Raw genomic sequence first — 72089 nt, 5'->3', positions numbered from 1 at the left:
AGTGTTAGGAGGTTTAGGAGATAAGGGAGAAAGATAGGAGTAGGGTTGTGAAGATAGGGGAGGGGGGTTGTAGAGGTGGGTGAGGGTGAGAGGTAGAGTGAGAGGATAGGAAGATAGGTAATAGAGGGGGTGGCGGGAGGGGGGGAGAGATAGAGAAATAGATAGAGAAAATAGATAGATAGGGAAATCGATAGATAGGGAAATAGATAGAGAGATAGGAAGATAGGAGGAGGTGGAGAGTGAGGGAGTTAGATAGTGGGATAGAGAGATAGAGAGATAGGTAGATAGGAGGAGTGAGGGAGGTAGATAGTGAACGGGTTAGATAGGGGAGATAGAGAGGGGGATGCGAGTGAGGGAGGGGGATGAGGCAGGAGCAGGAGGGCAGGCGCGGGGAGAAGAGGACGGAGGAGGCAGAAGAGCCGAAGGCAGAAGACAGAAGACCAGAAAAACAGAAGAACAGAAGAACAGAAGAACAGAAGACCGGAAGGAGAGAAGAAAGGAAGACCAGAAGACCGGAAGGAGAGAAGAAAGGAAGACCGGAAGAACACAGAAGAACACAGAAGAACACAGAAGAAGATACAGAAAACGAAGAACAGAGGGCAGAAGACCACAGAAGAAGATGAGGAAGAAGAGAAGAAGAGTGAAGACGGGGGAAAGAAGAGTACAGAAGAAGATTACAGACGAGGAGCGAGGAGGAAGAACAGAAGAACAGAGAAGAAGAAAAGAAGAAAAGAAGCAGGAGCAGGAGAGAGGGTGAGTAGCGCGGGGCGGAGCGAGGGGCTGGGAGGGGGGTACTTACTGTGAGGTGGGTCTCAGGAACTCAGGAACCTGGAGGACCTGCAGCGGCAGGGGGAGCGACCTACCCTTGGGTCAAGGGTCGCTACCACTGTCGCGCAGCGGCCGCCATATGAGGTAGGGGGGGAGGGGTCAGCTGGGGGCGAATGGGAGCTGGGGGGCGGGGGCGTGCAGGAGGTCGCGGTGGGAAAGCGCGAGGGAGGGGGGGACAGGTAGAGTGAGAAGAGCTGGGGGAGGGGGGTTTAAGGGTGGCGGGAGGGGGGGAGAGATAGAGAAATAGATAGAGAAAATAGATAGATAGGGAAATCGATAGATAGGGAAATAGATAGAGAGATAGGAAGATAAGAGGAGGTGGAGAGTGAGGGAGTTAGATAGTGGGATAGAGAGATAGAGAGATAGGTAGATAGGAGGAGTGAGGGAGGTAGATAGTGAACGGGTTAGATAGGGGAGATAGAGAGGGGGATGCGAGTGAGGGAGGGGGATAAGGCAGGAGCAGGAGGGCAGGCGCGGGGAGAAGAGGACGGAGGAGGCAGAAGAGCCAAAGGCAGAAGACAGAAGACCAGAAGAACAGAAGAACAGAAGAGCAGAAGAACAGAAGAACAGAAGACCGGAAGGAGAGAAGAAAGGAAGACCAGAAGACCGGAAGGAGAGAAGAAAGGAAGACCGGAAGAACAGAAGAACACAGAAGAACACAGAAGAACACAGAAGAAGATACAGAAAACGAAGAACAGAGGGCAGAAGACCACAGAAGAAGATGAGGAAGAAGAGAAGAAGAGTGAAGACGGGGGAAAGAAGAGTACAGAAGAAGATTACAAACGAGGAGCGAGGAGGAAGAACAGAAGAACAGAGAAGAAGAAAAGAAGAAAAGAAGCAGGAGCAGGAGAGAGGGTGAGTAGCCCGGGGCAGAGCGAGGGGCTGGGAGGGGGGATACTTACTGTGAGGTGGGTCTCAGGAACTCAGGAACTCAGGAACCTGGAGGAGCTGCAGCGGCAGGGGGAGCGACCTACCCTTGGGTCGACTATACCCTTGGCACTATATGCCACTGCACTCTACACCACTTTACTCTATGCCAGCACACTCTATGCCACTCATCGCTACTCCACTCTACCCTACATCCCTCCACTCTACGCCACTTCACTCTACTGTGAAACACAATCTACTTTACGCCACTGCTCTCTGCACCACTGCATTCTATGCAACTGCATTCTACTCTGAAACAATCTATTCCATGCCACTGCACTCTACGCCACTCTACGCCACTCTGCCCCACTGCACTCTAAACCACTGCACTCTACTTCAATGCACGTCATGTCAATGCACTCTAAATAACTGCACTGTATGCCACTGCCCTCTACTCTGCACCACTGTACTCTACTCCACTGCTCTCTATGCCACTCTACTCCACTCTGCACCATTGCACTGACACTCTACTCTGAAACATTGCACTCTCCGCCACTGTACTCTACACCACTCTAGTCTGTACTACTGCATTCTACGCCAATACACTCCATGCCACTGCACTCTATGCCACTCCACTCTGCATCACTCCATTCTATGCCACTGCAACCTACAGCACTATACTCTACTCCGCACTGCACCACTCTACACTACTCCACACTGCACCACTGCATTCTATGCCACTCATTTCTACTCTGCACTCTATGCCACTGCACCTCTCTACACTACTGCACTTTGCCACTCTGTTGTATGCCACTCTACTCCATTGCATTCTATGCCACTCTACTCTGCCCTACGCCACTCCGTGCCACTGCACTCTAAACAACTGCACCGTACCCCACTGCACTCTACTTGGCACCACTGTACTCTACGCCACTGCTCCTATGTCCCTCTACTCCACGCTACACCACTATGCCACTAACTTTTAGCCATGAAGAACATCAGCCATTCAGGTGTGTAACATGGCTAAAACCCATTGGCAAAGCAATAACTCTCCCGTAGACAAGACCTGTTGGCTTTGCCAATGTTTGTTAGTACTATGAGGTACCGAGTTCCCTGAAACAACTGCGAATGTGTAAGTCCTTATTTTAAACCTGCATTACACACGTCATAATATAGGCTGCTACAAAATGAGTAAACACATTCCGGTTAAATAAAAAAAAGTCCTTCTAAAATACAGATTTGAATAATATACAGTTTATACCTAATTCTAACATTTTATACAACAGTCCATTAAAACCATACACTCCACAGCTCACTTTGGAACACCCTTACAGTACTAAAAGAAAATATCTTTGTCATCAGAAAGCTTCAGTTGACTCCTTTGATTGAAGTCAATGCAGGTTTCCAAGCCCCTTTGCATTTGCAGATTTACCAGTTGTGCACACTTGCATTTCTTTAGGAAAAGAGACACCCTGGCAAGAAGGCCTGTTTCTTATCTGTCTGCCCCTCCCTCCCTCAGAGCACACAAGCCTCCCTGCCTTTTAATCCAGCTGGGGAAACTGATCTGTCCTAATTACATTTTGTACTGTAGCTGAAAGGCTCAAATCGGGGACAGATGCCATCCATTAAGCCTTTCATCACAGACAACGGACAGTAGGGCTAAATTGAGGGCAGTCCGTGAAAATTACTCATGGGTGGTCACTCTAGTTACAGTGCCAGCGTGCCAGTTATCTCATGTTACTGGGCTGGTACCAGCAGGACAGTGTATATACCTCTCCCTATCTGCCAATACGAGACAGTGGAGCAGGCTGGGTTGCGAAGTCTGGTTCAGCAGAGCATGATGCAGGTGGAAACAGACCTTCAGTACTGTGCTCAGCTCCCTTTCCAGAGCTGGCAGTATGAAACAGCTGTTCAGGCTCAAGTACACCACTCAAATTCCTCACCCTTTCAGGGTCAGCCAGCAACAAATGCATGTAAGGAATGTGGTTGGAGTAGGGCATATGAGCACGATGGCACAGACCATTCCATTCCCACTCCTCAACTGTACATGGTCGAAATGTGAGACAGGTGTGCTGCTCAAACAAAGTTGCTCTGATAGAAAAAAAATATATACTAAATAAATATGGAGAGATGCAAAAGCTTCATGCGATGTGTGGGGCAGTTAACCCCTTCGCTGCCAGACCTTTCCCCCACAGGTGCCAATCCTTTTTTTGGCTATTTGGGGTAGTTCACGGTTAGGCCCTCATAACTTTTTGTCCACATAAGCTACACACGCCAAATTTGCGTCCTTTTTTTCCAACATCCTAGGGATTCTAGAGGTACCCAGGCTTTGTGAGTTACCCTGAAGGAGACCAAGAAATTAGCCAAAATACGGCGAAAATCTCGTTTAAAAAAAAAAGAAATGGGGTAAAAGGGCTGCAGAAGAAGCCTTGTGTTTTTTTCCCTGAAAATGGCACCAATAAAGGGGTTGTGGTGCTAAAATCACCAGCTTCCAAGCTTTCAGCAACAGGCAGACTTGAATCAGAAAACCCAATTTTTCAATACCGGCATTCTACTGGGACATACCCCATTTTTGTTTTTTTCTTTGCTTTCAGCCTCCTTACAGTTAGTGACAGAAATGGATGTGAAACCAGTTCTGGATCCCAGAAAGCTAAACATTTCTGAAATGTAGACAACATTCTGAATTCAGCAAGGGGTAAATTGTGTACATCCTACAAGGTTTTCCTACAGAAAACAACAGCTGAAATAAAAAAATATTGAAATTGAGTTGAAAAACAGCCATTTTTCTCAACGTTTACGTGTAACTTTTTCCTGCCATGACAAATCTTTTAAAGCAATATACCGTTACATCTGCTGGACTCTTCTGGTTACGGGGATATATAGGGCTTGTAGGTTCATCAATAATCCTAGGTTCCCAGAGCCAATAAACGTGCTGCACCTTGCAGTGGGTTTTCATTCTATACCGGGTATACAGCAATTCATTTGCTGAAATATAAAGAGTGAAAAATAGGTATCAAGAAAACCTTTGTATTTCCAAAATGGGCACAAGATAAGGTGTTGAGAAGCAGTGGTTATTTGCACAACTCTGAATTCTGGGGTGCCCATACTAGCATGTGAATTACAGGGCATTTCTCAAATAGACGTCTTTTTTACTCACTGTCTTACATTTGGAAGGAAAAAATGTAGAGAAAAACAAGTGGCAATAAGACTTGTTTTATTATTCTGTGTCCCCCCAAGTCACCCGATAAAATTGGTACCTCACTTGCGTGGGTAGGCCTAATGCTCGTGACAGAAACGCAACTTGGACACATCACATTTTTACATTGAAATCTGATGTGTTTTTAGCAAAGTGCCTAGCTGTAGATTTTGGCCTCCAGCTCAGCCAGCACCTAAGGAAACCTACCAAACCTGTGCACCTAGGGGAATTCAGGATGGGGTGACTTGTGGGGCTCTCACCAGGTTCTTTTACCCAGAATCCTTTGCAAATCTCACAATCTGGCAAAAAGAAAAAACACTTTTCCCTCACATTTCAGTGACAGAAAGTTCTGGAATCGGAGAGGAGCCACAAATTTCCTTCCACCCAGGGTTCCCCCAAGTGGGTAGGCCTAGTGCCAGTGAAAGGAAATGCCCCAAAACACTATGTGGACATTAAAATTATCAAATACTAAACTACCTGTTTTTGCAGGAGGGGACCTGCGTTTTTGGTCCTGAGCTCAGCAGCCATATAGGGAAACCTAACAAACCCAAACATTGTTGAAAACTAAACACCCGAGGGAACCTAGGGAGGTGTGACTTGCGTGGATCTCCCAATATTTCCTTACCCAGAATCCTCAGCAAACCTCAAATTTAGCTAAAAAAAACAAATTTTCCCTTATTTCTCTGTGGGATCACTGCACCAGGACCCATTTCCTACCACCCAACGTTCCCCCCAGTCTCCCAGTAAAAATGACACCTCACTTGTGTAGATGGGCCAAGTGCCTGTGACAGGGAAGAGCCAAAAACATGTTAAAATTGAGGGGGAACCAAAGCGGGTCCAGAAGGGCAGTTTGAAAAAAAACATTTTTAGGCTGACAAGTGGGGCAGATTTTTAACAGTATAGATGAGACAATGCTGGGTGGTAGGAATTTTGTGGATTCCTGCAGATTCCGGAAGGTTCCATCACAAAAATGTGGAAAAAATTTGTGATTCCCAGCAAAGTTGGAGGTTTGCAGGGCATTGTGGGTAAGAAAATGTTGTGGGGTGCATGTGAAGCACACCACCCTGGATTCACCCAGATGTTTAGTTTTTAGATGTGTCTAGGTCTTGTAGATTTTTCTACATGGCAGCGTCCCAAAGTCCAAAAAGTGCAGCCCTCACCATTCGAAGTGGGACGATTTTGAGAGTCAGCCGAGCTCTGATGGGCCAAATGTAAAACCTAAACCCAAATAATCAAATGCCCTCATGCTTGCCATGGGATAAGATGTTTTAGTGTGTGGGGGAGAGCGCTGAAAGACTGTTACCCCTTCAGTTGGGATGGGGGCATACCTATTCCCATACTGGTTGGTAGCCACCACCACACTATTTTTTTTAAATTCCCTGGAATTTAGTAGACTTTCTGCCCCCCCAGGGTGTGGATCGGGGGTAATTGCCCCATCTGCCCACTGGTGGGCAAAACAACTTTGGCCCCATTTATTTGGGGTGGGGGTATGGCCATATCCCCACCCTCTTATTTTGAAAAAAAAATCTTCCTTGGTCTCTGGAGAGCTTTCCAAAAATAGGCCGATCTGCCCCTAAGGGGGGCAGATATGCCAACGGTAATGTGCCCCCATGGGGAGCGACTCTTGCCCAAAGGGCTGCCCCCCAAACAAAACACATACATACACACACACCAATCCATGGTGCCTAAGTGGTTTCTGCCCCCCGGGGACAGATCGGGTTAATAGAAGTAGGCCGATCTGCCCCCAAGGGTGGCAGAAATGGCCTAAAAACAATTTCTTCCCCCCACCCCCGGGGGAGCGACCGTTGCCTAAGGGGTCGTTCCCCTTATCAATATACATTTTTTAAAAGTCCTTGGTGTCTACAGGCTTCTGCCCCACTGGGGCAGATCGGCCTAATTAATATAGGCCACCTGCCCCCAGGGGGGCAGAAAAGGCCTAATAAAAAAAACTTGCCCCGCCGGGGAGCGACCCTTGCCTAAGGGGTCGCTCACCTTATCAATATAAATAAAGAAATCCCTGGTGTCTAGTGGCTTCTACCTCCCTTGGGGGCAGATCAGCCTAATTATTATAGGCCGATCTGCCCCCAGGAGGGGCAGAAAAGGCCTAATAAAAAATTAGCCCTCTGTGATCGACCCTTGCCCAAGGGGCTGCTCCCCTTATGACAATTTCAAAACAAACAAAAAAATTCCCTGGTGTCTAGTGGCTTCCTGCAGCACAATTGATATGCGATCATGCTGCAGGAATGCACAGAGAGACATGAAAAGGGAAGGAAAGGCATGTCCTTCCCTTTTCATGCCTTTCTGCCTCCCCTGCCCCCCTTACAGAGGAGAAACTAATCAGTTTCTCCTCGGTCGCGTTGGAAGCACTACTTCCAGCGTGACAGGAGTTGACCCCTGATGAGGACAGTGCGCGTTGGCGCGCTGACGCCATCAGGCATCACTTTAGGAATAGGGGAAGCGATTCCTCTTCCAGCCCTGCCCTGGGGGGGTGGGAGGGAGGCCCAGCGCTTCCCCCGAGGGCCTCTACCAGGAAGCAATGGTTACGTCCGTGGTGCTTCAGCGCCACGCCACCGGGCGTAACCATTACGTCCATGGCTCGGAAGGGGTTAATAAGTTCAATCTTTTTCTTCAACCATGTTCAATTTGGGACTTGTTTGCATTGTAAACAATACATTATCACATCACACAGTGCAATAAACAGTTCTTTTAAATAGTCCAGTCAGCTCGTCACACTTTGTCAACAAAAAATGCAATATAGGAAATACAGTACATTCCAAAATGTACATTCAAATGTCTTTGCAGTTCTGTGAACCTTGACCTTATAAAGATTCTCAGCTTGTGGTCTTGATTTTTTTGGAGGCAAATTATACCTTTGTGACTCATAAAATTCATGAACATATGCCATGGGTACTTATCCTCTGTATATTTAATCGGTCAGTAGTTTTTTATTGCAGCATGTCTTGACTTTCCAGAATCCAGTGAGCAGAACGAAGTCTGCATTTATGGTTTTGGAGGATCTCCACGGGAGGTAGTGAGTATCTATGGGTGATGTAGCTGGTACAGTGAGTGTACAACCGTGACTTAATTGAATCTGAATGGCAGTTCTAATCTAACTGCCATCTAACTACCTGCCTTAGCTATGATAGTCTCATGTTATTCTATTCTATTGTATTATTTAGGATTTATAGAGGGAAAGGCTACCAGAAGGCATCCCAGTGCTAGCATCATCGCATTATTGGCACCTAAGCTTTACTGCAACCCGTCTAAAGGTATAAACTAAGTCAAATAAAGCCGTGATTTTAAATGCTTCCAAAACATAAGTTCATTCTCCATCATGCGTAGGCTCAGGGGTACGGAGTTCCACAGCTTGGGAATGAGATAAGAGAAGAAGCACCCTCCCCATCATGACCTGTGTATTAGGAGCAATTTCATAGGTCGTGCATTAGTTGATCTCAGGGCCCTGTTAGTATGTAAGGCACCATAAGGGCCCAAAGCAAAGAAGGGCCTTTTCCATTAAGTCCTCTACTTACTAGGCATTGAGCCTTGAATTTCACTCACTGTTGGATGGGAAGCCAGTGAAGGGGCACTAAGGCATTCTTAACAGAAATATGTCTAGGAACGTTAAGCAAAAGCTGAGCTGCCATGTTTTGAATGACTTGTATTCTTTCGGTCACATGTTATGGGGCCCCCACGTATAGAGGGTTCCCATAGTCCAGGTGTGAGAGTACTAATGCCTGAACAACAATACTTCTAGAAAGAGTGCCTTGAGGAGACCATAACAATTGAAAGCAAGGTTCCGAGCTTGTGCTTCCATTGAAAATGATTTGTCAAGCCACATCTCCAAGCCTTTTATGAGGGTATCAGCTGTTGGTGCTGTACCTAGACAATCACGCCACCATAACAGCAGCTAGAAATTTGGGTTATTGCCGAGCACCATAATCTCTTTTTCATACCCATTGAGCTTGAGGTAGCAGCTCGCTATCCAGCTAGTTAACTTTCTAAACAAGGGACAAGTTGTTGAGACTGTGATCTCCGCCCAGGTACAAGTGAGATGACCAAATGTATGTTGTCTGCGTATTCAAGGACAATACCTTCCAGGGTGTGCATGTAAAGGTTTAAAAGCATTGAACTAAGTGCGGATCCCTGTAGAACTCCACACTTCAAGGGGAAGGTGTCTGAGTAACATGATTTTTCAGAAACATGAATCGTCCTGTCCTCTAGGAAGGAAATGAGCCAACTCAAACCATTATCTTTTACTTCAGCTTTGCTAATTCTTTGAATTACGATGCCATGAGCTGATGTATGAATGCCACACTCAAATCAAGGAGAATTATAGCAGCCAGACCCTCCCTTCTTCAGCAGCAACTTAAGCTCCCCATTTACCACGAGGGGTGTGGTTTAAATACTTTCTTGTGGACTGAACCCAGTCTGAGTGGGGTGAAGGAAGGCATTCACAAAGATAAATTCTGATTTACATGTTTTTCTAGAATCTTGCCCACTGCAGGGAGCAGTGAGATAGGCATATAATTCCCAGGGCAAAAGGGGTCAAGATTATCCTTCATAATAGAGGTTTTACCTCTGCATGTTTCGAGGCAGAGGGGATTAATGAATAGTGAGAGGTTAGGAAGATCCAGCAAAGCTGGAAAATACATTCTGCTCCTTGAAGCAGAATATGGGGGGGAGGGGGCGGAGTCAAGGGGGGGGGACCCAGACTTCACCGTACAAAAAAAGCTTTCAGAGTAATTTGAGGGTGATAGCAGGGAAAGTTGTAGAGCATATTGTGAAAGTGTCCACAGTCTTTTCCCCTTGGATGGGGTCAGGCGTAGTCTGTTTACTTTGTAGAGCAGAATAAATATTGGAGATTTTTTTTTAACATTGCCTGATTATTGCAGCGGGCTACAGTAGGCTCTGGAAGAATGCTGTCTGATTTTGAAATAGTTAAGGATTTAACAATTTTGAATAATTCCTGAGGCGAGTTAGCTGCCCTGTCAATCTTAGATTCAAAGTAGGATGCTTGGGCAGATTTAATTTCTGAATGGAAGTTTCAAATGGCCAAAAGGTAGATCTTTTGTTCCTGCTCTTCATATGACTTCCTCTATTTTCTTTCTTCCAAGAGGAGGATTTGTCCTTATGGTTTAATTTGATAATTTTTAATAAGATCACCTGGTCTAAGGACTGTTTGACCCAATCCACATATTTATCATTTGCCAAGGAGGGATGATTTCCCACTTTGGGTCTGGAGAACTCAAGAATGGAATTCCATGCTTCCCTGTTGTTGTTTGGACCACCTACGGTCATTCTGAGCTACCGGCCAGGAGCCCGGTGAGGGTGTGGAGCCATAGAAGATAATTGGAATCAGGTAATGGTCTGACCACAACACGGGGACGGGATCATCGGCCTTTAGATTAGGGTCATTGCTACATATCGGGTCAATAAGATGCCATTTGTCGTGGATTGGCAGTCAACTCTTTGAGTTAGCTGTAATGAGCCCAAATCCGGTAATATACCTGTTGATAGAGAGTTATCAGAGGACATCAAAGTCCCTTAGCAGGGTAAGATTAGGCTTGCCAATTGCTGGATTAGCGATGAGATCACAAAGAGCCTCTGCAAACTGAAAGCAGGGCACTGGGGGTCTATATATTAGAACTCTGGAAAAGCTGAATGTTGGGATTTGTAGATATAGTGAATGAAAGGCTCTCACAATCGGGATGGGTAAGGGGGTCATATGAACACGTTAGAGGCTCTTTGAGAATAATGGCTATTCCCCCCCCACTTTGTTTATGCGATCTCTCCGACAAATGTAGTACCCCGCTATGAAGAGTTTGGATTATATCAGGTATTGAGTTATCATGCAACCATGTTTCTGTAAGGAAGGGAACGCATGGTCCTTTGTCCTCCAGGAGGGAAAACAGACGCCACCCTTTCACAAAATATTGTTCAATCATGCATTTTACAAATGCCTGTAAAGAGAAAGAATTCTAACATTGCAACTCTGCATTATATAAATCAACACAGTGAAGGCAATCATTACTAGGCATTGTCCATAGGGCAAGTATTTGTTGAGAGGAATAACATATCTTACTTGGTGGTGGGACCCAAGAAAACTAGAACATGAAAATGTGTGGCAAAATCGTAAGCAGGATTGTTAGAACCCAAGATGAAAATTCACGCACCGGAGCAGAGCGTCAAAAAAAGTGACGCAGCACCTGCACCATGGCTCAAAAATCAACACATCGTTGGTAAAATCAACGCATCACCAGCTCAGTGAAGATTCATCGCTGCCACGTGTCTGGATTTTCCAAGCATTGTCCCTGGGTGTCAAAACCTGTAACACCACCGTGCAGACCCAAGACTGCTTGTCCGGAAATCGATGCATCTCTTCCCTGCGAGGAAAGAATCAAAGCATTGCTTGCCTGGCGGAGAAAGCATTTACGCATGGCCTCATTTGCAAGTAAGGAATCAACACATTGCTTCGTTTTCCGATGCGCGCTCACCCATGTGGCTTTATTTATGACGCATACCAGGTACTTTGTGCTAAAATAAAGCATCCATTGATTTATATGGATTAAGACTCATTTTACTTTAAAAATCCATATTTGTGCTTGTGTATGTTGGATTTTTGTAGTTTTGGTCTTCTTTGATTCAGATAAATATTGGCTATTTTTCTAAACAGGTGTGGAGTCCTTTTGTGGTGTTTTCACTGTGTTACTGTGTGTGTTAGTACAGATACTTTACACATTGCCTCTGAGATAGGCCTGACTGCTTGTGCCAATCTACCAAGGGGGTGAGCAGGGGTTATCCGAGTTGTGTATCTCCCTACCCTGACTAGAGTGAGGGTCCCTGCTTAGACAGAGTGCAAACTGACTGCTAACCAGAGACCCCATTTCTAACAAGGGTGTTAAATGTTTCTTACCTTGGTATTGTACTTGACTAGATTCCTAGCTGGTATCCCCTGATAAAGAACAACACAGTGAGCTTTAAGAGGACCATATTCAGCATAAAAGCTTTTTTTCAACAATTTGGACATAAGCCAATCAAGATATTAATAGCTGTCTTTCAAGCCAAATGCATTCCCTTTAGCCAGCTTTGGATGTGAAATTTGGGGCTATGCTTTCACTGCACTGATTCAGGTAGGGTAAAACATGTTTATGAGGGGTCTTTTAAGTGTATCACAAGGCATCCCTTCTGAGATTATACATAAAGAGTTGGGGACTGGATACATACCTGATTTGTTATGCCTTTGTCCCTTCTTACTTTGGCTTTCAGTCTGGCTGAAAGAGGAGCTAAAGCTAAATAAGCTAATTATCCCTGACTGTATGGGCCTGGACAATATGCTACATATACCATGGCTATATTATATCATATCCAACTTGAGAGAGCTGGGGAGACCAGAGCTCTTCTTTGATCCTGGTTGCACTGTCAAAGAAGATTTTGCTTGGTTGAAGTAGGCCTTTTCTCTCAGGGTGGCAGCAGAGCATGAGGCTTCTGCCTTAACCAAGCATTCTATGAGCCAGTACATATTGGTGAAGTTGGTAAGTGGGATGGAACCTTACCTAAATAGAAATGCCTAATTATCATTGTCTGCTGTTGACCTACTTCAGAGTAGGCATGTTTCATACACTGATGTTTCCAAATGGAAGTTGGTTTAAAACATCTAATATACCTATATGCTCCTAACAATATTTCAATTTGTCGTACTTTGCACATTTTTTATCTGCCCCAGGTTTAATACTCTCCACTACAAATTCATAAGCCATTCTTGTCTATGAATTTCAGACGGGTGAGAGAAGCACTCCTATTCTTGCAGCTTTTATCAACACCCAAAATATGTTTTATGTGACCTGTTTTTTTACAGGAGTTTTGAGTTTCAGATAATAAGACTCCTGTTAGTATGTGGGCCTGTTTCACGGAAAGTCTGTATGATGTCCTCTTTTGACACATTGCACGTAATCACACTTGCCGTGCCCTATTTCCTCATGGACCTTCTATATTATCACATGCTTTTAGATCAGGGGTCTCCAACCTTTTCTGTAGTGAAAGCTACTTCTGATCAGTGAAAATCATTGTGAGCTACTGAAGGCCAAGGTACTCAGGCAGTGTTACTAGACACTCCCTGCTCAGCTCACTAACTAAGTCTAATGTCCATAAAGCCAGAAACTATGGTTTGAACAAAATACTTTTTGACTAGGAGCGCTATGACAGGGCTGACGTGTGCCAATGAGAGCGTGGTCTTGTGTGTGTATGAATGGGATATATGTGAATAGGTGAAAGAGAGACTGTGGGCCTGATTCTAACTTTGGAGGACGGTGTTAAACCGTCCCAAAAGTGGCGGATATTCCACCTACCGTATTACGAGTTCCATAGGATATAATGGACTCGTAATACGGTAGGTGGTATATCCGCCACTTTTGGGACGGTTTAACACCGTCCTCCAAAGTTAGAATCAGGCCCTGTATCATTTGTACTTGTGGCACAGGACATACCTTTCCCCATATGTGGAACCTTTATATGTATAACACAAACACACAACCATTTTTTTAATGGGAGAATTTTAAAGTGTATAATAATGTTCTGCAAAAATATTTATAATATGGAATATTTTTCCACACTTGAAAAATGTTAAAGTTTTGCATTCACAGACATCAAACATCTTGCAACTAGTGGCCTGTAGACAGAGCGCCACATTTATAACATAAAAATACAGCCACTCATTTAAATGGGAGAAATTTAGAGTGAAGAAACATGCTTCACAAAATATTAAAACATAATTGACTCAATATTTCATATACATGTTTTGCTTCATTTTAAATTTCTCAGATTTTAAAAAAATGACTGTACTTTTCAGCTATGAATATAGCACAGTATCTATTGGCCACTGGGCGCATGAGGCCTGCTGCTCACAAATGTGACACTTTGAAATGGGACAAAATTAAAATGAAAAGTTAAGTTTAAAAGCATTCAGAAACATCATTTTGTTCTTACACTATTGGACAAGGACTTTTAGTTAAGATTTAGATGTCTCAGTGCTTGTTGTTCACCTCTGTGCCCTCAGGTCATAAATCTGACTCCAGCACTGCTCATTATCAGGCCCTGCTATCTGCAGCCTGAAGATAATATTGTGAAATAAACACAGCCTTCCCTTAATTTTAAAAGGGAAATGTGACCCTGTACCTATTTAAACTGAACTGAAGGGTGTGAGCAACTCTAAAGGTGTCTTCGAGCTACCTGTAGCTGGAGCTGGATTGGTTGGAGACACCTGTTTTAGATGTTGTATTAGAGGATGCCTTTTTGCGCATGTATCCAGTGCATTTTGTCCATGAAGGATATTTTCTTCTTACAAAATGCTCCCCATGCATATGTTCTGGTTATGCTGCTACTCGCCTCTAGTATACTTATTTATTAATTTATTTATTGTCTTCTCCTCCTGAATTTCTCATGTTGTATATTTTATTAAGTATTTTAGTCTTTGTACTTTGAACTGTGTATTGTATGCATAATGTTATGATTTTTATTCAAAAATCAAATAAAGTTTATATGATGATGCCAGTGCTGCTTTGTATGAGAGACTGATTTTAGGCCTTTCCAAATTATCTAAGTCTAACCCCAGTGAGTGCCAAAGGTGTTATGTAGGAGTACTGTAGAATGTAGGATGCACTAAAGGTTGCTGTGTAGCAGGGCATTACTACCAGCCAGATGCGAGAGTATGAGGGCTTGAACAGCAGTTCTGAAAGTCACTTGCCATTTGAGAGAAAAGTAACACATTGATTGGTAATTATATGGTTGCTAAACAAATGAGATCAACTGAAGATAACAGATGTAATATTACAAGTCAAAATAAGGGTGTGTTAAGGTGATCCGCATAAGATTTAAACAAAAAAGTCTAGGTATATGACTCATAGTGCATCAAACAGAGTCATCATTCTTGAGGCACTATATGATCTTCTCTAAATCTAAAGAGGCTTGAGTAGGTGAGTCATTAGCATGCTCAACAAGATGTAGTTGCTGTGGTGATTTCTAATTCTTTAGGATAAATTTTCTGCAACAGCTATTCCCCAAAGCTCACATAATTTATTCAGAAAAGTATTTAAAGAGATCAAAACAACAGCAATAGGATCTAGGGTGAAATCTGGAGCACTAAGTTTGTAAACATTTAATTTATGTTCAGGAATAATTAGCACCAGGCCTGAAATGTGTGGCATTCAACATATATGTGAAGGTATTCAGCGTGTTCTTTATTGCTTTTCCACTTCAGTGGGGGGGCTGATATAGACAAAGCTTATAATGTTTCACAGGTAACCAGTAAACTGAGAAATATTTGTTTTTGTACTATTAAAAGCTGTAGGTCAGTAGTGTGTTGTTTGTAAGAGTTTCTATTCATGATGCTACTACTTTCGTTTCACACACTGTTCCAATATTCCAAAAGGTGCCCAAGACATCCAATATCCTCTTGATACATTACATGATAAAAATATGATACTTACATTGTTCACATTTTTCACTCTGAAGCAAATTTACAAGTTCTAGTAATTCATGTTAGCGCCATATTGCTCTTGTGTATTCCGATGTAAATATGTTCTTTACAGGAAGGTCGTTCCACACCTCATGTTTGGCAAGATTGTATTTCGTACATAGATTACTGAAAGCCATTGCATTGCCATCTTGATATACTTGGCAGGTGTGATAAATACCACAAGTGCGCTAGTCTTCCCATTAAAGCGTTGTATTCCTCAAATTCATGATGGGTTGAGCCATAGTAAAGCCTTTATTAGAGGTAGAGGTTATAATAGTGATCTTAGATATGAGTAGAATTGCCACCTGGCTCTTTTTCTACCAACATTACCAGTATTTTGATGTCTCCGCTGGAACAAAAATTAAAATAATCACCTAAAGCTGGTATTTGTACCCTTTTCAGTACATACTTTATAAAGTAAATGTAAGTAGAAAACACTTTAAAGCTGTCCCAGTCACCCGTGACTGCTAATTAAAGTGAACAAAGACAGAAAAGCTACGGTCACATTAACGAATACAGACGATCTATAGGCAAGTCAACTTAACAATCATGTTCAGGCTGTATTTTTCTTTGGGAAAGATGGCAACCCTGCCTATGAAAGACTTGTGTTTGCGATTTCACATTAAATAAAGACACAAGCTTGATTTCTGAATTGTTCAGAAGATAAGATTCATGTATTAGCAGGCCGCTAGTTTTTGCTGAAGTGAGCACTGTGGTCTTTTGTGCTTAGACTCTATCGTGTGACCCTGGGTCCCAGGCAAGCTAGAGCCGGTTCTCTGTCTGGTGAGCCAATAGAGGTTTGAGTTGGATGTCAATGGAGGAGGGTAACAGGAACAGCTGTCCTATTATAGGTCTAATATCATGGTGAAGAAGTGTCGCCCGCCTGGCTGAGCCGGCAGCAGAAAAATAAAATGGCAGACGTTTTAGTTTTCTGCTGCTGGCTCAGCCTGCAGTGCAGGGAGGGGAGGGTCTGCACCACTGGAGGTGGGAGGGGGAGGAGTAGTGTGCACAAAGTGCACATGTGTGTTTGGCACACAAGTGCGCTTAGGTTTCTCCTGCCCAGCTGTGTTTAGCAGCCGGGCTGGAGAAACTGCACAGACCCCAGGGTTGTGTGAGTGGCAGTCCAAGCCACTCAGACCAATCCTGATGCTGCTTTCATGCCAGCTTTAGCATGAAAGCAGCACCAGGTTTGCTAGGGAGCCTATGCTAGTGTCCCAATGAGTGCTGGGACACCACAAGAGGAGCGAGGTGGCAGGAACGGAGGCATTGAGGTAAGTGCATTTTATTCATTTATTTTTATTTTCACCTCGTCTCTGAACCTCCTGCCCCTCCTCTTGAGTTATGCGGCGGCCACCGCTTTCTAATAGAGGACTCTTCTTCCGTAAAAGTACCGAAATTAGCGCTTGTTTAAAGCTCTACTCATCACCCTTCTCATACGTAGGGTTGGAGGGGTCCTTATTTCACGGATCCTTCCAAGAACCTATTGAGCCACCCCGACCACTGAAGGTCACTGTTGGGTAAAGGTGAACACAGAAACATTAGGGTTTTGGGTAAATGGCGTGGACCTCAGAGGCTATATGGTCTGAAGAGACTCCCTTTGATGGACTGCTGACTAGAAGCGGGTAGGGCAGATAAATGAAGGGTGAATGTGGAGTAAATACTCCTGTAGATTCTCAGCATGTCCCAGGGTTAAAGTTACCAGTAATGTCTGTATAACCTGCCTTTACTAACATGATTCTGCTCTCAGTGAGATGCATCTCCGCCTAAATGACACCCCTAGGACAGACCCAGTGCCCCTTTGCTGCAATGAACTCTATGCACAGGGTAGCATAGCGAAAACCAATTGAGGGCATCCCAGGAATCCATAGAGCCACTGATCTTCAAAGCTGTTTGAGGAGTTAAACACACCACAGCATCTAGGCAGGGGAGGAAAGTCTGTTCTCACTGGGACATAGTGAGAGACATCTGGATAGTTCCAAAAAGGACAAGCTCCCCATTGAGAATTTGGCTGGTGGAAGATTCTATACCATCCTAAGTCAAGGAAAAGGGAAATATTTGGAGGAAGACATATCAAATAGTGACAATGCACCATTGGCATTATGACCCAACTTGCGTGGAAGAGATCATACGGACAGATAACCCTGTAGAATCCAAAGTGTAAAACGAGTGAAAGTGATCTGTCTATGCAGATCCCCTGGCTGAATGAAAACACCAGGGACCAAGTCTGTGGGCAAACCAGCCAACGATGAAGAGCCTTAGTAGTAGTAATAATAGAAAGGGTATAGTTGCAATGCCAAGAGGTTGCTGACATTTTGTGAATATGTTGAATGTATTTAATAAACAAAGCAATAGTGTGCACCATAAGAAATTGTGACCATTTTTTAAAATGAGAGGTTATGATCAAATTCAATAGGAAAATGACTTCACCCATTCTCAGATATAAATTAAATGAAGTGAAGAAAAGAGTAGTTTAGGATGATCACCAAATGGCAGTCAAGCACACTTTATCTAGTTTCCCTGGCACACAGGAACTGCTATGCACCACAGATGTCATATTCCTGATCGCATTTTGTTGGGAAAGTGAGACCCCCTCTCCTATTTGCCCATTGCAGTACTTCTGTGCATAGGACATAGATGCCAGGGGCATGGGCGGGGTGGAGGCTGGGTAATGTGGAATGGAAACATAAACAGATAAACAGACAAAAAGTTATGCACCTGGCCAGAGATAAACCAGTGGAGAAATACAACGTTCTGATGTTTTTAACATGTGAGAGTAGCTCTGCCAAAATAGTCACAGCACTGCTTCCTTTTAGGATCGAGGGATGAGCCAGCTGATCAAGGGATGGCTTTTCTGTCTGTGCTATATTTAAGGTTCAAGAAGAAACTACAACCCCTTTGGAGAATAATCTGCTAACTCTGGATGCTGAACATGCCTCCTTTCTGTTCTATTTTCAGTTCAATATGCCTTGGCACCCTGTCATTCTCCTTCTTCCCTCAGTCCCATACTTTCTTTTAATCACCCCACTGAGGAAACACCAATCTTTTTGTTTATTGAGCATTTTAAAGTGGATTCCCACTAGCATTAGTGCTTCACAAGTATATATAGTAAATAAATACATTGTGCTTGCATTTATGTATTATATATATTTGTGAAGCACTGTCATTAGTGCTTCAAAAATATATATATAGTAAATAAATAAATTGTGATTTTCTTCAACACCTGCAGAGCCTGTAAGGGGGAATGAGGAAGTGAAGTCAGTACTTGTCCCCAAAACCATATGAAGGGTCTGAACATCTCCTAGGCAGGATTCAGTAATATGCATCCTGGCACTTCTGTGGGGTGGGGGCTTCTCTCCTCTGCCCAGATGCTGTGGTGGGTTTAACTCCATTGTAGCAAAAGGGTACATGGTCTGTCCTAGGGGTGTAATTTAGAAGGGAACACATCTCACTGAGAGCAGAAACCTTTTCACTAAGGCAGTAATACAGACATTGCTGGTCCCTACCCTAACCCAGCACGCTGAGAATCACCAGGAGCATTCACTCCACAGCACTAAAAAAAACATGTATGCAGATGGAAACCAACCATGGACCTGGGTGTTGAGAATGCATAGATAGTACAACTATCAGTTTAACTGACAGAAATCTCTGCAAGAGTTTAATAATGCAACAATAACACTAGGGCTAGATTGGGAACAATAAGCAGTGAAACAACATGTTTTAATACAAGCACAATGAAAACGCAAACATGCTCATCCTCTTTGGGCTATTTCTAAGAGGATTGGATGCTCCCTCACTCACATTCTTCTAAATGTGGGTTAAGGGAATCATTTTCTACTAGTTTTTATAACAATTTCTTCACCTATTTTGTCCAAAAAGCAATAGACTTTATTTTAAGAGTAACTAATGACATCTTTCAGAACTTCAGAGTCTAGCACAATAAATAGGAACCTTATTTCTATGGGCAGAATGTCACTTATATCCCAATAAAACAATTGTTTGCTGCTCCCAAAAAATTGCTTTTGGAGTGGAGCAGACAAGCATCTGTTAAAAATGGGGTCTCTCGTTGGCAGTGGTTTGCACCCTGTCCAAGAAGAGACCTTCATTCTAGTCAGGGTAATAGAGTCACACAGCTAAGATAACCCCATACTCACCTCCTTGGTAGCTTGCACGAGCAGTCAGGCTTATCTCAGAGGCAATGTGTTCATTATTTGTAAAAACACCCAGTAACACAGTGAAAACACCACAAAAGTAAGCCACACCAGTTTAGAAAAATAGCTCATATTTATCTTAGTAAAACTAGACCAAAACAATAAACATCCAACATTCACAAGCAAAGAAATAACTTTAAAAAGATTAAATGAAATTGTAGTTTCTTGAAATCAATGAAGCACTTGACTGAGGCAAAGTACCTGAGATGTGTCTAAAAACAAAGATGATGCGGACCGCAGAGGAGGTGATGCGTTGAAAGAGCAAGAGATACGTCAGTTCTTTACTGTTGCAGGGGAGATGATGTGTTGGTTCCTTCCTGCTAAGCAGGGGAAGTGATGAGTCGGTTCCTTACTGTCACTGGGGAGGTGATGCATCATCTGCGGCACAAGGCGTTGGTTCCTTACTGCAGTGTCATTGAAGAAAATAGTGACCAGTGAAGATGAATTGGTGATGCAACAGAAGTCATGCTGCAATGCGTCGATCTCACATCAATGAAGTAGGTGCTGTTTAAGAGCCAGGGCATTGCCTCATGGACTTCAGTGGTGCGGTGCCCAAAACTCATGCAGTGATGGTTCTTCTGATGTGCTGCAATGGAAAGCTGGGGCCTGCATGGAAAACGGTGGTCTTTGCATCCAGCAGGGACCATGCTCCAATGAGGCAGCGGCGATGCAGTGAATCCTTACATCGATGTGTCCATTCGGAATGACTCCTGCAAGAGCCCAAACTGGATTTGGCACCACTTGACAGGGCAGGACTCTCAGCAGAGGAGCCCAGGTGCTGGCAGATAAAGCCTTTGGTGTCCCTGAGACTCCCTAACAGGAGGCAAGCTCAACTCAAGCCCTTTGAGAACCTTGGAAAGCAGGATGTAGAAAGCAAAGTCTAGTTTTTTCACTCCCAGGACAGAAGCAGCAAGCAGTAGGCCAGCACAACAAAGCAATAGGCAGAGAGGCAGTCCCTCCTACAGCATCCAGCTTTTCTTCCTGGCTGAAGGTCCTCGGTCCAGATGTGTTCTAACTATGTGGTGTCAGAGGTCCAGTACTTATACCCATTTCTGTGTTTGAACTAGGCAAATTTCAAAGAGAAGTCTTTGTAGAGCACAAGACCCTGCCTTTCCCTGTCGTTGCCTCAGACACACTCCAGAGGGTTGGAGAATTCTTTGTGTGAGGACAGGCACAGCCCTTTTTATGTCCAAGTGTCAGCTCTTCCCACCACACTGGCTCAGGAAGACCCATCAGCCTGGTGATGGGCCATCGGGATATGCAAGGCACACCTCAGCTCCCTTTGTGTGACTGTCTAAAGTGAATACACAGCCAGCCCAACTGTTTTCCTGACCCAGACATGTATTCAGCAGACAGACAGAGGCACAGAATGATTAAGCAAGAAAATGTCCACTTTCTAAAAGTGGTATTTTCAAACGTACAATTCAAAAACCAACTTCAACAAAATATGTATTTTTAAACTGTGAGTTCAGAGACCACAAACTCCGTATCTCTATCTGCTCCCAGTAGTAAATTACACTTAAAAGATATTCCAATGCACTCCCCATGATACCCTATGGGATGGATAGGCCTTGCAATAATGAAAACTAGCAGTATTTCACTATCAACGCATTTAAAATACACCAGTAGATGTCCTACCTTTTAAATACACTGCACCCTGCCCTTGCGGCTGCCTTGGGCCTACTGTAGGGGTGACGTACATGTGGTAAAAGAGACGATTTGGGCCTGGCAAGTGGGTGCACTTGCCAGGTCAAGATGGCAGTGCAATACTGTGGTAGTTCTGAGACATGTTTACAGGGCTACTTATGTGGGTGGCACAGTCAGTGCTGCAGGCCCACTAGTAGCATTTGATTTTCATGACCTGATCACACACAGTGCACTTTACTGAGGACTTCCTAGTAAATCAAATATGTCTATCATAGAGAAACCAAACACCAATACATTTTAGACAGAGAGCATATGCACTTTAGAACGTGTTAGCAGTGGTAAAGTGCCCAGAGTTCTAAAGCCAACAAAAACAGGACATAAAATTAGGAGGAAGAAGACAAAAAGTTTGGGGATAGCCCTGGAAAATGGGCTAGATCCAACAGCATCTTTAAGCCCGTGCAGCCTGAAAGTATCTGTGACTGGAAAGGGTCTTTCACAGACTTGTTACAAGGTAGACAGGTGACAGAGAGAGTTAGTAATACAGATGTACAAGAGCACACACACAGTCAGAGAAAAAGAGGAATCCATTGAGGAAGCCTGGAACAAAGTACATGCATTTTAGATCCCTACCTCAGAACAGCTAACATCTAGGATCTGCAAGATATACCAATAGCAAAATTAATGCTAGGAGGCTATGGGATAAAGCACTCAGGAGCTGCTTACAGTAAAGTTGAAACTCAGTTATAATCCAAGCTCACAGTTGTTCTTATAGATAAATTCTGTGGACCTGATTCCTTTCTGATGCTATAGAAGGTAATGTAAAGGAATGATCACTGGACGAGAGACACCACCTATGTTATTATTAGTGACAAAGATCAAATAGGAACATGTAAGATGGAGACTGCAAGGGTGGGGAATTTAGTGCATAGCCATCACAGGCAATTAGCTAGAGAGGATTGATGCTTCACAAGAAAGAATGGAAAATATAGGTAACACATGGCACAGAGCAAGCAAACATATCACACCAAGAAACTGGGAACCATGGCAGTAGTTAAAGGAAGGCAGTACACTGAGAACTGCGAACTAAGGAAGCAAGTAAATTATGTAAAGAGCTGAGAAAGGGTAAGTGTAGGGGTAGTGGATGCTCAAGAAATCATGTAGCACTTTTAGAGTGCTAGATGAGGAAACCGGGAAACACCGCAGACCAGTGATAGTTCTAGAAATAAGGAAAATTGTGCAGGTTCACAAGACGAGGATGAATGGAAGACTGTGATGGTTCTGAAAACAAGGGTACACTGCTAAACAGTGCAAGTTCAGGAAACAAGAATCAGGAATATCTGTAAACAGAGGGTCTGCCAAAATGCATCAATGACCAACGCTGGACTGAAGCCAACAGAGGCTTTTAAAGAATTCACTAATAATCACATGCCTCAGTCAGGGTATCACCTGCCAACCAGAGGTGTGATGATTCCTCCACTCATCCTTAGCCTGAGCAGTTGTGAGAACAAATTTTTGAGAATAGCAGCCCTTGGCAGAAATATTAATAAGCTTCCACAAAAAGAGGCAAGGATCTGGACTGCATTCGTCAATCAATCAACTCAGATTTCTAGAGAGTGGCTAATCATCTGAGAGAGTATCCAGACGCTGGGTTCTTTCTGGGCTCAGTTGAAAAGCCATGTCTTGATTCCCTTCCTGAGCTCCTACAGGGAGGATGCTGTTCGGAGTTTGAGTGGGAGGTTCCTGGCCTTGGCGGTGAGGTAGGAGAAGGACCGTCCTCCACTGTAGCTATGGCAGTTGTCTGTTTTGAGCTTCAGGCAGTTGGTCTTCATCCAGTTAGCGAGGCTCATCATGCAGTGGTGGAAGTTGGTCCTGGTGGTGAAGGGGTCTTCTGAGAATGCATGCCAAGCCCTGAACATTTTCAAAGAAGCTGAAAGTCAGTATTGGGTTATGCCACTAGGGAAATGTAGTCTACTGGATAAAAAGTATTCTGAGTGTTACAAAGCCAAATATGGATCTGAAATGAAAGGCAACTTCAGAATTTTGTGTAAGAGGCTGCAGTCCTGTACATAGGGCAGGGAGTGAATCATGACAGAAAGCAGCTCTCTGACACCTATACTCATCAGAGATTTCTGTGTACCTCGTGGTCATTTAATCACCAAAGTGTACCAGAACCGAATATGATATCTAAATAAAGTAATATCTACTTCAGATTTAGCTGTTTGCCAAATCCTTTGCATGATCTTTGATCACATAATCTTAAAAAGCTTAAGTGTCAATCCGTTGCTATCTTGTTCAGTTCAAGCCGATGTTACAGCACTTATTTATATTGTGTCTGTCCGGAACTAAAAATCTCTGGCAAAGTTTGATTTCAGTCCCAAAATTCAGACTGCGGACATGTTGTCCATTCACAGCTAGAACAGCAGTTTGTTCTTTCTCGGTTTAGGATGATGCGAGCAGAGGATCTTGTTAAGAGCTCCTGATGACATACACTGGAGGCTCAGCTCTGACAGAGACCAGTTGTCTCCTTTGGATCGCCCAATCTATCTGACTAGTAACAAACATTGTATGATGTTAGTATTATTGCTGAGAATCACATCAAATCAAATTCAATTTATTTCGGTTTCAAAAAGTGCTATAAAAGCACATAAAAACAATACAATTACACATTCTTATTAAAAAAACGACAAACAAAGCCACGTGTTACCATAGTCATTGCTTACATGACTAGTTTACACCAAAGTAAGTCTTCCAGTCAACCACATAGGATTGGAACGAAAGTGCTAATTTCTGTCCTTCTTACATAAACATTGGTTACAATGAAAATTCAAGAATAAGATAATGCAGAGAATCCGTTTCTCGTTTTAGGCGTCAGTGCTCATGCATCACTATTGCAGCTCTACTTTGATATGTTGCATTAAAATCATGATTTCTGATTAAATTGCTTCCCTTACCAGTTAAAATGTGTTCAGCGTTTAAAGAGTTCCCCAATGGAGTGAGATAGAGGAAGTGAGGCTATCTACTGGCTAATTTCAAATGCTTACAATACAACTCAAGTCTGAGCTAAGCCTCTGAAATATATTCTGGAATATATGATCCTGAAATTCTGTGCAAAAAATGTGAGGGACGGCGAAATGATGTTTACAGATGAATATCAATAAATCCATTGTCTGACACCGAGCATGAACTACTTTATCCGAATAGCACACTTCATTTGTTTTTCTTGTCTGCATCGCTCCATTTTATTTGTGGAGACATGCCTCCCACCAGAAATACTGTATATTATCAGGAATTACCAAGGTGTGAAGTGATTCTCACCTGGAGGCAATGATAATTTTGAGGCAATTCTCCAATGTCAGTGGGCCGGCCGGGAGCTACTTTAGAGAGGTCTTCCCTCTCCTAATGGTTTTATGACTCCCATTCCTTATCGCGTGCATGATACAATGTAGTTAGACGCCACTATGTGGTTATTAGATTAATGCAATTCCGTGCTCTCACATTTGACACAACAGTGTGAAGGTGACACAGAACTGGACTGTGAGTATGAGCATAGCTCATGAATGCAGGGTTAGTGCACATGCTGACTGGTCTCAGCAGGGTACCTGAGATTAGAAAATTGTGGTTCCATCAGGGCATATATGGAATCATGTCAAACTCTGTCAGGAATCTAATCCATGAATTTCAATTTATACATAGGTCTCCAAGGAGGGTGCAGAGACCTTGACCTTTCTTGAGGACAAGGAAAATGAAGATGACTGTATCAGCTATAAGACTCTGCAGACAAAAAGATGCATGCGTTTAATTACAAACTGTACCATAAGAAAAAACAGGAAGAAGAAGCAGATTAGCGCTATCTGCTGAGGATGCAAGGCTCTCTGTTTACAATGGGCGAGGGTCAGTGAAGTATGGAGAGTAGAGCTGTGCACGGCTAAACAATTTTGAACTTTGGTCAACTCATTCTGTATTGTTCTTGTTTGTAGGCGAATCAGCAATGTGAACTGAATTAAGTAAGCACGTTGTATTTGTTCTATTGTTCCACATGACCATGGTCCCATAGACTTGATTTGGTTTAAAAGTCGATAAGGGCATTCAGCATTTAGTGTTACTGAAAACTTGATTCGCTTCACTCACGGTTCTCCCCGAAAGCTGTGTCTTTTCAGATTAGTTTATGTCTAGTGTGAGTAGATCGCTTCTTGCCATTGCGACACCACTTTTCCTGCCTTGAGCTTTCTTTTTACCAAACATTGTTATAAATCCAATTTACTAATCCATCGATTTAATAGGGTATCAGATCTGCGACCATGCAAATAACAACACACCTGCACATCTTAGTCGCTCTATGGTAGTCTATTCTATGTGTTTGTCTACTGTAGTGCTTCTGGATTTTTGGCCTACTTCTTGTTCCTTACTTTCTCAGTCTGTCCCTTGCAGTTTCTGGATATAATGTCAATTTTTCACAAGCACAGGCCAACTCTGATCATTCTCATGATTCTTCCTGACTGAACCTTATTACCTACCTCATACTTGGACTCCCAGTCTTTGCAGTGTGGGTGATGGATGACGCAGGATATGACTATCACTGCAGGCATATCGATGGCCAAAAAGCTGATTCAGCCTTTCATTCTTCTCAGATTGTTAAACTGAGCTTGGTTGTAACACTGGTTATGTAAAGCATTTCGCTGGCCACTGGGTAAATAGTGAATTTTCTGTGCCATTTACTTGGCTGCTGGCTAAATTGTACAAGATATTCACTATTTGACTGCTGCCCTTGAAAAGAGGAGATAAACGTTTGCTAGTTACACAGCCTCCGGTTAATAATAGAGATTCTGCATTGTATGGCTAGCGGCCCTGTTAATAGCAGAAATCCTTCACTATTGACCCAGCCGTTGGTTACAAAGTAGAAAGCCTGCAATGTCGGTCAACAGCCGTGCAAATAACAAGGAAACTTCACTAGTTACCTGGACCATCGGCTAATTAGCAGAGTTTATGTACTATTCGTACAGCAGTCAAGCAAACAACAAAGAAACTACACTCATTACCTCCTTATTTACGGTTTGACCAGCAACTATTCAAATATCAAATACACTTAAATATTTTTGTGGCTACTGGGTAAATAGCAGATGTTATATGTTATGTGACCACTTGCCTGGCAAATAGCAAAAAAGAAATCAAAATCTATCCAGTTGCTGGCTAAATAGCAGAAAAGATGTATTGTTTAGGTGGTGGCCTTTCAAAAAAAAAAAAGAAACATCATTATTCACCTGGTAGCTTGCTAAATAGCAGACAGTATGCACAACGAGGCCAGTAGCAAAACAAATAGCAGAGGAACTTCACTGTTTAGCAGGCCGTTGTTTAAACAGGTTACATTTTGTGTTATTATGCCTTATGCAGATTTCAACAGGTACTTACCACCCCGAAGAACGTCAAAGAAGGAGTGAATAAAATTAACATCCATCTCCATATGAAAGTTAGGGTCCTGATGTATTATTATTTCATTCGCGCAATGTGGTCATAAAGTGCACACATACTTTATATGAATGGAATAGTGTTTTACAAATTGACCTATGAGATATTCGTACGGGTCACAAAATACTTAATCGCAGGGTGTCCAGAATTACCTGCCTAATTAACATTCACTAGATAGGAGCCAATTTACAACTTTAAGTGATTGACTATAATCAGAAGGATGGTGGCCTGCAACGGAATGCACAACACCATCCCTATGACTTAATTCCAAAATGGAAAATGAGTTATTTTAAGACAGCCCATACAGCCCATGTTCCTTAAAGGGAGCAATGCTGCTATAAAAAAATCCAGTTTGGAAAACTTTGTCTCCTCAGGTTGCCAGCATGATTCCCAAAGGGAAAAGGCTCCTAAGGGGATCTCTTACCCCCTGCAAATTAGTTGCCTCTTCAGCTCGGGCTTATTATCTCACTAATGGTTTATGACAGCAATTGCATTCATACAATGTTGGGCTTGACCTTTTCTGCAAAGTCATCCCCAGACTTTTTGCCTTCACTCCTCCTATTCTTTGCTGAATTGGTTTTTGTTGGCCTTCGGATTCTGTGCACTTTACCATTGCTAACCTGTGCGAAGGTGCTTATGCTTTCTACTTTAAACCTGGTAGAATTGACCCATACTCACTTGCCATTTTTAATTTACTTGTAAGATCATAGTAAAGTGGCACTATCTATGCCAAGGCCTGTAAACTAAATGCTCCTAGTGAGCCTGCAGCATTGATTGTGCCAGCCACTTGAGTAGTACTTTAAAAATGTCTCAGATGTGCCATTGCAGCCTGTGTGGGCAGTTTTAAGTTGCCATTTCGACCCAAACTTTCCATTTTGAATACATAATAGTCACCCCTAAGGTAGGCCCTGGACAGCCTAGGGACAGGGTACATTGTACTTAAAAAGGGGACATGTCCTTCATAGTTTTAATGTCATGGTAGTGAAAAACTCTTACATTCGTTTTTCAATACTGCATGGCCTACCCCTCCTGTAGGATAACTTTGGAGTTGCCTTATTACATTTAATAAGCTGTAATTTCCAAATGGGAGCAGGTAACCAGTTTGTGTGTGGTGTTACTGGAATTGTAATGAAAATCCCTAACTTATGGTGAAGTTGGATTTTAAATTACAACTTTGAAAATGCCGCTTTTAGAATGTTGGCATTTTCCTGCCTTAGCTATTTAGTGTCTGTAGCCTGTGTCTGGGTCACATGACTGGGTGAAGTTAGCGGTTGGAGTTTGTGTATTCTTCCTAGACAGTCACACACAGTAGAGAGCTTAGGTGTGCCTGGGTGGGCCATCACTGGCAGGATGGAAGGGAGGAGTTGGGTACAAACATACTTACACCTGAATAGGCTATATCTGGCTTCCACAGAAAGGGCTGCATATCCCCCTGTAGTTGGTCTAGACCCAGGACAGAAAAAGCAGGGTGCCTGGGGAGGTTTCAAAGGGAAATCTCTGGAAGCTTCTCCCACCTTCCAGAGGAAGGGCACCAGGGATAAATAGTTGACCTCCAACACCACCTCCTCAGTACACTTCTGGATCTGTGGATACTCTGCCAGGAAGAAGGACTGCTGTGCTGCTGAAAGGACCGTCACTCTACTGGACTGTTGCTCTGATGGATTGCTATACTGCGTTGCTGACCTTCTGTCTGCTGCTCTCTTGCTTGGGTGAGAAGGACTGGACCTGCAAGTCTGAACCCAGAACCCCAGGGTGACTCCAAAGGCTAGTTGGCTGGTCTCCTGATCGTGATGTGAAGCCCCCAAAGCCTCGCTGCACAGCTCCAGCCTCATAAGAATCAGTGATGAGAGACTTAAAGCTTTGCTGCACAGCTGCCAGCTCTTCGGATCCAATGCAAAGCAACACAAAGCCCAGCCAAGCTACAACACACAGCTCCCTTGAACAGACACAAAGCACCGCCAAGCCTCATCGCACAACTTCATTGGAACTCACCCTGGGTCACGCAAAAACTCACAAGGCGACACCGCACAGACCTTGCACCGGGATTTAAAGTACTGAGTTCAGCGGACCTAAGTTAGTCCCTGTAGCTGGCCCATGCTCCATTATGGGAAGCCTGAACCTTGACTTTGTCTAGGTCTGGCGTGACCAGTATCCACAGTTGGCACTTTTTTCTTTTTGGCCCTATTTTCTGTAACATCTTTCAACTGGCGAATCTCCAGTTCTACTGATGGGACTTTTGCCATTTTGATCTTGTTTTATTTATCAAAAATAACTTTGATTGACTGATTGATTGATGAATCTTTATTTCAAGTAGAAAAACATCATCATAAAAGAATAAAACCAACATAAAATGACATAAACATAGTTCATATAAACACATAAAAGATCCCAACAATAATTAAAGAATTCATAACGTAATTCAAAGATAATGCATTTTTTAAAAAGAACAGACTGCAAGTGCCACTGCCTGGTGGCCCAACAATTGCAGATAAAGAAAGGTTGGTCTGTACTGATAAAAACCCTTTGCCTTAAGAATAAGCAACAGATAGCTATTTCGGGGGAGATAATACAACACGCAAAAAGGACCAAGGTCTAGGGAACGATAATCACAAGTACATACTTTAATGGAAGATGGTGCATACTGCCCAGGCGGAAAACAGAGACTTATATGGATAGAGCCCAATCGAAAACTTGTAAGGAGCTATCTTTCCAAGGACTGTCTAACCCAGGTGAGATAAGGTTTGGTGTCACACACAGTTTTCAAAAGCAGGAGTGGTGGCAGGTTGGCCTACCTAAAATCAGTTTTTCTCTCCTCTCCCTAGCGTAAGAAAAATAAAGATCCTTAATTCTTTTACCTTTCCTTTTGCTGAGCGAACGTGGGGTGCAAAACAACTCAGGCAGGCCCAAAGTCTCAGCCACGCTCCTCACAAGCCTAAGCCATGGAATTTTAAAGCCATTGTCGCAACCCAGGCAGTCTTCAATCACATCCCAGTTGAATTAGGTAAACTCACCACACCACACACAGCAACCCACAAAAGCAGCCCATGGCATAATCTTCGACATAATCCAAGCCCAATCCTCCATGCACAAAATGGGCAGGGGCTGTAGGACCCAAACCTAGCAGCCTCCTGCAAAAATGATTTTCCTCCTGCTGAATTCCCACACAATCCCTATTCCCCCATATTGCGGCCCCATAGAACAGTACAGGTCGACACTTCATTTTAAAAACTCATAGTAGTGGCTCGATGGATTTTCTGCCCACCATAGAAACAAATCTAACAAGAGAGCCACAGCCTTGGTTGAACCTTGAACATCAATTCTCAAGGCAATGAGCCCTAGTATTAAGATAGTCAATAGTTACTCCTAAATAAGGGAAGGCAGCCACCCTCGCTATGAACTTTCCCTTGATGGTAATAGGCCTTGGCTTGACAGAGCTCTTCCCACATACCTTATAGTGGGTTTTCATTGTAAAAGTTCACAACAAAAAAGTGAAATTTCTCTGAGACTACAACTCACATAATCTGGATCCCATGGTGCCTTACCAGAACAGAAGTTACTCTAAATAGCTTGTTGAAATGAAACAAGGTAGCAAGACCTCTTCGAGCCCGTGAGCCATAAGAAGCAAGAGCTGGCACCCCAAAGTCTTCATAACCATCAAGGATAAAGTGCTACTGAGCCCCGGTCTCCTGCAGCAAAACTACATCAAACTGAGTAAGAAAACATACACAACCTGTGTCTTATTACTTGACCTTAATACCCGCTACATTCCAACTAATAAATCTTGTAGCATTCACCTCTAAGCAGGCCACATCCCGAGATGTACCAACAGGCAGGAAGTTGCAGGAAGCTGCAGCTGCTCGTAGTCAGTCGTTATCGTCCAGGACCGACATGGGAGCAAACCTATTAAATGTGGAAAGTGTTTGTTGGGCCCTTCCCCATGGCTCCTGCACTGGCAATGTTCCGTGGCTGGCCTGTAAATACCTAAAGAAGAATCCTGAATGCCTTAAGACTATGCTAGAACCCAGAGAATGACACAAGGTCGAGCTAGCCACCAGGCGGTTAGCCAGACTGGGTGTTTACAATTAATGACTACACAGTCCCCATAAAAGGACTTAACGCCTGAGCCCACCCACTCCACCCTTCTCACATACACAATATCATTATATCCGTTGGCATTAAAATCAGAGTTGGTAAACAGCAAATGGGAAACTTTATTTTTTAGGGTTCCGATAGACTCCTTGGGACAGGAGGAAATTTGTGGGACCCTCCGTCATGAGAGTGACAAAAGGACTGCATTCTGGCAGTAAATTGAGTTGCAGCAGCCTGTTATCCCTGCTAAAGGCACCCCTGAGCTATTTGCCCCCACTGGGCCGCCAAAATGCCATTGGTGAGCAAGATGAGACCCCTGCTGCAAGTTCCCATTTCTTGTACGAAGGCCCGCATATCCATCCGAGCCCACTAACTGGGAGGGCTGTTCCAAGGGACTTTGAGTGGTGTTGATCAAGAAGTATCTGAATGACCTACAGAAGCAACGGTCTGGTTGATCCAAGAGGACCTCCCTGCTCCACTGCTCCCGCAGAGATGGCAGTAGCACTGAGGGATGATTTTCCTCCAAAGGGGCTAAACTCTGAGCGAACACAGCTTTATATTTGCCCATTATAAGGTCCCAGTCAAAGTCCGGCATCTCCTGCACTGGCACAAAAACATGTTGAGTAATGGGGGGCTAGTGCACTTGACAAGCACAAGAACAATTAGCAGGCCTTACATCAGGGACACTCAGGTTGGTGCTTTCTCTTGGTAGTTGGAGCACGAAGGGGGCTAATAGGTGTTTCCTGTGCCGTGCTCGCACACCCCCAGAAGGCTCCAGGTGGCCTGATGTGGTACTGCAGTTGTGGGCTCAGTTACTGCCTGCAGGTGCACATACGCATTTTGCCTGGCTAAGGAGGAATGAGGAGACCTTATGTCAATGTCCTACTTCCAGGGATAAGCGCCGCTCATCCAGATCAATTTCTTTAGTAATCACCCCTACGGCCCAGGCAAGGAATGAATCAAGGCTAGTGCCCTGGCTCAATTTACTAGCCATGTTCTTTTCCCCTTGTAGTTTGTGCCTGCTCATAGTAAGCGATCAGGTGATCTTTAAAACATCAAGGGCTATTCAACTGTCAGGATAGCACAAATAGACTCACCCTGGATATGCCATGGGGCTGGGTGCCCATAGAGGGGAATAACCCCAAGAGTATGAAGTGAGGGGCCCGGCCTGGCCTCCTATGGCCAATGAGGAGTTAAGATGGGCCCAGTCTTGGCCTGGTCATGGCCCGGGCACGGCCCAGGCATGTCCCGCACACTTAGAGCCCACGGTGTGCTTTTGTAGCGCTGGTGCTGGTTGTGTCAGGCTCCTCCCCGGGGTCCGAAGGTGGTGCCTCCTGGTGCCTGACTGCTCTGTGCCAAGAAACCAAAGTGTTGAGAATAGGTTAATTTAGGTTTGGCTTGTGACTCACCCTAACAAGGATTACGGTTGATGCCTGACCATGGTTCACACCCCATTCAACCAACAACCGAATCTCTCACATAAACTACCAATAAAATCCTTTCCAAATTGGAACTCCTTACATGACCCCTCCTATTTACAATTCAGAGGCAATCACTAAAGTCCTTTTATGAGTTGAACGAACTTTCTAACTCGGAAAAGGGGGTTGTAAATAATGATAAGCACTTTTGTGGGTACAAACACTGATTTTGCAACATGAGGCCTTTAGTGTTAAAACTGGCTTAGATACAAACATTAACTTATAGGAAGGCTTGGGAAAAATTTGAATTACACCACAGCAATCAAAGTAATTTCAATAAATCTGCATTACTGAAAATGTCACGATTACGCCCGCTTACGTAATTAAGAATAATTTGGGGCACAAATTCTACCACATGAGTACTGGAACAATGAACTAAACCAGAGCAAGTTGATGCTGGCTGCTGCAGTTCCTGTTCTGTTGCATTTAGTGCTATTTTACTAGGGCAGAGTGTATCCTCGGTCCATTTTAAATGAGAGGGTGCATTTTGTGCTAAGAAAATACCTCTAAATACTGGGTTACGCTTCTAGAGTATTTCTGCAACATTTTGCTGTGATTCCATGTAATTATGCTCCCGCAAATTACCAAGTTATACCCACCCTTACTTATAAGTCTAAAGATCTCAACTGTTTGAAAGTCTTTAAGTTATTTTGACAGACATAGCAAACAGTATCACTTGATTGCACCATGGGTCAAGACACAGAGACTTGGAAGACAGTGTATGGATTTATTCTGGGCTCCACACATGCTTCTTCTTCTTTACAGTTACCTGCAGTGGTGGCTAATGATAAAGATGATTAGAACATTTGCAATGCTAGTTGAAGTTGTTTACTCTTCTACAGCCATGTGCCTACTCTTACTGACAAAGCAATAGGATTTTACCAGGGCCGGATATAGTAGTACAAAAGACTCCATGTTATCAGAACACCTCTTTTTCTGCCGTAAATCAATACATTGTAGATTTATTAATCCTAGTTCATTTTCAATTAAACAAATCAGAATAAAACACCTGAATGCAATCATTTGTAAAATCAAAGGCCATTAATGGAAATCATCACAAGCCTTTCAATGGTGCAAGCTGTTGACACGTAGGTTACCACATTTGTGAAACTGAAATGGAAGGGGACAACTCAGTTAACAAATAGTGAGTGAAATGTAGGTACAGGATAGAGGTAGACGTGTGTAAGTTAATGTTATGTTAAAACTGAAAATGTACTTACCTGTGTCTCACTGGAAATATTGCTGTATGACTGACTCCCTGTTGTCGTTTACTTCTTCATCAGCTTCATCCTCATCGTTGTCCACAGGCTCCACAGGCTCCACCGCTGCTACAACACCGTCATCTGGATCATCCTCCTGCAGAAAAGGCACCTGGCGTCGCAATGCCAAATTATGGAGCATGGAGCAGGCGATGATGATGTTGCACACCTTCTTCGGTGAGTAGAATAGGGACCCACCTGTCATATGGAGGCACCTGAACCTGGCCTTCAGGAGGCCGAAGGTGTGTTCGATCACCCTCCTAGTCCGCCCATGGGCCTCATTGTACCGTTCCTCTGCCCTGGTCCTGGGATTCCTCACTGGGGTCAATAGCCAGGACAGGTTGGGGTAACCAGAGTCCCCCAATAGCCATACACGGTGCCTCTGGAGTTGACCCATCATATCAGGGATGCTGCTATTCCGCAGGATGTAGGCGTCATGCACTGAGCCAGGGAACATAGCATTTACCTGCGAGATGTACTGGTCTGCCAAACAGACCATCTGGACATTCATGGAATGATAACTCTTCCTGTTCCTGTACACCTGTTCACTCCTGCGGGGGGGACCAGAGCTACATGGGTCCCATCAATGGCACCTATGACGTTTGGGATATGTCCAAGGGCATAGAAGTCACCTTTCACTGTAGGCAAATCCTCCACCTCAGGGAAAATGATGTATCTCCTTACGTGTTTCAGCAGGGCAGACAACACTCTGGACAACACGTTGGAAAACATAGGCTGGGACATCCCTGATGCCATGGCCACAGTAGTCTGAAATGACCCACTTGCAAGGAAATGGAGCACTGACAGCACCTGAACATCAGGGGGGATTCCAGTCGGATGGCGGATTGGTGACATCAGGTCTGGCTCCAACTGTGTACATAGTTCCTGGATTGTGGCACGGTCGAACCGGTAGGTCACGATCAAATGTCTCTCTTCCATTGTCAACAGGTCCACCAGCGGTCGGTACACCGGCGGATTCCGCCATCTTCCAATATGTCCCAACTGACGGTGCCTAAGAAGGACAACAGCGAAGAAACTGTCACCATTCCTCCAGGTATGTACCCACAGTCACACACAAGACTACAACAGACAATTAACCCATCCAGGAAATGTTTTGAGTGTAGGCCTCGGTATGTGTGACGCAGTAGTAAATGAAGCCATGTGGGCCCCTGAAATGGCGGCTGCCTGACCTCTAAACTGGGACAATGGAATTGTGGGGTAACTGCGCTGGCGTTGGACACCGTTGTGGTAGGCGGTCGTAGAGCGCGGCGCAATGCTGCATTGGTTAACATTGGACCCTATGGGTCCCAGGAGCCAATGAACAGGTGCGCTGGCGGTGATGATGCGCCCCGCCGCGGATGTCACCGCCGCGGACGTCACCACCATTTTCTATCTCTTCAATCACTAGATACCTGACCTTCGACAGGAGAGGACCTACACTGCTAGTGCTGCTGTGACCTCGGTCTGGAAGCGACGATGGCTGCTGCGTCTGGGGAAAGGGCCCCTGCCTTCACTGCACAGGAGTTGGAGAAACTTGTGGATGGGGTCCTTCCCCAGTACATGCTACTCTACGGTCCTCCAGACCAACAGGTTAGTACACAGGGAGCACGTTGGATGGGCTAGGCCTGGGTGGACAGGGCTGGGTGAGAGACGGAAGGGGGCAGAGTTCTTACAACAGAAATGCATGGGGATGAATGGGCCACATGGACAGAGTTGGGAGGGGGCCACTCACATTGACGGTGCAGTAGGTAATGACTGTTCCTCTTTCCTTGTGCATGTCATGTAGGTCAGCGCCCACCAGAAGAGGGACATTTGGCATGCCATCGCCAAGGAAGTCCGGACCCTGGGGGTCCACCGGAGACGTGGCACCCACTGCCGGAAGAGATGGGAGGACATTCGCTGCTGCAGCAAGAAGACGGCGGAGGCTCAGCTGGGGATGGCCTCTCAACGTGGGAGGGGTGCCCGTCGCACCATGACCCCTCTGATGTTCCGGATCCTGGCGGTGGCCTACCTGGAGTTGGATGGGCGCTTAAGGACATCACAGCAGACACAAGGGGGTGAGTACAACCTCATTCTGTGGACTTTGCGTGCAGTGGAGGTGTCTGGGTGGGGGAGGTGGGCTGTGGGTGTCCCTAGGCCAGGGCGAGTTAGGTAGGCAAGGCCCCTCCGTAATGTAGGCCATGTGGGACTCTACCCCAGCTCAGAACAGAGGCAAGTTGATGTATAGTTGCCCCTTTGCCATCCATGTGTGCAGATTTCTGCCATTGCCATGTAGGCCATATCCCAGAAATTGCATGTGCAGAGGGCAGGAGCACGGCGTAATGCATGGGGCTGCTGCGTCTGTCTTGTCCGCAAACGGTAGCGGTATGCCATGCACTAAAACTCTCTTTCTTCTGTCTCCCCCCTTTTTCCTGCTCTCCCTGTCCTTTTGTACATCAGCATCATCAGGCGGAGGAACAGTGGCACCGGAGCACGAGGGAGCTGCATCCCACATGGCCATGGAGGGCCACACCACAGACTCTGAATGCACCAGTGGGACGGAGGGCGAGGGGAGCTTCACGTCAGCCACAGGATCACCAACCAGCGACACGGGCTCGTCCGCCGATGTGAGCTCCCCTGTGGTGGCGGCACCATCTGTGCACCCCACTTCTACAGATACAGCCGCCACCTCCCCTACCAGCACCGCCCTCCCAGCAGCCCCTCAGCGTTCGCCCCGTGCCCGCTCACCCAGGAGGGTGGGCATCACCTTCGCCCCAGGCACCTCAGGCCCTCCTCAGTGAGGAGGCCATTGACCTCCTTAGGTCACTCACTGTTGGGCAGTCTACCATTGTGAATGCCATCCAGGGTGTAGAACGAGAGTTGAAACACGGTAATGCATTCCTGGAAGGCATTCATTCTGGTCAGGCTGTCCTTCTGCGAACCCTGCAATCTCTGGCCTCAGCACTGATGGCAGCCATTGTCCCTGTGTCCAGCCTCCCCCCTCCAACTTCCTCCACCCAGACCCAATCCCCTGTACCCCAGCCCATCCCAAGCACACCTACAGACCAGCATGCACACAAGTCAACACCCAAAAGTAGCTCAAGCAAACATAGGCACCACACACACCACAGGCACTCACACAAGCATCACACCCATACAGACACAGCAACATCCACTGTCTCCACTGTGTCCCCCTCCTCCTCTTCTCCCTCCTCCCTCCCAATGTCGTCTACACACACACCTGCATGCACCACATCTACAGGCACTAGGACTCGCACCAGGACACCCAGCACCACAAGCCGCGCACCTGCACTCACCACCTCCACTGCCATTTACACGTCCCCTGTTTCCTCTCCCAGTGTGTCTGTGACGCCCCCTCCCAAAGTACCCAAACGCCGGCAATCACTCACCCAACATCCATCCATCTCACGACAGCATCCAGTACCTGCACCTGCACCCAAAACACCTTAAGTGACACCTCCTACAACCACCTCCTCTACCTCCACTCCCAGACCCCCTCCAGCTACCCATCCCAGTGTCCGTCAGAAACTGTCCCTATGTCAAATTGACCTGTTTGCCCCCACCCCCCCTCCAGTACATCAGTCCTGTCGTAGCGCCTCAGCCAAAAAGCCTCGAGTGCCAGTGGTGCGTGTTCCAGGTTTTTGGAGTGCACCGTCCACCAGGGCAGGCAGTAGGACCCGGAGCCAAGGCACTGGCAGCCCACCCCCTGTAAAGGATCTGAAATTGGAGAGTGGACGACGGGACCGTGTCAAGACTCCTGGTGGGACAACAACTGAAATGGGATCGAAGGCGATTGGTGAGTCAGCTGTAACTCCAAAGAAGGTGGGGAAGGTCCCGAGGAAGTCTGCCCAGCCTGTTGTGAGTGTCACGGCGGAGAAGTGCGCCATCATTTCCGGCAGTCGAGACACAACCGCCAGCACCATCGTTACTGGTCAGGAGACCACCGCCGGAGTCACAGCCCAGGAGGGCCCAAGTCTCGTTACTGGTCAGGAGACCACCGCCGAAGTCACAGCCCAGGAGGGCCTAAGTCTCATTACTGGTCAGGAGACCACCGCCGGAGTCACAGCCCAGGAGGGCCGAAGTCTTGTTACTGGTCAGGAGACCACTGCCGGAGTCACAGCCCAGGAGGGCCGAAGTTTTGTTACTGGTCAGGAGACCACCGCCGGAGTCACAGCCCAGGAGGGCCGAAGTATCGTTACTGGTCAGGAGACCACCGCCGGAGTCACAGCCCAGGAGGGCCGAAGTATCGTTACTGGTCAGGAGACCACAGCCAGAGTCACAGCCCAGGAGGGCCCAAGTATTGTTACTGGCCAGGAGGGCCGAAGTATCGTTACTGGTCAGGAGACCACAGCCAGAGTCACAGCCCAGGAGGGCCCAAGTATTGTTACTGGTCAGGAGACCACCGCCGGAGTCACAGCCCAGGAGGGACCAGGATCCCACAGCCCCGCTGGGCAATGATGGAACGTCAAGCCACACACCAGTGTCCAGTGTGGAGATCGTCATGCCACACACCAATGTCCAGTGTGGAGATCGTCATGCCACACACCAATGTCAGTATCCGAACCGCCATGTCAGAGCACCGCTGAACAGTCCATAGACCGCCATGGTGAAGACCGCTGAACAGGGCAAATACCGCCATGGCTAAGCACCGCTGAACAGGGCAAAGACTGCCATGGCTAAGCACCGCTGAACAGAGCAAAGACCGCCATGGTGAAGACCGCTGAACAGGGCAAAGACCGCCATGTCAAAGCACCGCTGAACAGGGCAAAGACCGCCATGGTGAAGACCGCTGAACAGGGCAAAGACTGCCATGGTGAAGACCGCTGAACAAGGCAAACACTGTGTGGGTATGAATAGGCCGCCACATCAGGCATCCTTATCCCATGTGCAGCTGGGACAGTGACAGGACATGAACTTTCACGGGGAGACTCATCCTGTCTGGGCACCAGTCCCACCCAGTACCAGTAGAGAACTGCAGATATTTGCGAAAATGTGGCTTTGCATTCCCCAGGATGGTCTAGTGGGCAACCCACCCACTGTAAAGACTTGTGAGACTGTGGCTTTGCACTCCCCAGGATGTAACAGTGGGCAACCCACCCACTGTAGAGACTTTTGAGACTGTGGCTTTGCACTCCCCAGGATGTAACAGTGGGCAACCCACCCACTGTAGAGACTTGTGAGACTGTGGCTTTGCACTTCCCGGGATGTAACAGTGGGCAACCCACCCACTGTAAAGACTTGTGAGACTGTGGCTTTGCACTCCCCAGGATGTAACAGTGGGCAACCCACCCACTGTAGAGACTTGTGAGACTGTGGCTTTGCACTCCCCAGGATGTAACAGTGGACAAACCACCCACTGTAAAGACTTGTGAGACTGTGGCTTTGCACTCCCCAGGATGACACAGTGGGCAAGCCACCCACTTGTGAGACTTGAGAGACTGTGGCTTTGCACTCCCCAGGATGGCACAGTGGGCAACCCACCCACTTGTGAGACTTGAGAGACTGTGGCTTTGCACTCCCCAGGATACATCAATGGGCATGGAGCCCCGTCGTGGATCTGGCTTCGCATTCATGCTGAGGTGCCCCCCCTTCCCTTCCCCCTGAGGTGCCTGTAGTTTTTCTATCTGATGCCTCGGCAGTGTTCTCTCGGATTTTGGTCAGGTATCTATTGTGGGCCTCGCCCATGCATTTTTGGACTGTTGGTGCACGTACATTGTTGTGTACATATCTGCACTACTTCTTGTATTGTATATATAATTATGACAGATTTCGAGATATATATCAGTATTTTTTTGTATGACATGTATATTGGCACATTACAATGTTTGACCGAAATTTGCTTTGTCTTTGCCTTCTTCCGGGGGTATTGTGGGTTGTTCATGTGATATTTTTGACTGCATTGGTGTGTATGTTGTGATATGTGAGGGTGGGGGTGTTTGGTCGGTGTTCCCCTAACTTTTGCCTCTCCCTCCCCTGTGTCGTAGATGCAGTACTCACCGGTATCTTCTGTGCCTACGTCGCTGTTGGTCGTAGAGGAGCAGAAAGACAAAGGCAGGTAGGATTTGGAGTTCCGGCTCCATGGAGTCGTCGTTCCTCGTGGAGTGTGTTAAGGTGAGCGTTTTCCCATAGCAAAAGCTGTTTCCGCCGTGTTTTTATCCACGGAGAATCCGCCCCAGAAAAGGTGGCAAATTGGCCTGTCATAATAGTGTGGGCGGTACATTGTCTCCCGCCTGTCTGTTGGCGGTGACCGCCGCGCTGTTTGTCTGTACCGCCGTGGCGGGCGATGTGTTAAAGTGGCTGTCTTTGTTGGCGGTTTCCGCCAGGGTCGTAATTCCCTTTTTTTGTCCGCCGGCCTGTTTGCGGTATTTCCGCAGCTTTAACACCGTCCACCAGGGTTGTAACGACCACCTATGTGTCCACACATCTAGATGTCTGAACCCCGTTCAAAGGGCTATTGGGCAAGCAGGGATTACTGTGCCCAACAGAAGTGGATGAGGGCTTGTACTCCTGATTTCCCGGGGCTCATCGTACTATGGATCCTGCTCAACTGAGTCAAGCACCCCCTTCTGCATCTGACTGTCAGATGGATAGCTTAGGACAAGCAGTCAAGCCTCCCTTAGAGGGAAGAGTAGGTACAGATCAGTAAGCAGGCCTCATAACTCAACGTGCAAGCTGCACATACAAAAATATCTATGTCCAGTCAGATTATTAATTTCGCCATAGTTAGAAGGATTTGAAATCAAATTCAACACATGCAAAGATAATCAACATTCAAAATCAATAACACAAATCCCTATTGGGGTAGGGCACTTGTAGTGGTCAGGCCATTCCCTGTCTTCCCAAAACCAATAGTAACAGATTTGCTGTTATTCATCATTCAGTTGTGACAGCATTCATACCAGTTCAGATGTTTTTTTGTAAGGTGTAGTATTCAATGGGGTTATGGAAGCAAAGGCAGTATGTTCTCTGGGGCCCCATAGGCACAGCTCCCAGCTGTACAAAATCAGTCAGTGGTGCAGCACAGTCAGGCTGAACTCAGTCAAACATGGCAGCACCTGACATGCAGCCTCTCTCTCTCTCTTGAGAGAGAGAGGGAGAAGTTTACAAATGGCCCTGACAAATGATGCTGCTCCAGCTCTGGCTAACAGACAGTAAGCCAGTGTTTCCTTCCTGGTGAATGGTGAGTGGTCTCCTTGCTGTGATCAGACGGTAAGCCAGTGTTTCCTTCCTGGTGAATGGTGAGTGGTCTCCTTGCTGTGATCAGACGGTAAGCCAGTGTTTCCTTCCTGGTGAATGGTGGGTGGTCTTCTTGCAGTGTTTCCCTCCTGGTGAATGGTGGCTGGTCTCCTTTGGTGCAGTCTAAGGTGTGCAGGCTGATCTCATCTTGCTTGCAGCAGCAGTTACTAGGTCATAGCTTCATGGCTGACAACCTGGACCTCCGCCATCGGCGTCTTGGGCGGGTCCTCCTGGGATACAGGGTTGCTGAAACCAATCAGCTCAGAGGCAGAGGCCTTATCAGTGGGGCACAGATCCTCACACCTTGCTCTGGAGTCCCTCAGTTCCAGACTCCCCTCTGGAACTTACTTCCTGAAATGCTATACTCCCTCACGGGCACAATGGTGTTGGCAAACAGGCAGGCACTGGTGCTCTAGGTTCCAGGGCAGGTGGTCTTGGTTCCCATAGAGGATGTCCCCTCAACAACCAGGGAGATTAGTAGGCTGGGTACCTGGTCCTGGTCAAAGGCAGAAATCTTGCAGAGCTTCCCCTTCTCACACAGCAGGCCTGGCTGCTCAGCATGTGACTTAGGGGGTCATTCTGACTCCCGCCGGGCGCGGTCACCGCGCGCCCGGCGGGAGCCGCCAAAATACCGTACCGCGGTCGGAAGACCGCGGTGGGTATTTTGAGGTTTCCCCTGGGCTGGCGGGCGGCCTCCAAAAGGCCGCCCGCCAGCCCAGGGGAAACCGTCCTTCCCACGATGAAGCCGGCTCGTAATCGAGCCGGCGGAGTGGGAATGTGCGACGGGTGCTGTTGCACCCGTCGCGTATTTCACTGTCTGCCAAGCAGACAGTGAAATACTCGTAGGGGCCCTCTTACGGGGGCCCCTGCAGTGCCCATGCCAGTGGCATGGGCACTGCAGGGGCCCCCAGGGGCCCCACGACCCCCCCTACCGCCATCCGGTTCCTGGCGGGCGGACCGCCGGGAACTGGATGGCGGTAGGGGGGGTCGGAATCCCCTTGGCGGCGCAGCGAGCTGCGCCGCCTTGGAGGATTCAAAGGGGCGGCGGTACACTGGCGGGAGACCGCCAGTGTTGCCGGTCTGACCGCGGCTTTACCGCCGCGGTCAGAATGCCCTGCGGGGCACCACCGGTCTGTCGGCGGTGCTCCCGCCGACCCTGGCCCCGGCGGTCTAAGACCGCCGGGGTCAGAATGACCCCCTTAGTCTGGAGTCTCAGGCTCCCCTACTTATAGTTTACTTCTACACACAAAATTTTATTTTGTGTCTGAGTATTTGAATTTTTATTTTGGGGTTCTGCTTATTTGAAATTGATATTTCTCCCCTTTCTTTTTCCTCAAGGATGTCTGTCACAACAGACAGGACTCCAAAACTGAATAATCCCAAAACAAGATTAATATGAGTGACCAGGGTTCAGACCTGGATGTCAGTGACAGTGATATGTGCACTCAGCTCCACTCTTTTTGATTCCCTTATCAGCCCAATCTCTCTCTTCCTGAGATGTGTCCAGCCCCCTTTCTTGTATCTATCACTGAATCAACAAACACTAAGGAATGCACAGGGAGAGCCTCGTGCTCCCATCCTCCACTCTATGTGCCACCCATTATACAGGTTTTCAGAAATATTGAACTCTGTCTGGGAAGATTCCTCTACTCCTCATGTTTTCGCCAGGCCTGGGCTTACACAAAATGGAACCCAAGGTCCTCCATGTTATATGGGAGTGCAGGCAGTTCTGCAGTTGGTGTACACTCACAGCCCATTCAGTGCCCAGTACTCTAACCCACATGTATTATGCTACCACCAACATACTAACATGCAGCACACACAGTCAGTCTGTTCACACTGTTCAGTACTACAGTCCCTCTGTACTGTATCAGAGTGTGGCACTTTGAGCACACATTACCATCACACACACATTTACCATGTGCACACTGTACAACACTTCACCCTCTCGGTCTGATAACCTGGACCTCCGCCATCAGCGTCTTGGGCGGGCCCTCCTGGGATACAGGGTTGCTGAAACCATTCAGCTCAGAGGCAGAGGCCTTATCAGTGGGGCACAGATCCTCACATCTTGCTCTGGAGTCCCCAATGCACAGACATATGCATTCAACACATGCTTTTACTATGCATGCACTTCCACATCAACCTGATGTTGGGAAGAAGTGAGTTTAACACACAGCAGCTGAACGTTAGAAAAGGTGAGTGAGCCTCTAGACCTCACTCCGGTGACCCAGGGTAGAATGGTCATGTTCACTACTGCTGATCACTACATGGTACACCACCACACTTGTGCTGTTTTACTTCTGATGAAGGCAGTAGCCTTCCACAACCATGAGGGTTGCTCTTTGGGTGCTCCACCGGTCCAAAAAGACCACAATCAGTGAGACAGGCCTATATCATGGCACACATACATAATCCATGTTCGCTTATGGAAAAAAACAGCATTAGGGATCCAGACAATAATACAGTTGGTCACTCAGGGCAGGGGTACACACCTCATACTACGATAGAGATTTTCCCATCCCAACACCACCATTACACCATATTTCTCAAGATTTGAGTATGTCCACAAATGTTTGTCCTTGTATGTTCACATCAATGCTTCACAAATTACACAGCTCTATATTCCTGAAGTGATGTGATGCTTTGCAAACATCTCCCTTGTCTTACATTTCTAATCTATGCTATGCAATGATACTTTAGCAGTTTAATATGTTTTGGGATGGGCCTTTGAGCCTCCCTGCATTGCTCAGCAAAACATGGGAATGTGCTACATGTGTGTTGTTTGTAGATCCCCACATAAGTATCAATACCAATTTCCCGAATGACAAGTTGACATCAATACCTTTGGCAATGAAAAGATGTCTCCCAAGATCTGTGATGGTATCTGTTGCCACATTTGTTCCAGTAAAGTGCTGCCACTCTTCATGGATGTTCAAATCTGCAACACACATCATGTTTAAGATTGTCTCAAGGACAGACTTCATAGGAGGATTGTGATCCATCATACCCTGAGGGCCACAATGAACACACGTTCATGCAGAACACAGCACAACAGCTTGCTGTGCTGCACTGCACTGCTTAAGAGAGGGGGCACAGGAATACCTAATATCTATCTAAATATGGGGCAACCCTGCCCTCCTCCTTTCATGTAGCGCACTGTATTAAGTTGGCTTGCTGTGTTGATCCGCTCTTAGCTTGAGATATGCCCCCAACAGCTAATTAGACAAGATTCATACACTTGAGGCCTACACGTAGTTGAGAAGATGTGAGTGACAATATATGTAGCTTGACCTTCACGCAAGCACCACAAAGTGGATGAGTTCCAAATAAATTTATTGGATGCTAGGTTTACATATTTTCTGTTACTTTTTCCATTTTAATGCTATTATGTGAACAATTTAGCAACAATTCCATCTCTCTTGGCACAACCTGCCCTTGAGTGTCCTATTTCACATAGTGATTCTTCATTCTCATCATCATCTGATGTAATTTATGACTCACACTCCCATGTTAGACTACTCCTCAAACAGATATTATACAGATTCGCACACACAAGTAAAAGTTTGCACACCATTGGGGGTGAGTGCAGGCATCAACCACCTGAGTGGTCCAGGTATCGGAAACATGATTTCAACACTCCAAAAATTATTTCTACAATTCTGCCAGTCATGCTCAATGCAGCATTATATCACTTCCTATTATGCTGTGGATTTGTATAGGAGACCCTCATCCATGGATGGAGACCATAGCCTTGATCACCTGAAAGGAGCCTTACACCTCTAAGCAGACCTTATATACAGACTAAGTATGATACATGTGTAAGTTATTTATTTGGCATTATAGGGTTGTATAACAACAGATTTCCCAGTTTGACCCATTTGTATTTTTCTGGAAGTCTTATAATCATATTAATCTTGATATCTGTTTTAAGATCTCAAATCACAGATCATGACAGACAATTGATTTGAGTACCCTTAGTGGTCACATTACCTGACAATGTCTCATTGTGCAGAAAATGTGGATAGAGTTGTCTCTAGCAGTACTTATGTCAGATATGACAGTTATAATTGTTTGTAATAATGAGCAAAACAAGACAACAGCACACAATGTAAACAACAGTGTAATGTAGGTAACAGGATCCGCAATCCACGAGTTCTGTTGGACGGAAGAACAGGACGGCACGCAGGTGTTCACATTTTGTTAGAAGAAAGTCTCTTTATTTGAAAGCACAGTTATATTCACTGAGGAAGAAAATAACTCCAAACACAGCCAACACGTGTTTCGTCATGCTGGTGACTTTTTCAAGGCTGTAGAAAAATATATATGTATATATATTCATACTTTATTTTGTTCTTTACTGAACAGCATAAAGATAAAACTGACCAAAATAACAAAAAACAAAAGGACAGAAAAGAGTACCAGTCCCTAAAGTGGAATCTCAAGTGAATGAAGAGCTCCATGTGAGAGACAGCCGAGATATTAGAAAAAGGACATGGCATAACAAACAAGAAAGAACTTATATAAGACTGATGAGGAAACACCAAGTAATTTGTGTGTAGGGAAACAAGAAAGGCTCCCTATTGTTCCAACCAATCCAAAAAATTAAAAAACAATCAAAATAGCTGTGTATTAACACCGAAAAGAAGCGTGAGTAAGATACCCATAGACTAGAATAGAATAGATGTGAGTAAACCAGAGAGTACATGCAATCATATGTGTATACAAAGGGAGCAGCACATGTGATCATGTAACTATACCTCAAAGGAGATGTAATATAACGAAAGCACTACGTCAGTCCAAATTAAAAGTGTGTTTTTCGTATATGAAGCTGAAAGGAGAAAAATACTAGGAGCAGCGACAAAAAAGATTTTAAGTGCAAATACGGCAAAAGGCAACAAATGTTCCAGAAAACACGTATTGCACGAGTAAATATTGATTGATGAACTACCTGTAGGTGGATTGATGAGTGTAAGCGTACCACAGTAGGAAAAGGTCCAAACAAATAGGAAGTAACCAAAGCGTGAAGGACCCTGATAAGTCTGAAGTCGTGATTCTAAAAAACAAGTACAGAGTCATTAATCCAAACAATAAGCTAAAAGCCATTGATTTCTTAAAGGGCCTACCGATATAATCCATAGGTGATTGTATGGCCATTGGTACTATATCTCAAATTAGGTAAAACACACTGTGCCAAAAAACACGTAATGCCCGAATAACGTGTATTTAAACAAAGTAACGGGTCCGAAAAGTAGTAAGCATGGGGACAAGTTCTTGCAAAAACCTATCGAAAAAAAGGAAGGTAAGTAAACAACTCAGTATAAACGTCCATGAAACCTAACCAAAGACAGTTGGGTTTCAAAGCCCACAAATAGTTAACGTGCCAAAATTGTATAAGATGGTTGCTGAAATCCCAAAAACACAGTGACTGCGAAACCGCGCTGAAGTAAGACACCATACACCCTTAAAAACATGTTGGGATTAACAAAACATCACGGAGATGCACAAAGCATATAACACCCTAATTGTGGCACTCCCGCCCCAGCAAATTCAACGCCCGGCCCGTGTCTCACTGTAAATGGCCAAGTGCCGTCGACCCGAGTTGTTCCAGAACCGTTCAAAGAATCGGTGGAACGCAAACCACGTATTTAAAGTACACGCCCGACGCATGTGTATATTAATGGAAAGTAAAGAAGGACTGTACTTCCAAGGATACAGGAGACGGAGAAAAACAACTAGTTCAATACAAAGTGCCGCAGCCACGAGTGGCGGCCATATTGAAATAGAAAACCCAGTAAAAGGAGCGAAACAATAAGCGGTGGGGAGACACAAAAGTGAATATATGTGAGAATTTAGAGGAAAGCTATACAAAAGCAGGGAACACCTGTTGTGCAAAGGGAAACGTCCATAAAAAAACGAGACGCTACGATTGATGGAAGCCCCCAATAATGAGGAGAGCATCTGTAAGTACAAGAGTACAAGCCCAAGGAGTTAAATTAAGAACAAAGTCAAGAATATTTTAAATAAAACACCCGTAGGCTGTAACATTACATAATACGAAATCATGTACATGCATAACAAAGAAAAACAAAAATGGCAATGGGTCACAATATTCGTCAACATATTAGGTAAATAAAAAATATATATAGGCAAACAAAGCGATAGTCCCTTAGTGAAAATTGGTCAATGTTACATGATGCTACCCATATATTTTGATATTGAACATATAAAATGATTGAAGTACAGATAAAAAACACACCCCAGAGGTGGTACATATATGCATGATGATCCAAATATATATGTTCGTACATGTATGTAAACAGAGATGATACCCAGTATCAAGAAATACCATGGAGAAGTAATACAGCCAAAATTATGCAAAAAGTGTAACTACTACAAAGGCCACTATAGAAGTGTGGCTAATGTCCCATGCTGCCACCTATGAATATTAATACGAACATCCTAAGAATTTATAGAAATGTAACAACGAAAACCAATTAATAAGTAACAATAAATGATAATACAGAAATGAAGAGGTTGCTGTGAACACATTACAGGACAATATGAGGGAATTATTACAGCAAAGCACCAATATGATACAGTAGGTATTAGCTGAGAAATACATGTAATTCATGGTCAGTGTTGAGACCCATTTCCACAGCCCGGAGTTTTAGAATCCATTTTGCTTCACATTTGCGTAGATCCTGTGTTGTATCCCCCAGTCTGGGTGAGGTTTGTACATGGGTAATACCATGAAATCCCATGGGGACCCCTTCCCTTTTGCGAATGAGTTACCACCAGTGTGACACTGGTGGTAACTGTGAGTTGCTTTGCAACCGCATTCGCGGTCACAAAGCAATTCTGAATTGTGATGCAAGTCGCAAATAGGAAGGGAATACCATGAGCATCGCGTTAGGCTGTTTGCATGGCGCAAACTGCGATTTTCGCAGTTTACACCATGCAAACGGCTTCCTACATCTGGCCCTAAATCTAGTGATAAACGGAACAACCTTATTCCTATAGGTATGATTTTTCTTATTATAACCTCTGATAAGTAGGGATTGACGTTGTTTCAATGCTATGCGTTTGCTAGCTTTGGCAATCAAATCTTCCGAATAGCCCCTAGCACGAAAACGTTGTGCCAGACATCCCAACTCCTCTGTGAAAAACTTATTGTCACTGCAATTGCGGTGTATTCTCACCATTTCCCCATACGGAATAGCTTGAATTTGAGCCTTAGGATGTGCACTATGTGCATGAAGAATGGAATTACAAACCGTTGGTTTTCTATACAATCTGGACGATATCTTGTTGCCAGTGATGTATAATAAGAGATCCAGAAACTCAATTTGGGCACGATCACTTTTATATGTAAAAGCTAGATTAAACTTATTTGCATTGAGGTGGTCTATAAGTGTGTTCAGATCCTGGTTGCTGCCCATCCAAATGGGGAGTATATCATCGATATATCTACCCCAGAACAAGATGTTTTGAGTAATGTGAGTGGGACAGTTCGACCAAAGATGTTGTTTCTCAAACTGCCCCATATACAGGTTGGCAAGAAGGAGAGAATTTAGCTCCCATGGCCACCCCCTGGCGCTGTTGGTACCAATGTCCCTCGTGTAAAAACACATTGTTCTCAAGAACTAGTCTTGTGAGGTCTAGAAGCATTTGAGTGTGTTCATACAAAGTAGCATCTCGATCAGCGAGTGTTAGAGAGAGTATATCCAGGCCCTTTTCTAAAGGGATGGAAGTATAGAGTGAGCTAACGTCGAGGGTCACAAAGGTACACTCATCTGTCCAATCAATATCTTCCAGTTGACACCATAGATCCCTCGAGTCCTGTATAAATGATGGTAAGTTGAGTACCAGTGGTTGCAAAAAAGAATCAATGCATTCAGAAATGTGTTCAGTGGGTGAGCCGATACCAGAGATGATAGGCCTGCCTGGAAGAAAAATTACAGATTTATGAACTTTAGGTAAGATGTAACTACAAGGTGCCCGGGGTTTGCTGTTATACAAATATCTGTATTCATGATCCAAGAGAAGGCACACATTTTTCCAATGTGTCAGTCTGTCACCAATTGTATTGATAATCTTGGGCAAAGGGTTGCTAGGCAAATGTGTATAGGCTTTTGTGTCACTGAGTTGTCTATCAATTTCAGACACATAGTCAAATCTATTCATGACCACCACATTGCCCCCTTTATCCGCCTCTCTAATGACAATGTCAGTACATGCAGAAAGTCTCTGTACTGCCAAGTACTCATTTCGGTTTAAGTTGTTTCTCAATCTAGGGGCACTGTGACCACCTGCACCATATTTGAGTGTATAATTTCCATTAATGTGATCACTTCCCTGGAAGTTCGGCTATCTTCACCCTTACTACCCCATCAGTATAATAATTGTTTGTAATGACTGCTATTATGCAACTCACAGATGGATTGCATATGTGTTTGAAACAGTGAAATGCATCCAATCTAACACAATACTTACTATACTAGGGGCAAAGTAAAGAGCTCCTGGCGACATTCTAACGCCAATATTTTGGCGCTACTACTGCAGAGTACATTGATAACGTCAATAAAAATGACACTATTGCCCCCTAACCTGCATCATGGCGCTCCGTATTTTAAATAAGGTGCACACATGTTGGCGGTAGGGGGGGGGCGCTAAAGGGCGCAAGAAAAGTGGTGTTGCTTTGTACATCACCACATTTCCTCAATATGCCCTTAAGTTTTGCACACGTATTATATTCCACTGTTTCTAGCTTTTGTCAGCCATGACCCTTTCATGCACATGCTGCATATTTATTTGAATAGAACTTAACATTGTTAAACCTTATATCATATTTGATTGTTTTAGCTTGATAAACATGCAGCCATATTACCACATTTCAACATCAGTTTGTTAATGTGTCAATAACATCTAGGCTAATGCATGTCTTGACATGACACAGTACTTATGATTGAATGTTACCCAGATGTGTGACTTCTTGTAACCCTGCATCAACTGTCATTCCTTAATATGTGAGTTCAGTACATATATATTGTCATATATTTAAATTAACTGACAGGGGTATATTAGAAACAGTTAAATATGACTTACCACCTGCACAAAACTCCCTTTTTACTTCCTTTTTACATTTTATTGTTATCTTTGTTCCCATTTACACAAACCTGCACCCTTTTGTGTAATTAGATGAACTCTACAGTTGTTATACATATAATAGGTTAATCATGCTCATTCACATTCATTATCCAGAATTGTCAATGAGAGGCTAAGGGATATTAGGCACATACTGTGCAGGACTGTGTCTCTTAGAGCACACATGCAATCCTGCATGCAACACTGTCATGCTTACAACAGAAATGCACCAAATCTTGATGTACTTGGCATAATACATCACTCTCCCTATCGTTTAGTGAAGCACAGCACAGCTAGTTGTATTGTTCAGCTTCTTAGAATGTAAAACATTTCATCTGAATCACTAGGTGTTCAATCTACTATTTTTGTATACAGCAATGTTAAATTCAATCTTGTAGTTAAGCATATGACGAAGACAAAGTTGTCTGTTTTGGATAACTTACAGACGAGTAGGCCTTCCTTTTTTCCTATATAGGCATCATGGACACTTCCAGGATACTTTGCCAGAATATTTGTGAAAAAGCCTTTATGATCTACAATTGCTTCAACATTGATTGAATATTTGTGCTTGCGATTTCTGTAAATGTGCGCACTATCTGCCAGTGGCACCAATTACACATCGGTGCCATCTATTGCACCAAGCACATGAAGAAAATCCTGCAATGGCATAAAATCCCTGCTTGCTGTAAACTAGTTTTGGGAAATGCCAGGAACTGTGGTGTTAGTCTGATGATGGCACCCAACACAGATGGCAGGAATGCAAAGAAGGCACAGTGTGAAATGTCAGTCAACATTGCAGATGTCCTCTGGAATGAGCCAGAGGCCAATATGTGTAGGACCGCCATCAATTTCACATGTGGCGGGATGGCATTAGTCGGTCTTGTTGTTGGTTGAAGACTTGAATAAATATTCTTCAACAAATCGAGGGTGCTCTCCTTCTTCAATCCATAGAGCTGGACTCCCTCACCCTTCCTGAGACCAGTGAGATTCATACTTTGATGGAATATGTGATGAAGCAACGTGCAGTGGTATCTTGATAAATTCCACTGTGTTACAGTTGTGTTAAGATTTGCATGGGAATGCCTACTGTGCATACATTTGTTTCTGCATGATACAGGCCGACAGAGCACAGCACCTGTACCACACAAATCCCTAAAAGCGACGCACGAAGATTCTTGCATCACTTGATAAATTTGACTTGAGCCCTTGGGTTTTCTTGCATCGCCTTGTGTTACGCAATGGCAACGCAAAGGCTTCATAAATCTGCCCATTGGTCTTTAAAACAATTGACACATATCCAACTGTATTATTACTTACAATACACAACAAACACACATACATCTAAAATTCATAAATTACTTACTCTTTCAGATCGCCCCATCAAAGGTTTGCCAACAGCACCTTACCGATTACATAAAAAAATTAATGTCATATAAAAACTTTGTTGGATCACATCATGATTTGATCCCTTTTTGATAAAAAAGGTTTTAAAATACGATGCCTCAAACTGAAGAAATATAAACAATCACATAAAATGTGCTGCAGTACCTCCTCGTAGCTGTCTACAGTGTTTATCCAATCCAAAATCTTAATAAAATTGTCTGCATTGTATGATAAGGTTTGATTAGGTAGCTTTCCTGCGAGTGCGCAGTAGGTTCTATCTGCAATACTCTCAAATACAATGTAGGTTTATCTGCTGATTATATCCCAAGCCCCTTGATTCCCCTAACACCTTCATATTTAATTTGTTCTTGGGAGGCAAACTAACTAGGTTCCTCAATATCAAAATTTACTAGATTAGGGTCTCTTGCCATTGTGTCTAGTCTCCTCCTTACCTAACCGGCTCATTCGTATTCACTATTAATAATTTCTTTTACACAGTAGTTCTTTTGGAGTTTGAACCCTTAGTTGCTTATTCCAGAAGCTCAAGCTTAAATTCACTGTTATGAAATGGCAGGCTTTTAAATTAACTTCTACTCTGATTGCCTGGAGTATAGCACATTGAGGCCACCCTAGCAAATGTTTTAGGCAAGGCCCTTCAACTTTGTCCAAGTCAGTTTTCAGCCCTAAACACAGACCTTCAAGCCCATATAAAGTTTGAGAAGGATTATTGCATTATATGCTGTGAACATGGGCGGTAATGAAGGTCCCCAAAATCCCTTCTAATGTTTTTTAGTCTTCCTATTATAGAGGAGGCACAGGTTTTTAAACTGTCCAAGGGCTATTCCATTAAAGTTTACTCTCAAATAGAATTCCTCATTATTTACATGAAAAGACTTCCTCAACCACTTGGTCCCCAATCAACCATGTAAAAGGTTTACGGTTCTTCTCTATGGATAATGTTTTATTCTTTTCTATTTTGGTAACTAAGGGCATGATTTAGAGCTTGGCATAAGGGTTACTCTGTCACAATGGTGACAGATATCCTGTTGGCCAAACTCTAAATCCCTTTATGTCCTGTGGGATTTATATTTTGGCGGACAGGATACTCGCCACCATTGCGCCAGAGTAACCCCTCTGCCAAACTCTAAATCAGGCCATAAATCATTATCTTCAAAGTATTTTCTGTCCATTCTCAATGTCCTTTGGAGTCCAACTTGAGTTAAATCCAAATCGTCAGCATACAGTAAACATGGGATGTGTGACCCCCCGTTTTCGGTGGCGAGGAATGACTGTTCTGCATTCCCTCCGGCAGATCTGCTAGATAAAGTGCAAAGACATTGAGAGGGCGCATCCTTGACAAAGCCCATTCTCTATGAGTATTTTTGAGAGAAAGGTCCAGTTCTGTCTAATTACACACTAGCCCAATTACCTCTATGTAGCCTGCAAAATTCCTAGGAGGCCCGTGGATATTTTCATAGCTTTCAATTTATGTTAAAGGGTTCCCCCTGTTTATGAGGTCAAAGGTGGATCAGAAATCAACGAAGCAGCAAGATAGATTGCCCCTGGTTTCCACAGCTTTCTGGGTTATTGCCTAGATACTCACTTATCCCTTGACCTTCTTTAAAACCTCCCAGTTCTAAAGGGATTAACATATTTTCCTCAGTCTGCTCTTTCATGTACAAAAGAAGTGCTTTTTCATAAATTTGAACACCTACATCCAACAGACTTATAAATCTGTTATGGATCGAAGGGGTAATATTTCTTAAATGTTAGGTTGATAATTGCCTCTTTCCAGCTATTTAGAAACGTACTTGTTACAGTAAAGCATTGAAACTCTGACGCAAATAATTCTATCCACCAATCCATATTTCTTTTCACTATTATTGCGTGCAAATCATCTGGCTCTGCTTCACTTGAAAAATTGATGAACAGATTATCTTTCTTAGGGAATTAATTGTTAAATAAGCCAATAAATCCTCCTCTACTATACAATCTGATTTCTCCATGTCTTTGGTTATGTCACCATAACGTCTACTCAGAACTTTAACCCAGTCATGTTCAGGGACAATGTTCCTATGAAGCATGTATCGCCTTCGAAAATCCTTTCTGGATCAGCTGCTGAGTGTGATGTATCTTTTGAGAGTATCATATTAATCATTTCATCCAAATTTCCTGTGTAAAAGTTCTGCTTATTTATCTTGATTCGGGCTAGGTATTCAGTTTTAATTTTACAATATTTTGTTTGAACAGAAAAGTTTCAGGATTTATCATCTTCTGCTTTAATTTGAATACCCGACATTAGACGTTAAACCGTTTTGTTGTTTCAGAGGGTTGCCTCTGTTCTCTGTCAGTGAAACCAACTGTGTTCTTAGTGACCTCTTCAGGCTACTTGCTGTCCCTATTTGGTGGATATTATCTGGTGGAGTAATACCTTTTCCTTTTTATCATGTTACCCTTAATTTCTACACTTTTAGGACTGTGGTCCCTCCCTTCTACCATTTGCACATGAACATGTTTAAACAATGGAAAATCCCATGCTTGAATAAATATGTAATCTACTGGCCCATTCTGATGATGCCTGGCCCTAAATGTTTGCCCCAGTGGAACATATGTTGTACACTGTCCATTAAGAAAAATAAATCCCCTTTCTAAAAGAAAGATCTGCATTTGTTGTCCCATTTGGGTTTTTACACGCTTTCAAAAAACAACTTCTGCAACTGAGTGTTACTTTACCATATCCCTTAATGCTTCATCTTCCTGAGTCGTGTTCATTTACTGGTTGCATACAGAGCATAAATCTGCATTGAATCATTGCATTTGCTTCACATTAAATTGCTTATCTCTAAGTAAGATATAAACATTGACAACTAACATAGATTGGAGTTTTGCAGAACTTGCATTAATTTTTATGTGACTTGCTTGCAGCCGTTCGCTTTCAGTATTTACACGTTCTGCAGTCTCAGTGACAATCAGTGTGATCAGACCTCCTGATGGATGCCCAGTACCCAATAGTCTTGCATGAGTATTAATTTGTGAGAAACTGTCAAACTTAGGTACTTTACCACACAACCACATTTCCTGTAGACAAGTGATAAGGTTTTTCTCTATTATGCCATCAAAATATTCAGGGCCTGAATTACAAAGGTAAACTTGCACGTTTGTGCAAGTTTACGCTTTTTCTGTATTTTCAAAACTGCATTTTAATAGTAAGTTTATGAGTATTGAGATTCCACCGTTGGGGGGGAAGAATGTGCACATAAAAAGATAGGACAGGCCTTATCCCTACTGTTCGCCATTGGCTTTTCCATCCACTATCATTAAGGGACATTCTAATTTAACTGAAGGTTAGACCTGCATGGTTATTCTTTTCATCTTCTCAGCTCTGTAACCAGAACTAACTTTATACACTGGGCTGCAAGCTCTTTCACCAAACTCTAGATGATATTTTTTAACACCAAGGAATGTAGCCCAGCTCTTGATCCCTCTTTTCCTTCTATGTTATAAACAAACCCTACTTGCTTAAGGTCTCCAAAGAGTAACGCTTGAATTGAGGGGTACTCCTTAAATACCCCCAGCAAGTGGATTCTATTTAGAGGTCTCAATTGTATTTGATTCCTCTGATTTCAGGATGCCAAAGTGTAGTATTAGGTTTTTCTCTGTGCTAGCAACTTTACGCTTACTTTAATCACCCTTTCATAACATTCTATCTTTTTCATTTGTTCCTTTTTTATGAGAAAAACCATGAAATAACCCTCCAATTTGGTTTTAATTTGCTTTTCCTCTTTTCCTGAGAGGCATTTTTTGATTTCCTTAGTACCATTGCACATCCTTTTCTTGTAGCATCAGATACTACTACTACTCCATGTTTCTCTTGGGGCTCATCTCCCTTGGTATTGTTTTGGGTTTCCCATACTTTTCTGATTTGTTCTCTTCCCAGGTATACTGAATCTGAGTTCTTTGTTATATTCTTGCCTTCTCACCTTTACTCTCCCTCTCACCAATCTTACTCTCTTTTTTAACATTTCTAACAGCTGTTTGGATAGTAGTCATTGGGAATTTTGTCTGTTAATTGGAGATGACTTCTCCTTATGACCAGCATTAGTTATCTTGAAATATACACAGACTGGTTCATCACAGGACCCTCCTCCACTTGTGGCCCTCCCTTTGTTTCCCCTTGCTCTTCTATATTTTGGGCCATAACGGAGCTTATTAAAGACCTTATCAGGGAGGGCATGCAGCTATTGATAGATTGTAGATCCTGATCTAATGATCTTAATAAGCTACTCTGGCCCTTTAACCTACGATGGCCCGTCAGGGTATCATTACTCAAAACCATCGTTTTTAAAATACCATGTAAAGTTTTTTTCCAAAAGGAGCAGCATGTTCAGCATAGATGATGAGCCAATGTGAGTAAACTAAGGGTTTGACTGTGATTTGTGGTTTTCTTGGCTTTCTTGAGTGAAATTTCCCAGTCCCAACTCCTCATTTTTCTCTACTTCCTTCTGGTTACTAGTCCACAAATATCATATTATCTTGCTGCACTTGCCTTCCTCATGATAAGGTATACTTCCTTGAACAAACAAAGGAAAATGAGGTGGAGAAGATCATTCAGGTTCAAGGGGTCCCATGACACCAATAGCCCCCCAGGGAGAACCAAATTGTGAGAGATGGATGAATATCATCTATAGTGATGATCGATGTAGATGCTGGAGATGTTTGAGGGTGTTGAATGTCCTGAGATACACTGACTGAGGACGAGGGGTTGCCCTGGGTGCCTTGTTTGAAGTATTTCCCCACAAACTCTCTTATTCACCCAGCTCTATCACTACTAATGTAAATTCAGTGTATTGGCTAACAGGTTGTCTGGATAAGTCCCTTTACCCTCTTGAAGATTCCTCAACTCAATGAGAGCATAATAAACTCTTTTCCTTTACGCATATGGCACCTCAACGTTTTCTTCTTCCTTAAGCTTGATTGATTACTTTGATTACTTCTTGCCTTTCGCTTACCCTGGACCTCTTTGCCTCTCATATTTCCTTGAGATTTTTTCCTATACACTAGCATGGTATAAACAGCACATCGGTAATTCATGTAAAAGTAGGGCTAAGCCTAAACCAAATTATATCAAGGCTGTGCTTCCCCCAAAAAGCACTTGCTTATTTAAAAATTACCCCTGTCCATTGCTCCCAAAGTTAATTACACTTGGGGGCATTGCCTGGCCATCCTGCAAGAAAGCCACCACGCTGTGAGGCTCTGCAGGGGCATAAATCTGCACCTAATCCTGACAGGAGCAGCTGCCCGGGATGCTTCCTTGCGGACGCCACGGGTGAAAAAGCAGTGTGGAGCAGGGAGATGTAAAAATGGAGCCACGCCGGCGGTAGCGGACACGAGAGGCACATTTATGTCACCGGAGGCGGCGCCAGGTGGCGGGGCCTACGCCTTGTGCGTGGCTGGTTGGGTTCGTGCCCAGACATGCCCCTGCCGTGGACCGTTGAGATCTGTGGGTGAAGTGTGGTTCCTCCCCCCCCGGAAGAAGAGAACTCTGGGGCCGCAGAGTGCCTGAGCCGCTGGAGTAGTTCCGGCGCTGTGATCCTGCGGGGCCAGAGCGGCGGCAGCCTGTGAATTGGGTCTGGAGTGGCGCAGGCGGTCAGAGCAGCACCCTGGAAGTGAGTTGGAGCCAGCTGCAGCTGGCGGCGGACCCGCTTTTTTCACCGAACGGCCCGCCCATTCCCTTGAGGTGGAGTGATTCTCCAGGGGGGCTGCGTGGTCGGTTCCATTCCCACGAGACATTAACCGCTCTGGGGCTGTCTGAGGGAGGCAAGATGAAAGGAGTGTGAGCGTCCCCCCCTGTTATAAGCAGAGGCCTGTGAACTGCGGCAGCAGGAAAGGTCGGTGGGACTGTTTTGGGGGCGAGGCTCTGTATTGTTGATACCCACCAGTGGTGCTTTGCTGAGGGAACTTCTGGAGCTCGGTGGAGTGCCACCCCAGCTCGCATTGCGAGGCGCAGTTGAGGGGTGTCTGTGGCTAGAGTGGACGCTCCAACAGAGAATTTCTAATGGTGCGGCCCTCCCCTGAGGTGGGCTCCTGCTGCGATGGGAAAACAGACCATAAACACCCCAAACTTATATTTGAGGGGAAAAAAATGCAGTCAGGCCAGCAAGTCAATGGATGATCTGCCTTCAGAGGAAGACTCTTAGTCGACCACAGTGCTGGCCATGTTTTTAGACTTAAAGAACAGCCTGACCGGTATAGATGCTAAGCTAGATCACCTGACGGGGCAAATGGATCGTTTAAAAGAAAGGGTGGATGACCACAACACCCGTCCTGAGCATGTGGAATCCCACACTTCTAACTTGGAGGATGATCATCGGGGGGAGGGACAGTGGCTACTACAAATGGAATTGGTGCTGGAAGGCTGGAAGTAACCCGGAATAACAATGAAGATCTTGAAGCCCGCTCTAGACTTAACAATATCCGCATTCTGGGTCTCTCGGAGTCGACAGCTATAGGGCACATGGAAGACTATGTGGAGGCTAAGCTGTCTGTGCTTTTCCCTGGCGAGCTTTCCACGGGTGCTGGTGGTGGAACAGGCACATAGGTCGCTTGGGCCGCGGCCACAGCCTGGAACGCTGGTGCGCCCTGTCATTGCATGTTTGCTGAACTACAGGGATAGGGACACAGTGCTTTGCCTTGTTCAGGAGGGCCGACCCATAGTTTCAACAACAATGAGCTCAGCATCTTCCCTGACTATACCCTGGTGGCTGGCAGGGCGTTTCCTCTGGTCAAGCGCACTCTGAGCCGTACGGATGCTAAGTATTCCCTCATTTATCCGGACAAATTACGGGTGCAGCACAAAGGCAAACGACATTTTTTCACAGACCCAAAACAGGCAACCAAATATGTGAAAACCATCCCTAAAAAAGTGATCCCGAGTTGCTCACAGGATAATGGAGAGGGTGGTGACACTCTTAGTGACAATGACTGAGAACGGCTGCTTCTGAGGGTCGCCTGCAGTCCTTAACTGTGTTCTCTGCCCTGACCGGCTTTGTGTGTGACCTGCGCCTCGGTGCTGTCTGTGATAACACTGGTACCATGGAGGTCCCTTCCCACCCACTCATACTGAGGTGGAAGACTGATGGCCACGCCAGTGCCCCAGTGGATGAGTCCAATTAAGTTACTTACTGATATGCAGTGGGATCTGTATTTGGGTGGGGGTGGCATTTTAGTTCTGGCTCATTTGGGGGGCCAGAGTAGGTGAGGGGTGGCTGATGTTTTGTTAGTTCTAGTGTTGGATGTTCTCTCACTACTTCCTCTTATCTGTATCTGCTTGTCCTCGCTGCTGCTCCGACTTGTGGTTGGGGGGTTTGCTGCGGTGTGGTTGAGATGTCTGCATTGCTGGTTCTGGGGGGGCGGGGGCAGGGGTATGACATACGTGAAATGCTTGACCTGGAATATCTGGGGGTTGAATGATGGGCGTAAGATGAGATCAATATCAGCCTATATGGCGCGCCATGCAATAGATATCTGCATGCTCCAGGAAACTCACCTGACTACCGCCACGAGGCATAGGGTGAGGGCTAGCTGGACTGGGGAATGCTATGTGGCAACATATTCAAGCTATGCGAGGGGGGTGGCCATTCTGATTAGAAAAGGGCTGCAATTGCGTACTGAGAAAGCGATTATAGATCCACATGGTCGGTACGTTATAATGCAGGGCACATTGCCGTTTCGACTGGTGTCAGTCTATGGTCCTAATGTGGATGAACCGCAGTTCTTTGTGGAAGTGTGGTGCTTGGTGTGCTCCTTGGGCCCCGGGTCTCTACTATGGGGAGGAGACTTCAATGTGGTTCTTGATGTAGTAGCATATCGTGAGAGCCAGGTGCGGCCCCAGCATGTGGCAGCTGCGGGGGCGCTTTTCCGCATCATGGCGGAAGGGGCTGTGTCAGGCCTATGGAGGGTGAAACATGGTGATGAAAGAGAAGGAACATGCCTCAACACAGACAAGAACAGTTGGTCACGCATTGATAGATGGCTTGGTACCAGGGACGTGGAGCTCTGGACAGAGTCTATAGAACATATACCTCGCACTTTGTCAGACCATTCTCCTGTTCTTTTGAAGTTGGGAATCCCTGGGGGCGTGTGCCGCGACTTCTTGTGGAGGCTCCCACATGACATACTTAAAGATCAAGACATTAGGGAGGAGGTGCGAACTGCTATAGTGGAATACTTTACTGTTAATAAAGGATCAGTTTCATCTGCAGGCACTTTTTGGGAGGCATTTAAGGTGGTAATCAGGGGGATATGCTTGGCTAAGCAACACAGTGTGCTCAAGGCAATATGTCGGGAAATGGTCGACCTAGAGGCCCAGCTGACCACGCTGTAGAAACAACTGTGCATAGACATGTCTGATGTCCTCCTTACTGAGGTTCTTGAGAAAGTGTCACAGTTTGAGGAGGTGGCGCTCTGTGAGGTGTGCTTTCTGGGTAAGGAAGCTAAGGGGAGGCCGTATGGAGAGGGCAAAAGGGCCGGCAGAACGTTGGCGGCAATGCTGTGATGGCCATGGGCAGGGAATTATATTGTGGAATTACTAAACTCTGCTGGTGACCGTCAGACTGGTGCTGACGAGGTCATGCAGGTACTAACTGATTTTTACACTTCCCTTTACTCTGCGTCAGCGAGGCCGTGCTCGGAGACACATTCAGAATACTTTGAAGATATCAGCCTGCCCTGGCTTGAGAACACGCATAGACAATATTTAGACTCGTACAGGTCATCCGTAGCATGCCAGGGATAAGGCCCCTGGCTTAGATGGGCTTACGGCAGCCTTCCATAAGGAATATACTGACGTATTGGCGCCGCCTTTATTAGATGTGTATGCAGAGGCACTTGAGAGTGGCATCCCCCCGCCGTCATTGCCTGAAGCCCTCATTGTTACCATACTGAAGCCAGGTAAAGACCCGTGCCTCTACGATTCGCACAGGCCGCTCTCGCTTATAAATATGGACAATAAGAAATTAGCAAAGTTAATAGCAATGCCTCTGCAGCCCCTTCTCCCGTCTCTGGTGCTCCTGGATCAACCTGGCTTTGTGCCGGGTCGTTCGACCCTGTGCAACCTCCATTCCTTCTTTGCGGTGTCCCGAATGATGAACCCTGAAGACCGCACAGCAGCTGCATTCATAGACGCAACTAAAGCGTTTCACTCCATCAGATGGCCATATATGTATGGACTGCTGTAGAGGGTGGATCTGAGCTCCGCATTCATCCAATTAATCGGCTTATTGTATGCGGCTCCAGTTGCGAGATTGAGAGTTAATGGGATGATATCAGATCCCTTTCCGGTGTCTAGGGGAACTCAGCAGGGCTGCCCCCTTTCGCCCCTGTTCGTTGCGGTGGTGATTGAGCCACTTGTTGCGCACTTGAGACAACATCATGGCCACAGGGGATTGACGTTTAGATAACGCCCAATCCTGGTCTCTATGTATGCTGATGAAGTTGCTCTATATGTACAGGATCCTCAAATTCACCTCGACATATTAATAGACGAGATTGTGTGTTTCGGTAGGATCTCTGGGATTACAATAAACTGGTCCAATTCTGAGGTCCTGCTCTGACGGCTGCCACGACACAGTGCCGCTCAGGGTATCCCCTGCACTGAGCAGAGGGCCCGGAGCACTATTTGGGCATATGGGTTTGCAGGGAGCCGGGTGAATTATGGTCAGGCAACTACGGCAGGGCCATTGCTTGGCTAGAAGATAGGGTGACGGCTTGGTGCTCTCTCCCGCTCTCGCTGACTGGCCGCATAGCAATTGCCATGATGGTGGTACTACCCAAATGTTTGTATCAGTTCACTAACATTCTTCTCACGCTCACATGTAGCTTCCTGAAATGGCTTCGGTCTTTTCTCATATCTCTTTCCTAGGCCGGCAAACAGTCCAGAATCACATGGGAAATGCTTACACAGCTGTTCGAACTGGGCGGCCTGGCTGCTCCGGATCTAGAACTTTATTATAATTGCGCACAAGCACACTTTGCGCATTTTTGGGCACACCCTATAAAATATTTACCGCATCTGGCTACAGAGCATGATTCTGTTTGGCCCGATGGACTCTCGGGGGTGCTGTACAGGCGGCACGGGTCTGGGACGCAGGGCATTGATACGATGCTGTACACGGCGCGAGCCTAGCGGGCACTCCTGCTGCGGGCTGGGACTGGGAAGGCCTTTGCGCCCTCAGCACTGGTGCTGGCTAGGTGCTGGATATTGTGAACCCGCGAACATTGGAGGGAGGCTGGATGGGCGAGCATCTGCGTAATTTGAAGATGACGACCTTGGGGTCTTGGTATTGATGACGCAGAAATGAAGGTTTTACATTTATTAGTGCTTAAACGTAGTACTGCAATAATCAAGAGTGACTTTAACCGAACTAATAAAGATTGTACGGGGACAAAATGTGCCCTTAGAGTAGTTTGCCAACATTTATAAGCGTGCTTTATGTAATGTAATGTATTAGAAGTGCACTAATCTGACATAATCGTAAACGTGTGCTATGATTTGCTCGTTTGAAATGCTTTAGCTTAGCATTACTTTAGTGGAGGCTTTGGCCTAGTTGCCTGGTCTCACGGTTTAGATGCTCGTATTTTTCCAATGTGCTAATAAACATGTATTTTTGCTTGAAGCTGTACTTTTCCACTGAGATCGTTCACATGCTTATCTTAAGGTTTCGTGCCAGCCTGGCATTTTTTTTCTTTGCTCCAAGGTCAATCTGCAGGTGCGGACAATGGAAGCTCTGAAAGTGAGTTAATTGGTATAAAATGTTGCAACTTGCGTACCCGTCTCCAAGGATAATGTATGCTTAAGTAAAAGCTTGAGAACTGTTGTTTTTGATTGGACAATTTGAAGCCAACCTATGAACCCTCCAATGGAAGACCCTACTGGATTTGAACTGTTGTCTATTTAAACCAGGTGCACGAGAGGAAAGTGGCCATTATTGGACATCCCGCCATTTTGTAGACTTTGCAGCTACTATGGCCCATCTTGCTACGACGCCATTTTGAAAGAGACTTTGATGCTTTCTCTAATCGAGAGAAAGAGACTTTAAATGATTCTTGCCCTAGAGACTTTAACTTTGATCCCTTTGCATGAAGTAGTAGTTTTATTTTGCTGCCGTGAGGCAATTGCCCCGTCCACTTTGCCCCTTTGCCCCGTCCCATGCTGTTCGAGAACGGTACCTGTGAGACGAAGACTTCCTTGAATGCTGATTGTAATTGGTAAATATGAAAGGAAATTGTACAATTGCATTGTGTTTCTTTTAGGTAACCAACTGCTGATTTTTTATAAGAACCCTAGCTAGGAGTTTTCTAAATTAATGTTGCTAAATTGCTTTTGCATGAAGTCCCACATGCCGATGCTAATTTGAGGTTAGATGAGGATTCCTTTTGTTGCACGATGCAATTTGAGACCTTGTTATGCTGACTAATGTATGCAATTAGCTCATTACAGATTATAGTTTTAGTGATTTGCATTGCTATTATCGAATGCCTTGTTATTCAAATGCTGCATAGATTGCACCTGTTTCGTCGTTATGGACAGCTATTAATGTTCATTTACGTTTATCATTTGGTGTTGAGACACATCTATATCGTGCTAGCTTTGTTAATATAGGGAAATAAATTCATTAACTTTGAATAAACTGGTGTGGTTATTCATGACCGAAAGGTCATGGTTCGCCGAAATGTATTCTGGATTAGTTGTTAAGTGTTATGTTGATCAGGGTATTGCTTATGTTCGTTATTGATTATTGATCACATTAAATTGACTGATCTCGGGTGAAGAGAGTCCCACTTAGCCGGTGGGATAATGCACAGAAAGTGTGGAGGTCAGATGTATTGCAGGGAATAAAACTGTTTCCCGCAATCACTAAGGAAGAAGAGACGACAGGCAAGAAAGCTACCTGTAAGACAAACAGGAGGTGTTCCAAAGATAGAGAGGACGAGGAAAAGTTGAGGAGAGAAGAGGAGTTAGAGGATGAGGAGTTAATCATGCAATTGCTGAACGACCGTCCACCACCTTATGCAGAGAATGGACAAGGTCCAAGTACCAGTTCTGCCCCTCCGGCACCGGTACAGAATAATGAAACTCCGAATTCAGAAGCGTCATCGGGATCTAAGGACCCGAGTTTACTGTTCACCCCGCAGATACCGCAGGTGAGGAGAATATATCCAGATGTGGCCATATTGAAACCAGCAGAAAATTATCAGCCGCAGGTCCCAAGGTACTACAGCAGTGACAACAGTACGGGAATGATTCTAGATCCAACCATAATGGGAGGACAGAATGGTCACAACCCAACATTGGCACAAGCTGAATCAACCCAGTTTTTGATGCCTCAAAAGCAGATGCAAGGGGGAACCGCACATGCTCAGATGACGGGGAGTCAGATGGGCATGCCGGCAATGATGACCCATACTGTGGGAATGAACATGTCTCAGAACATGGGGAATGGACAGAACGCAGATGCGATATCCCTACCCATTACTGTAGGTCCACCGGTACCTTTGTACATTCAGCCTAATTCAGGTATGAGCAGTCAAGGATCAATGGTGCAGAGCGGGATGGAAAGGAGGTGCATTCAAAACACTCCAGAGACAACTCCGATAGCGGCTCTGCCAACTGGAGCTGGGTCCTTGATGGAGTTTAGTCCCGTATGTGCTCAGTCAACAGTGGTGAGGTCGAGTCCCCCACTGGTAATACCGCTGTCATCGAATACTGAAAAGTTGCCGCAACCATCAATGGCAGTCGATGTGAATGCTACACTGATGGGGTTGAATGCGCAACAGCTGACGCAGTGGTTCAACAGTCTGAATTCCACACAAAGCTCAGGCAGTGGGAAGGGAGAAGACTATCTGAATAGGGTCAGGTTGAACATGGAAGCACAAGAATTGGTGGAAGGGACTATGGGTGTGAATAGGTTAGAGTCCTACTCGGAAGAAGAGCTGAGGTATCTATGTCCCAGGATTACGAGAGAAGTGAACAAGGTACATAGAAGGTTGCAAGAAATAGCAGACAAAAATGGGGTGGAGATAGACAAGACAAAACACTTGAGCAGGAGCTATAGATTGGATTTTGGGACCACAGACTTTGAACACATGAGGTCAGCAGGCATGAAGGCACACCTTAGAGAATTGCTGCAGAGTGCACAAGTGTGGAGGTGCTTAGACAAATGGGAAAGCAGATGGGTAAAGAGAAAGGAAAAGAGGAAAGACAGTGTCCAAGAGCTCAACGAGAAAAGACCACAGAGCAGTGATACAGTAACCATGTTACCAATGAGGGAGACAGCAGGGGGAAAATTAATACATGTACCATGGCACAGAAGCGACATTCAGTCTTTTACGGATGATTTTCCCAAACTGAGAGAGAAGCCGATTGAATGGTATCAACAGACTGATAGGTTTGTGAAGCTTGCAAAATGTCTTTGGGAAGATCTGAACACCCTCTTTGAGATTGTGGTTCCGGCAGATTTGTGGGAGGATTGCAAAAGAGCTGTAGGTTGGCCGACAAGTGAACCAGAGAGAGACAGGGATACGGGTGCACCATCACCTATGGTGATGAGCTTGTACTATAAGGTGATTGAGCATTTGAAGACGAAGGTTGCCGCGAAAAATGTGGATTGGCAGAAGATTGATCGAACTGCCCAAGAGGCTAAAGAGTCGATTCATAGTTACTATGAGAGGTTGTTGAAGGCGTTCAAGAACTACAGTGGCACGGAAACAATAGAGGCGAAGGACATGCTTCATTTTGTGTTTAGATTTGTGGAAGGGCTGAGACCAGAGATAAGTCAGATGATAAAGTCGCATTTGATTTGTTGGCAGTCGAAACCGATTGATGAGGTGTTGAATTATGCGAAATACTGTAGGGGCGAAATTGAAGTGAAACAGAAAAAGTTGAAAGAGAAAGTGATGATGATGCAACTTAAAGCAGCTCAGACAGGTCTGCAAGGTTTGCAAGGGTTGCAAGGGTTCCAACAGCAGGTACCGCAACCGCAGCCGCAGTTGCAGGGAAATATGATGTTTCAGCCACAGGCGAGAGGCAGAGGCAGAGGAGGTTTTGGGAATAATGGTCCGGATTTGAACACTGTTGTGACTCCGAATGGTGTGCAGGCATTGAAAAAGGTGATGCCGTGTCACGGGTGCGGAATTGTCGGACATTGGAAACGCGAGTGCCCGATGGTGGTGCAGGAAGGTGCAGGTGTTGGTCAGCAAAACAATGATGTCAATGCATTTCAGACAATGAGGGGACCGAAAATGAGAGATCCAAACCCAAATTTTCAGACCATAAATCAGCTGCAGGGATTACAACCTATGCAGCCGAAGCAGATGCAGATGGCCCGTATGCAGATGACGCAAATGCAGCCAATGCAACAGCAGTTTCCCATGGTACCTAATCAGCAAATGCAAATACCTTTGGCACCAATGAGTCAGCAGCAAGTGATGGTTCCTCCACAGGTCTCGGGTCAGGTAATGAATACAAATGGCACCGTACAACAGTTCCCATTACACAGTGAGAGTGGAATAAACAATGTATGGGAGAGTGAAAGTTCAGGAGAGGAGGGAGATTGTGTGCTTGCAGCATCCTTGGAAGTTGATCAAAAGGGTCCATATGTAGAGGGAAGAGTCATGGGTCATCGTGTCTCATTCTTGGTTGACACAGGAGCCACACGTTCAACTGTTAAGAGCATTGAAGTACCGAATTTGCCACTCTCAGGGAGAACAGTTCAAGTAGTGGGAGTAGCAAACAGGCACCTGACGAACCCAATCACAGATCCAGTACCAGTCAGCCTTGGTAACTATCAAGGGTTACATAAATTTGTGGTATGTGACTCAAGCCCGATAGCACTGTTAGGGAGAGACCTATTGTGCAAATTGGGATGTTCGATTATGTGTTCGAAAGAGGGAATTAAAATTCAGACGAGCAGTGATGGGGAAGAAGAGGACAGTGTAGAGGGGGATGAGATGGAAACTGTCGATGAAGAGTATCCTCTGATTTGCCTTTTCCCGATGATAACTGAAGAAGATATTCCAGCTGAATTACGGGAAACAGTCGGAAAGGAAGTGTGGGATATGACAGGGAAAGAGGTGGGATTGATGAAAGGAGTGGAACCAGTGAAAGTAACTGTAAAACCCAATGCAATCTTTCCCCAGACCCCACAATACCACATGGCACAAGACACCCTCATGAAAGTCGCCCAACTCATTGACGAGTTTGTAAAACAGGGAGTATTGAAAGAAGTGTTAAGCAGTCCATGTAATTCACCAATCATGGGACTAATAAAGCCGAGTGGAAAGGTCCGAATTGTACAGGACTTGAGGAAAATAAATGACATCATAATTAAATGTTGCCCTGTCGTACCGAATCCAGCTGTGATAATGTTTCAAGTCCCTTGCGATGCCGAGTGGTTCTCAGTCATCGACTTGTCACAAGCATTCTTCTCGGTGCCTCTTCATGAGGATAGCCAATTTCTCTTTTGTTTCAAATTCTTAGACAGAGTTTACAGTTGGTGTCGAATTCCTCAAGGGTTTTCTGAGTCACCGTCAATTTTCAATCAGATTCCAAAGAAAGACTTGGAAGCGTTAGAATTGCCATCCGAGTCAACCCTAGTACAGTACATCGATGACTTACTGATTGCATCAAAGACAGAAAGTGGCTGCACAGCCGATACCATTGCTCTGTTGAACCATTTGGGAAGGAATGGACACAAGGTGTCTCCTTCGAAATTGCAGTTCTGTCAGAAGAAAGTGAAGTACTTGGGTCACCAAATAGAGAAAGGGTCATGGAGAATAATGAAGGAAAGAATAACAAGTGTACTTCAAATGAGTCCACCAAAGACGAGGAGGGAGGTGAGGAAGTTTTTGGGAATGGTGAGCTACTGTCGTCAGTGGATTCCCAACTTCTCAACTCTAGCCAAGCCTTTACTGAAACTGACCCAGAAGGATGCCTTGGATCAAATTGAGCTGAAAGGAGATGAAATGGATGTTTTATTGAATTGAAAGAATGCATGTGCAGGGCTCCAGCTTTAGGTATGCCTGATTACACAAAGCCTTTCACATTGTTTTGTCATGAACGTGATGCATGTTCTTTGTCTGTCTTGACTCAAGCCCATGGTGGCATAAACAGACCAGTAGCGTATTTTTCAGCTACTTTGGATCCGGTCGCAGCAGCACTGCCAGGGTGTTTGCGCGCCGTAGCAGCAGTTGGTATCAGCCTCACTCAGAGTGAAGGAATAGTGATGGGACACCCAGTAACAGTCATGGTCCCTCACTCAGTTGAGATACTTTTGACCCGCTCCCGAACGCAACACATGACTGGAGCAAGACTCATAAGGTATGAAACGATAATTCTGGGCTCACCGAATGTGCAGCTGAAAAGGTGCACTACGTTGAATCCAGCAACATTACTTCCCGGTGAAAATGCTGAAATTGAGAACGCTGAAGACGTCGAGCATGACTGCCTTCAGGTGACTGAATTTTGCACAAAACCTCGACCTGACATTAAGGATACTAAGCTTGATGAAAATGACCAAATTGTTTTTGTTGATGGTTCATGTCTAAGAGATGGGATGGGAATTTTGAAAGCAGGATATGCTGTATGTACTGTAACAGGTGTCTTGGAAGCATCCTGGCTCCAAGGAGTCTATTCTGCACAAGTAGCAGAGCTTGTAGCACTTACAAGAGCATGCCAATTGTCTACATTGATGAAAGTCACCATTTATACTGATAGTCAGTACGGGTTTGGAATTGTGCACGACTTTGGGCAACTATGGTCACAGAGAGGTTTCCTGACTTCTTCAGGATCCACAGTGAAAAACGGGGAGAGAATAAGGGAATTGTTACACGCCATTCAAATGCCAGCCGAAGTTGCAGTGGTAAAGTGTAGTGCTCATACAAAAGGACAGGACTATGTCTCTCTGGGAAATGCATATGCGGATCAAGTCGCAAGGTTTTGTGCCTTGAACTGTATATTACTCAGAGATGAATGGAATTCGATAAGTGAACCAGAACTCCAACCAGCTGAAGCATTTGCCTTGACGGTCGTAGATACAATGGATGAACTAAAAGCATTACAGAATAACGTCAGGGAGGATGAAAGAGATTCCTGGATTAAATCACAATGTATAAAGAGACCAGATGAGTTATGGGTTTCAAATGAGGGAAAATTTGTTTTGCCAAATAGTCTCTTATCGCAGCTTGCGCGGTTCTATCATGGGCAGGCTCACCTAGGGAGAGATGCCATGATAAGATTGTTCAAAACTGATTGGTTTAACCCCAGATTCCGTCAAGCTGCAGAAGCAGTTTGCCATCGATGTGTCATTTGCCAGCAGATGAACCCAGGGAAGGGAACGGTTGTGAACGCGAGCCACATTGGTAGGGCGAGCGGCCCTTTCAGTAGGATGCAGATGGACTTCATTGAGATGCCTGTGCATGGAGGTCTGAAGTATGTGTTGGTGATTGTGTGCATTTTTAGTCACTGGATTGAAGCATACCCCACACGTAGAAATGACAGCCTTACAGTTGCAAAGCTATTGCTGAGGGAGTTAATACCACGTTTCGGATTCCCGATCTCTTTAGAATCAGATAGAGGAAGTCACTTCAATAACGAGGTGATAAAGTTACTTTGCGAAGCGCTGAACATTGAGCAAAAACTGCATTGTAGCTATCGCCCTGAAGCATCAGGACTGGTGGAGCAGATGAATGGTACATTGAAATCAAGAATGGCGAAAATATGTGCATCGACAAATTTGAAATGGCCTGACGCATTGCCTTTGGTGTTAATGTCAATGAGAAACACCCCTGACAGAAAGACTGGATTGTCTCCGCACGAAATTCTCATGGGCAGGGCCATGAGACTTCCTGCAGTTCCCGCAAACGCGCTTTTGAATATTACAGATGATATGGTGTTAGACTACTGCAAAGGTCTGGCTGACGTGGTTCGCTCTTTCTCTCACCAGGTGGAAGCAACCACCTTGCCACCGATCCAAGGTCCAGGACACACACTGAAAGCAGGTGACTGGGTCGTGATAAAGAAGCACGTGAGGAAGTCGTGTCTGGAACCCCGTTGGAAAGGCCCTTTCCAAGTGATCCTGACGACCACTACCGCTGTGAAGTGTGCGGGAGTTCCCAACTGGATTCACGCCAGTCATACAAAAAGGGTGTTGTGTCCCACAGATGAGGAAGTTGAAGCGCTGAAACTGCCAGTACCTGATAACAAAGTGCCAAGCGCTGAGACAGAGAAAAAAAGAACTGGAAGCGAACAGGCAGAAACAGGAGAGAGAGAAATATTCTCTGAGGACGAAACGACCGATTCACTTGGGGAAGACCAAGGAGAAACCTCAGACAGCGACGAAGCAGCTGAGGGTGACAAAGAGCCTGAAGCAGCTGAGGGTAGCAAAGAGCCTGAAGCAGCTGAAGGTGACAAAGAGCCCGAAGCAGCTGAAAGTGACAAAGAGCCTGAAGAAAGTAACGGTGACAAAGGGCTCGAAAGAGGTGAAGAAGCAGGAGAGCCTGATCAGAGGAGGGCTTTCCCAGAAGCAGACGGTACAGAAAAAGAAAAGAAAAACCTGATTGACTCCCCAGAAGGAGGGGACAAGGCAGAACAGAACGAAACTGTTCAAGCTTCCACAGAAAAGGTCGCAGGTCCATCAAGTGGACACGGCGCAAAGAGGAGACTAAGTATATCACCAATAAAACTAAGAACGAGAGAAAATTTGAACGACGGAGAAAGGCCAAAAGTGAAAGAGAAAAGAAAGGAAGTGTCTGTCGTGGTACCAACCTCAAGTGAAGGAAAAGACTTGGCCAAAGAGGAAAGTACCAGTGAGGCAGAATCGAAAAGAGAAGCAAAATTGAAAAGGAAAAGGATACCAAACAGGAGATACTCCGGTCCAGAATGGGCATATGCAGTCAATGACGATTGGACTGACAAATTTGTATCTCTAAGCCTCGAGAACGAAGAAGAAGAGATACCAATAGAAAAGAAAAGTTTTATGGACACTGTTGATTGAAAGGGTGATAAATGACATTGCTTGCTACAATCTAACGTGATACAACCAGCTGAGACATTGCTAAACCGGATGAGACACTTGCCGAACTGATAAAGACTGAGTTATTGCCGAATTGAGACAAATGCTGCTAACCGATAAGTGACTGGCCTCTTGAAGAAAACTGTGTGAACATTGCGCTCGTTCAGCTTTGTAACTGAATTGCTAAATAGTTTCTTTATAGGTGCTTCTAGCTCTCTGATTCTATACAGATCATGGCTACACAAAACAGTAGAATGAAATATTGTAAATATGCGTGTATAGGCTTGATAATTGCATGTGTACTAATAATAGTGGGAATAGTGCTTGCTACACGTGGAAAGGGTGAGAATGAGAGAATTGATGCTTCTACTTTTGCTCCTGTTACTGTCACTGAACTAACCGCATTGAAAAGACTAGAATTAGATGAGAGACACTTGCATGATAAGAAGGAACTTTCGTATAACGTTTTCTATCGCTTGCTAACAGAATATGTTGAGACTATGGATGCGAAAGATTGTTATGTGTGTACACAGATACCGACATCAGTAAAGGAAGGGGTGACTTATCACCACATGCCTCTTACATACGGGATTACATGTAGTATAGTAACTTCTAGATTTTATGGTCAGACAAACATACAGTATTTTTACTCAAATTATGATGTTACCTTTGCATATGTTCCTATAATAGCGCAGCTAAGCCAGATTGCTAAAGATTGGGATGCTAAAATAATGAGGGAATTTTTCGAGCCAATGCAACCTTTTGAAACGGCTCACGCTCATAGGGAAAACCTTACCTGCTCGCTCTCTGCAGTAGAAATAAGCTTTTTAGATCGCACAGATGATAGAAGGGCACAAATGAATGCGAAATTAGAAAAGGAGTTAAGTAAGAGGACTTCAGTAGATCATTATGATTTTGCCGCCATAAAAACAAAAGGGAGAATAGCTTTAGATGCTTGGCATGTAGGGAAATTTTGTATATATCGAGGTGAATCTTATTATGATAACATTTTCGTAGGAGCGAGTGAGTGTAAACATACGTTTATCTTTAAGGCCAAATGGACATTCATGATGAACGGACTTGACCCTGTCATTCCAGGTGTATATTACATTTGTGGGTATAATGCCTATTATCGTCTCCCGAAAGGATGGTGGGGGAGATGTTATTTGGGTATAGTGTTCCCAAAGGTTTATCAACTGGATGACCTATCGATGATTCCAAAGACATCTGGATCCCATCGTATCCAGAAAAGAGAGACCGCAGCTGCTGTGGTAGGAGATATATTTGGAGCCATGATTCCTTCATTGGGAGTTGTGTTGAATTCCATCAAAATAAGAAAGTTGTCTACTATAGTGGATAACATGTTGACAAAGTTTTCAGGTGCTATAATCCTGATAGATGCTGAACTTGCAGCGGAAAGAGCTATGACTCTTCAAAATAGGCTTGCCTTAGACATTCTTTTAGCAAAGGATGGCGGCGTTTGCAAAATGCTTGGTGCGCGCCACTGTTGCACGTATATTCCAGACAACAGTGTGAAAATTAAAACTATGCTTGCTAATCTAACAAAAGAGAGTGCAGATTTGAAGGAATTGAAAGAACCAGGAGTGTGGGAGAAGGTTGGAAAAGGACTTGCTTCAGTGGGAAATTGGCTTGGTGGCATTTGGAATGGAATATTACTAAAAATAATACAGGGAATATTAATAGTACTGAT

This window comes from Pleurodeles waltl, chromosome 4_1 (assembly GCF_031143425.1).
Source record: "Pleurodeles waltl isolate 20211129_DDA chromosome 4_1, aPleWal1.hap1.20221129, whole genome shotgun sequence".
In the NCBI taxonomy this organism is placed as follows: Eukaryota; Metazoa; Chordata; class Amphibia; order Caudata; family Salamandridae; genus Pleurodeles; species Pleurodeles waltl.
Note: the sequence above shows the minus strand (reverse complement) of the source record.